This window comes from Ipomoea nil, unplaced genomic scaffold, assembly GCF_001879475.1.
Source record: "Ipomoea nil cultivar Tokyo-kokei standard unplaced genomic scaffold, Asagao_1.1 scaffold0876, whole genome shotgun sequence".
NCBI lineage: Eukaryota > Viridiplantae > Streptophyta > Magnoliopsida > Solanales > Convolvulaceae > Ipomoea > Ipomoea nil.
This window is the reverse complement of record NW_017617304.1, coordinates 1,267,924-1,340,012: the sequence shown is the minus strand read 5'-3', so window position 1 is coordinate 1,340,012 and position 72,089 is coordinate 1,267,924. Positions and strand designations below refer to the sequence as shown.

Below are 72,089 nucleotides of genomic sequence, written 5' to 3'. Positions count from 1 at the left end.
ATAAATATGGCTATTTACAAGATTCTATTAATAATTTTTTGATTGAAAATTAAAACATTTAAAAAAAAAAATCCCTCGCCTTCTCCAGTGAAAAGGCGAGGGGCTGCTTTCTCATCAAAGAAGGCAACACATTGGGTCACCTTCTCACCAGAGAAGGCGAGAGATTTTTTTTTTTTTTTTTATGTTTTAATTTTTTAATTACAATTTGAAATAAAAATAAATAATAAATATTTTAAATAAAAACATAATGTTTGATTAACTTTAACGAAGGTGGTGCAAATAGACAGTAGTTCTATTTACACCACCTATAAAGCACGCACACTTATCAAAGGGTGGTGTAAATAGCAATTAGGGTGGTGCAAATAGAATTCCCTTTAAGGAGAAACCTAACAAATAACAAAAAGCTCCTTTGAAATGCTACTCGTAGTTGTAGAATCATATTTCTAATGATCTTCGCTACGAAGCCTTCTACGTGCGACGTAACTCCATTCATAGTAGCAAACTTGGCTTTCTGATGCTTTTGCTACGAACCAAGCTATGAGCTTAATAACACTCATAATAGCAGAACTGGGTTTCTAATCACGAGTGCTACATGCCGAGTACGAGCGTAATGGAGCTTTGCAATAGCAAACTATAAGCTTCTATTTCTATTTTCGCTCCTTTTTGTCCAATTCACCCTTGTTTTAGCCCAATTTCCTATAAAACATAAAAGTACCTCAAATATAGTCCTTAAACACATTTTATCACACTTTAATTAATTGTTGTTTGTCCTTAAGCAATGCAAAAACCTATGCAAGATGGAACAACAAGATGAGTGCCAAATTATGAAGATCATATGCTCACAAACAATTGATGGACAAGCTATGTAGTAAGATTCAATAAAGTGTTATTTTTGTCCTAACTTTGACTTTGCAATGGAATGAAAATGGACAAGCATTATTGACCAAAACCAAAGGGAAATAGCCTTGGGTTACACTCACATTTTTCAAGACATATACACCAATGCTCACCTCTCAAACCATACCAAGTCAAGCACACACACAAGAAATTATTCAATCCAAGGGCCTTCTCGAGTTTACACACACACACACAAAAAAGGGAATAAAAACCACAAGGCAAACAAACTTTCACATTCAACCTCCAAAGACCCAATCAATTCGATGTAAAGATATGATGTAAGCCAGTCCTCGCATTTTGGCTTAGCGAGCTTCTCTCTTTCTTTTTTCTCACCTCTAGAAATTCTCCAATTCAAACAAAACTATTGGAACACAGAGCTTAGTACCCTCATGCACTTTGGTGCATTTTTTAAGAGTACAATTATTTATTTGGTTCCTACAAGGTGGTCTCACCGTCTTTTATTCCCACTCAAGAGTAGGATAGCTTAGACTCTTTTAACTTTTTAAAATTGTCTCTTTCACATCCTTACAGACTCATGTTTTTTTTTCTTAGGAGAAAGCGTTCACACATAGCTCACAAAGAAAGAAAAGCTTTCCTTTTACCTCACATCATACTGTTGGTCCCCAAGGATTAGGGTTACAAGTCTAGAGGGGGTGAATAGACTTGTAAACTTAGAAAGTTTTTTACGATTCATTTATAGCTCCGAAGGGTTAGTTTTTTGCAAATCAACGATTTGTAGAGTTATGCACATCAGAAATATTTTGACCCTTTAATTAGGTGATTTTGCACGCAAGTTTGTCTTTTCAAAATATTATAGGTTAAGCGTGTTTGGAACGAAATATGCAGTAAAATAAGTGTGTGTGTGTGATATATATATATATATATATATATATATATATATATATATATATATATATATATATATATATATATATATATATATATATATATATATATAGGCTTCGAATGCGGTGCACCCCCTCTAATAGATGAGACCATGAGGCCTCCTAATATCCATTGATTCAATTTCCATCAATGGTTGAAATTATAATAAATTAGGGTAGTAATTAAGGACATTTACTAATGTAAAGGTTATATTAGTAATTGTAATTCTAATTTATTTATGGAAATAATATTATTGGAATGTGAAGCATTATTTTAGGGATTTGTGGATGGAAATTAATAGTTTCAATTATTACAAAGCTGGAGCACATTTCTCAAATGGCTAGTATCAATACCGGTAAGTGCATTTACATGTCACCGTCTGTGCATATACTAAAGAATGGGTTTTTTCCTCCGGTGGGGTGTGGGAGGGGGGTGTGGTTGTTGGACGAAGTAGTAGTCCATTGACGAGCGTAGCGTGTTCGTGTTCAGGTAGGTGCGTACAAGGTTATTTGTTTGACCGATATGATGGCGGGATGATGCGTAGACAACAAAAAGTATGTGCGTAGACATCCCATCCATTTGTTAATTTGTAATGGATGGATGAGATTGAATGAGGAATATAATATAAATAAGGACATATTTTAAATAGGGAGGTTTAAAATTAATTGTATTAATGTGCTAATTTTGGTTATAAATAGATTGGAATCTTTGACATAATGAAAGACCACAACATTAATGGAAAGTAGTAGTAATCCATTGTTGTTAGTAGCTGTAACAGTCAAACCGTGAACAAACTGTGTTGAAGCACACAAACAGTCCAGAGGTTGAAGATGGCGAGAACTAACACGGGTAGGTGATGCTGTTTTGAATTGTAAATTGATTTTGAACGTCGGTTTGTGCATTGTGGACCTATGGCATGTGCGAACGAACATTTAACGCATTTGTTATTGTGTTTTGTTGATGTATTTTGAACAATTAATATGTAACGGGAACACGAAGCAATTGGGGGGTTTTTGTTTCTGATTTTTATTAAAAAGAAGAATGCAAAAGCAGTTGGGTAATGGGTAGACTATTGGTGTGTGCGTGTGTTTAAATTGGCATGTGCATGTTGTAGATTAGGGGGGTTTGAAATTTGTTTGTTCTTCATTTTGTATCCAAAATAATTATTATAAAGGGTTGTGCGTGTAATGATATTTTTAGTTCATTTTGAATGAATTAGACGATATAGGTATTATTTGTTGGTCTGCTATGAAACGTATTTTTTATAGACACTAGTGTGTGCGTGTATGTTGGTAGGTTTGTGCCCGGGAAGTTATTTGGTTGAATTAGACGCTTATGAGTATTTATTTGGTTGATTTACTATGCCACGGTTTTTTTATACATGTTAGTGTGTGCAAGTATGTGTGAAGGTGTGTGCGTGTATGCGGGAACGTGTTTTTGAAGGGTTCCACGTATGTGCGATCGTGGGTAATAGTCTGTGCAAGAAGCTTTATAGTTGCAGGCATGTGCGTGTAATTGGTGTGTCTGTGATTGCATAAGAACAGGCGTATGCTTGGAAAAGCATGTGCGTCTGCAGATATGAACATTATCATGGAATAGAATAACACAATCAAATTGTTAAAAAATGAATACGAGGAGAGGGGAAATTGCATTACTCAGAGTTGATTAAAAAAATGGTTCAAATTAACTAAAATAAACGAAATACGTCAAAAGTCATCGTAATAAAAATGAAGAGACAAACATAAAGTATTTTAAACAGCATATAAGGTGTCAACGAGCATGCCCTCGGAACACACAACACAATTGATATTTGATACACGGTGTGTGTTAGCCAGAAATAGTGGAATTTCGTACAAAAGCGCACGCGTAGTGCAAGTATGGCTCGTTCATTACCCCTTCGAAGCCCGCCCCTGCAATCGAACACAGACCATAATGTTCAGGCACCCCAATTAAAAACCCTGTAATGTCAAGTCCAGATTAATGCAACATGCACATAGTGAGTCACCACTACACACAGACTTAGCAACCAAACATTCAATTATAACCAACTATACCCCTTTTTTGACAATAGACTACTGTAAATGAAAATGACAATACATACAAGTTAACCTTATTTTTTTGGGTGCAAACCAACCTTAAAAATGAATTTAACTTCACATTCTAAATACACATACACAAAGAGATATAATGCAACGCACACAGTGAGACACCACTACGCAAACGCCATGTCACCAAACATTGTAAGCCCCAAAACCAGCTAAAATAACATAATATTGTCAACACACTAACGCAAGAACACACACACCATGAAATTTTACAAGAATAAACCTCAAATGGCGATACCCAATTCCAGAAATTTCAACAATTTCTCACACCCAATACAAACATGCATATATAAAAATCCATTACAGACCAACAATGACGAAACCCAACACCAAATCTACACTAATATGCACACGACGACAAAAACTCATGCCATAAATTGACCACGCACAGAGTATGCTGAAACGCGACTATACACATCGGGGACCAGGAAATAAAAAGTTGTACAGTAAAGTGCACAAGCGTACATACACTATGCACAAACCAGAGTAAAAAAAAAAAAAAACACAGTAAAAAATTTTGCATTCCAAAAATACAATGAATATAAATATTTGATCTCGAAACAAAAAAATTCTAAAAATACGTGAAAAACTCATGCTCACTCTGAGAAACAAAGATTTCTAACCAAATACAAGGAAAAATACATTATAATACCATAGGCATGTCAATACCCCGGCCACGTTACAGCACTATGCACATACTAAGAGGGATGTACGCACACACCCCATATGGGTATTTATTTGGTTGATTAACGCAACCCGCCGCGCAGACTTGAACTGCCACCGTCCGGCCACCCTCGAAAGACACACAAGCAGCGACAACCCCACCGCCCACCGCCCAAAAAAAAAAAAAAGGAAACCCCAAAAAATAACAACGAAAACGAAACACCTGATCGAAAAAAACCAAACCCCTGCAATCGAACACAGACCACAAAACCCCCAACCCTTGCAATCGAACCACAAAAGAAACGACTAAAAAGGGCGATTGAGAATACCTGCAATGGAACCCACAGATGAGCTTCATAGCCTCTTAGATCGCCGGAAACTCGAACCATCCATGATGAACGCCACCAAAAACGTCTATGCCCGGAGAGGGAGAAAATAAAGGAGATACAACGTGGAGAAAGGAAAAAAGTGGGAGAGACAACTAATGAATCTGAATCCTTGAATTGGGAGAGAATTAAATACACCGTAATAAAACCCATTAAGAAAGTACAAAACAACCCCTCCCATCCTGACATATCAAAGGCACATGGCAAAAAAGCAAACTTAATCTGAATCCTTAAATTGAACTAATAAACGGCCAGCAAAGGGGCTCACGAGCTCATCTAACAAGGGGGGTGCACCGGATTCAAAAAAAAAAAAAAAAAAAAAAAAAAAAATATATATATATATATATATATATATATATATATATATATATATATATATATATATATATATATATATATATATATATAGATTTTTTATAGTTTCGGCCAACTCAGCCTACTTCACTCTTCTTCTTAAAACTCCTACTAAGGTTTGCATTATTCTTTTAGTACAAAAGACCACTCAATCTTTGAGCACAAAGTCAGACTTGAGCGTCTAGGTTTTTCAACTCAACACCAAGTTTACTCCGCATCTTTCTACATCTAACAAGTAGAGATACAAGTTTCATGACAATAATAATTATTGTGAACCCTAGCTAACTGATACCAGATGAGAACTGAATGAATTGTATTGAATAAACTAATTACAGAGATATAAGATACTAGAATATATATAGTTTGGCACAACTTGAATCATACTTTTTTGGCACATTACAAGAGGTCGTTGAGGTTGAGTACCCTAATATTCCAATTAAAAAGGTTGTCTTATTTAAGTGTGAGTGGTTTGACCCAACACCTAATATTGGGGTACGATTCAATTCCGAACATGGTATCACTGAGGTGCAATGCAATAGAAGGTATAACAAGTTTGATCCTTTTATCATTGCACAAAGTGCATCTCAGGTGTGTTACATTCCATACCCACGAGGTATAAAGGAGAAAGTAAATTGGTTGGTGGTATTGAATGTGCGTCCTAGAGGAACTATTGACAAAGCTTATAGTAATAGTGAAACTTATCAGCAAGATGACATGTCTTTGAAGAGATATGGTGAAGTTTCAACTCAAGAAGAAGTGACAAACTTAGTACACGAACTGTTACAAATAGATGAAGTGCAATTACCCCGGTTAGACAAGAACGGTTGGAAGAAGATAGTGAAGGGTTTGAAGAAGAATATCGTGAAGAAGAGAATGAGCAATTTGAGGATGAAGAGGAAGGGTTTAAAGAAGGATATAGTGAAGAAGAGAATGAGCAATTTGAGGATGAAGAGGGTGGATATTCTGATGATGAAAAAAGTAGTGAATAATAATAACTAATGTGTAAGTGTGTAAATAAATAAAATAGAATAATAATAATCATTATTATTATTATTATTATAATTATTATTATTATTATTATTATTATTATTATTATTATTATTATTATTATTATTATTATTATTATTATTATTATTATAAAAAAGGCATGTTGGCTACGGCTATATAAGGGAAGATATTAATTTTGACATTCTGAGAAATGAATCCTCTTCGCATCTGAAGTTAAATCCTCTTCGCATCCCTAAATTCCCTTGGCGGAGTTGCTGCTAAATCCTCTTCGCATCTGAAGTTACGGAATCGCTATCTTCAAGCCAGAGCTATGGATCAGAGTCATCGCCATCCTCAACTGAGTCGCACCTCAAGCTAAAGCTATGGAGTCGTCATCCTCAACTGAGTCGCACCTTAACCGAGTCATCAACGGAGTCATTTCAAGCTAAAGCTGCGGAGTCCCAGATCTTCATCCGCATCTCAACCAAAAGGTAATTGCATTTCAAATTTTCAATGCTATATATTAAGTGTACTAAATTTAGTCTCTGTTTAGGGTTTCTGAGTAGATATTAAAAAATATACATTGTTGTTTTTCTATTTTTTTTATACAGAGTCTAGACTCTAGATTCATAATTTTCATAGCCTAAGGAAGAAGAGAAATCTAAATTTCATATACTTTAACTTTGTAAGCAGGGTGAATCTAAATTTTCATAGGGTTTCTGAGTAGATACACTAGGATAGTGCTTCTGTAAGCTTTCTTATATCTTCCAATGTGTGAGTTGCACTTAGTGTTGTCCTTAACCTACAAGTCACAACAACCAAACCTCAGACAACACAACAATCTCAAGGTTTTGTTTATATTGCAGTGCAACGCCTAGTAATTACTCACTTGAGTTCTCATTAACATTTATCAACTGCATGATATATTGGTGCATTATTCTCATCAAATAAACTCTTTTAGTTGTCTCAACCTTGGAGTAACTTTTCAAGTTGATCATGATAAGTAGCATCTACTTGGAAACAATGATTTCTAGTAATAGTTTGACTTAATGTTATGATCATAATGCAGTCTCTGTTAAATAAGTAGCTATGTTGATTCTCTGTTAGACATCTACAGTTGTCAGGAGTTCATATTTGTTTGGAATCTAGACCTCAAGACTTGAGGTTGCATCTAGTACAATGGCAAAACATGGAAAATTTTCAGTTGATGCTAAGGCTCGTACTAAAACAAAACATATGAGAAGAAGAAAGAAGATATCTAAGGTATTATTGTCTCTTAGTTATTTGTTGTTTAAGTTATTGTGCATATTTAACCTTGTTACTAATGAATAGAGTTTGCAATTAATTAATAGTACTCTTTTTATAATGAATAGAGGTCTTCTATGTAGGAGAGAAAATCTGAAGCTCAAGATTTGGAACATCAAGATTTTGAGGTATGTTTGTTTTGACATTTTTGTGGCATTGACATCTTTTTGCATTCCAAATAATCGTTAGTGCACTGAACTTTTCATTTTTGCTCAGTTTTAACTATGCAAATTTGCATAAAGCATTGATCATCTGAAAAAGCTTGCTTTGTGTGTGCATTCCCTTCTTTATGTAGGCTAAGCTTTTAACTTTTGCTTATGAATGTCTATCATTTGATTAAGCTATTTGGCACACATATAAATTGAAGTAAGCATTACACTAAATGTAGTTGCGGTTGGTAAACCCATCACCCATATGACTTGGAAAACAGCTTTTGATAAACATTTTCCTTATGATTAAGCTACTTTTTAATCTATCAGTCTATCACCCATTAGTTTAGATAACATTGTTCATCCAATGGGACTACTTGAACTATTCTACATGAGGATCAAAAGGTGATGCCATTTATTTATTTTGTTGCATGATGGAAACATTTAGCTTGGTCTGGTTTAATATTAGCCTCTATTACCACGTGAAATTGTTAACATGGATTACGTGTCTCTATTGCAGCTATTGAGAAATTATGCAACTGCATCTGCTTCAAAAGAACAAAATGTTAAGGTAAGTTGGCTATAGGAGCTTGAATAGAGAACTTAAATAAATAGTGGCTTTAAAGTTATTTTGGACTACTTTAGGAACATTAAAAGGGGAAAATTTGTCATTGCTATGAACCTTTGCTTCTACAACGATCATCTTGCCTACTATTTGGTAAAAGATATGTTTTGTATCTATTTGCAAGTATTATTGTGCACTTTAACTCCCTCGGGTAGATAATCATCAAGATTTATGAACAAGAGCCTTATTGTTGAAAGGAATTATACTGAGTTATCTCTGTTATGTTTTCACATCTGAGTTTCTAGTGACAGAATTTCAGTTCATTTTAAAATCGCAAAAGAAACTTCCTCTATAATTTAAATCATCTTTCCATGTAAAGTAGACTTTATTTTTGGAGGAAAATGCAGAATTAATTTCAACTGACTTTGTTTTATTTGTGAACATAATATGCTTGATGTCTCAGCATAACAATAAACGCAAGGGTAAAGGAATTGCTCTTCCACAATCTGAAGAACTGATATTGCAACCTCCATCAATGGCTATTTTAGAAGAAGATCATATGCAAATACGAATGATTCCTACGCCACCGAACATTGTGCGACGAGAGTTACATGATACTGATTCAGAGCGTACAATATCAACTGGTCCAAGCACAAGTAATAGTCATATGGCAGGAGGACCATCAACGAGCAGTTCTGAACTAAGCAGTCGCAATAAGACCTTTATTCATCCTATTGGCAATACAACGTAAGTAGTTTTGAGTGTTGGTGTGTTAGTACTTTCAAAATATCATTTGTTTTTATTTGTTTCTAAATTTGTAATGCATTGCAGATTTGAACCTAGTAGTGTGCACACAAATATTATGTCTTGCATTAAGCGGATATTCCATGAGGCAGTTAAAACTTTTAAAACTGCTCCTCAACATCTTAAGGATGTTTGGTTTAATGAATTCAAGGTAAAGCATTATACATTTGGCATAATATTTGAAGAAAAAAAAGGCTGCTAAAAGGCTATTTTTTGTTTCAGAAACGACATGAATGGGATCTTAATGACGAGGATACTGTTCGGATGATATTTGAGAAAAGGGCTGCTAAATTGCTTGCTAACGCGTTAAGTGATGTGCGCACAAGATTGGCATCAGGAAATGGAGTACCAGGATGGATATCTGATCTTGTATTGGCCCAATACCATGTCATATGTAACAACAATGAATTCAAGAAGATAAGTGAGAAGAATAAGCGTAATAGGAACTCAGATTGTGGAGGAATAGGTCCATCATTACACACTGCAGGTTCTATCCCTATCACCGAACATAGAAGAAGACTAGTAAGTTATATACAATCAATTGATACCTATTTTTGAATAGAAAAAAAAATTATATTGAATTTATATTAAGTATTATTTCTACTATTATTGAATAGAAAGAAAAGCTTGGAAAGGAACCTACTTATACAGAACTATTCAATGCTACGCACACACTTAAACGAGGAGGAGGATATGTATGCTGAAAAGCGCAGCAAGTAATTGTAAGATTTCCTATTCAATGTTGCTTTAATATAGAACTATTCAATGCTATTGTTTTAAATAATTACATATCTTAAATATCAATTATTAGTTGAATAAGAGAACTTTGCTATGAGTTTCTGTTTTGCTATGAGTCTAGAAAGATTTATTATTACAACAGTTTTAACACAAGCTAATTTAGACGGATAAATGTGAGTTTCTGTTTTGCTATGAGTTTTTGTTTGAGTATAGTTGCTTCCATTTAATTCTGTGAGTTTTTGGTTTGCTATGTGAGTATAGTTGCTATGAGTTGTTCCCAGGCTATACCTGGATATATATGTTAAAGAAATGCCTTCGCAGGCTGAAATAACTGAAATAAGTAAGTGAAAGAGGATAAACGTGAGTATTCCTATCATGGTTGCAAAAATCGCGCCTAAGCGCTAGGCGCCCGGCCGCCGCCGCGAAGAAGGCCGGAATCGGCCTCCTCCGCGACCGGCTAGGCGGTCTAGGCGGCCGCCTAGCCGGCTGAACCGGCGCTTTAATTTTTATTTTTTTTTAATTTTTTTTGCGTTTTAAATTGCGAAAAGTTCGGGAAGGCATAACTTTTGACTCGGTTGTCCGTTTTGGACAATTTTTTTTTTCAAATCGCGTATTTTATAGTCCACTAATTTCTCAAAAAATGCTTCTTTTGCCCTTACTTTTAGTTTTTTATGTATTTAGATGGTTTAAACAATCTTTTGAACACTTTTACAACCACTTACGTAAATAGTTTCTAAGAAATAACTATGGAAACCTTATGTGTTATTACTAAATTTTAAAAAATTTTAATTTTTAATTTTATTTTTAACCAAAAAAAAAAAATCGGCGCCTAGGCGCCCCTTTGGCGCCTAGGGGGCGCCTAAAGTTTTTTGCAACATTGATTCCTATACAATTCAGAGAGACCTGATGATGAAAGGTGTGTTTCGATCAGTAGAATCATCCAAGAAATCCCCTGTGCTACTGAATCCCCAATAACCACTGCTGCTATTGTAGTATTTTGCAGAACCACCTTCAAACTTCTCCATCCCCTACATACTTAACTTCCCGGTTTCCCTCATTGATAGGCACATCACTTCCACCAGAATTTACATACAAGGAACAACCATCTACATTGTTTGAGTATAGTTGCTCACCATTTAGTTCTGAGTTTCTATTTGAGTATAGTTGCTTACTATCTACACTGTATGCATAAATATTTGGCTTCAAATCAAGTTGTTTACCATTTAGTTTACCATAAATATTTGGCTTACCATCTATACTGTATACCATCTACACTGTTTGAGTATAGTTGCTTACCATTTAGTTCTGAGTTTCGATCTGTTTGAGTATAGTTGCTTACCATCTTGCACTGTATGCATAAATATTTGGCTTCAAATCAAGTTGCTTACCGTTTAGTTTACCATAAATATTTGGCTTACCATCTACATTGTATACCATCTACACTGTTTGAGTATAGTTGCTTACCATTTAGTTATGAGTTTCGATCTGTTTGAGTATAGTTGTTTACCATCTTACACTGTATGCATAATTATTTGGCTTCAAATCAAGTTGCTTACCATTTAGTTTACCATAAATATTTGGCTTACCATCTACACTGTTTGAGTATAGTTGCTTACTATTTAGTTCTGAGTTTATGTTTGAACATAGTTGCCTACTAATTTAGGCTTTTTTTTTTCCTCAGGAAACAATGACAGACTTGAAGCAAAAATAACCAGAATGGCAGAAACAACAGTGTGGTTGAAGGCCATTGGTGGTGTGAGGAAAGGGGGGTCCGTTTCAGGATTTGGGTCGGATACCCAACATTACTTCCCGGAGACTATGATATACCGAAAATCAAAGATTGGGCCATCAATTTCACATGCATCTTGCGAGGCTCGAATTAAGCAATTAGAAGATCAGAATCAAGTAATGCATCAATAGCAAAAGGATATGGAAGAGCAATACCGTAGTATATGTGAGACTGTCCAGAAAATGGAATCAGCATTTGCCAACTTTAGTGCACAGCTTAGTAGTCCTAACTTGGATGGTATTCGCAGTAATGATGATACACAGCCCCCTCCGATCAGTCCGAGGATAATACACTATCCCCCCACTCTGATCAAGATTGGATAGTGTAGTATTTGAATGTTTTTAACATGTATTTTGGATGGTGAAACAATTGCTACAACCTTTTTTTTGAAAGCACAATTGCTACAACCTTGTTAGCATGTTTAGCTAATATTTTGACAAATGTATTTTTGATGGTGAAACAATTGCTACACCTTGATTTAAATGATTGACTAATGTTTGATTTCCCTAAATTGTTAACTGTATTATAGAATTTAATATTGTAGTGCTGAAATTTGAATTTCAATTGTAATAGGTCAAATTCATTTGATATTTGCAGAATTTTAAATTTTTTTTTTTTTGTTAGTAAATCTTACCGACCACCCTAGTGGTCGGCAATACAAATTTTAATTTTTTCTTTGTAAATCTTACCGACCACCGGTGGATGGTAATTCTGACCAATTACCGACCACCAGTGATAGGAAATATACTCCCCTTATCCGACAACCATTAGTTCCGACGTCCTAAAAAAGAAGCTGGTATTTTTGACCACTTTGACTAGTTGTCGGTAATAGCTAGGGTTTTTTTTTCCGAATCCATAAGTGGTCGCTAAGTTGGTCGGAAACTGCATTTCCGATCGGAAATGCCCCTTTTTCGACCACTTTTTGGTGGTCGAAAAAATGCAGATTTCCAGCAGTGACGGAATCACAAGGAGAATAGGATCTATGTATATTGAGTTGTTTTTGGGAACGATTGGGTTAAAAGGATAAAGAGAGTGGACGATTCGGGTTTCAAATATGCAGACAAGGTTAATTTGGGAAATAGGATCGAGGTTTTCAAAGTTGCAACTTAGGAAATAAGGTTGCCACCTTGTATGGTATCATTTGAAATAAGGAATCAAGAATGAGGTTTGGAATGGTAGAGCGGGTTTTTCAACGAAATGGTGTTTGATAGACAAGGGAAGGAAAGGAGTTTGGCTAGAATAGGGTTAAGGATTCTCGACTTCGAGCGATCATTCCTGTTTGAGGCATGATTATGACGTAAGGACGAGCTGACGATCCTTTTTCTTTAGTTTTGGCGCTGCTTGACTCTACGATTTCTGTTGATCTTTTCTTTTCAGGCTAAAGTCTCATCTATCCTTACCGATTTTGAAGGAATTCTCGTGATGAATCCCGTGCATACTCTCCTAAAATGCCCAAAAGTCTTGACCTAGTCGGTTAGCTAAGCCAATTCTTCTAGGGCGCACTTCCAAATTCTTCCCAAAGTCTATTGGGAGTCAATAAACTTCGGGTTGACTTTCTCTCTTTATTGAATTTCGTCTCTTCTTTGGTGAGCAAGACTTCATGTCCTCCCTGGAGTTCGGCTTGCTGTACCTTTTGTGTTACTCTTTATTAGTGAAGGCGCCTTTGCATGTTCCTCTTCTTCTTGAAGTGCAATTGGTTACATAACCTTGTTGCGGAATGACTCGGTGACTTTACGAGTCATCTTATTTCCTTGTTGGTCCTTTAAAAACCCTTGAGGCCTTGACACCAATGTGCTCCTTACTCTTTCCTTAGCACCACGAACAACGGCACTCTTGATTTTTCACAACTTGTAAGGAGCCCTCTGATTACTCGAACGATGTCCATGGTTGAAGGAAGCCTGGTCCATCCTTAGCGCTTGACTTTAAGGCATCTGTAAGTCCTTAGCACGAGCTCCCAACTCGACTCCTTGGTTTGTACAATTCTTCTCGTCAACCATCCCTAGTCGGTTGCATCGTAGAGTCCAACTACAACTTCCATGTGTAATGTAATTGGTTGTGTCTTTTCGAAGGCGTCTTGCGGGTCAAGGTCTTTTACCATGGTCACCACTCTTAGGCAACCCATGATTCCTTGCCCAAGACTTGCGTTCATCGATCGAGGCACACAAGTGCGCAATGGATCACTAAAACGAGAAGTCAAGAAATCATCATACCGTACCAGTAGGCACGAGGTGGGTGGTCGACCGCCTGCCAAGGCCCTGTCAAGGTCCCGTCAAGGTCCCGTTGGGGGCGCGCTGGAACGCGATAGTGAAGAGGGAATCTCTTCGGGAAAAAGTCCCAAAAACGCACAACTTCAAGTCCAAACACTTCCACGCTCTTATGAACAACAAAAAGGGCTTGAATACATAGAATGACTCATCGAACAACGTTGTTGCACCCTAAACACGAGTTCTGGATGGGTCAAGATTCTCGCATGTCCTTCATTGTTGCTTAGTAGGCCATGCCTGGTTTCCAATTGGCAACCTCGTAATCTTTACAGGGTAGTCGGTTATAAACCAACTTTGTCTTTTCCTTGCCTTAATTAATGGCAAGCCTTCTTGGTTTTTCTCGAAGTTCGATTTGTCACCCGGTCCCTGTTTAATCCTTTAGTAATCAAATGCTTAGTGATGCCTTTCTCTTCCTTGGATTGCATTTGGTTGACTGCTCTCGACGTCTCATGGCGCTTTGGCGATTTTGTGTGTCACATGTACTTCTTACGGTGCTTTAAAACCATCAAGGTCCTTATTCCAAAGTAAGACCTTTATTGCAGGGAAGCTTAGTGCACGATGCTTTCCGCGCGTCCGTCGCCTCTTCTTGACACGCCGAGTCCTTTTTCAACAACGATCCTAACACTAACCTAATAAGTATCAACCCTTATGCCACTTAGACGAAGCAAGGGGTTTACACCACTGGTAGGGTTTTAGCAAGCGTTCGAAAGAGAGGGATACAGGTTTAGAGCAATGGCAATGATTCCAAGCTCTTAATGATTTAAGGTTTCCAAGGATAAATTAGGTACAAGAGTGAGTGAGGGCATAACGGGTGTTTAATTGCTTTCAAGGATAATCAAGGATTCGAGGCAAGGGGTTCAACAATTAGAAATATCGAGAGACTGAGATTCAAGGGAGAATGATACTTTAAGCTGGGGCAAAGGGTTCACATGTCGACATGATATACTTACCTCGCACTAGAGATTAAGAAAAGACGTTGTTCATACACTACTTTACTACTGGCTTTCTAGTCTTCTTTGCAGGTGGTCTGTTACTCTTTTTCCGGGTCTGTTCCTGAATTCTCCGTTGTAGAAGTTGGATTCGGTGAAGGTCAGTGGTGCCAGCGCAAGCCTCGTTGAGGGTCCTAATTTTACTTATGGTTAAAGCCTTTCGAGTTTCGAAGTTGAGACGTGCGCGAGGTGGAAACGTCCCCGTAGCCAAGCCTTCAGGGTTTCCCAGTTGAATCATGGTTCTTGCCTATAGGTACTTAGGTAGGTCCCTCGTGAACCCACCAAAGATTAGCCTTATGTCCGAAGTAGGACGAGGCTAGTTCCATACGGCGTTCTTCCGGGCATTCCACTACTTCAAAGATCTTGTCGAATGTTTAGATTCATTCCTCGAGGGTCGTAGGATCTTCTTCCCCTGTGAGGATAGGTGGGCGATGGCTCGAGACTTGGCGAGCCACATCTGGGTTCCCGTTTGAGGGTGGCCGGTTGTTGTTACGGAGGACAGCGTCGCTTAGTGCTTGGGCGACCTGAGTTTAGTTGTTGTAGATTCCGAGCTAGAGATTCGTGAGCGGAGGGTTCAGGGGTCCTTGACTGACTTCTTATTAGTGCCATACTGATGGTCTACAGGGCCAATATTTATCGTAATGGTAAGTTAGTGGGTTGCATCCTTACCTTGATGCTATAAGTATAGGTGATTTTTAAACTAAGCACACGATAGTGTGAGGGGAAGTTACGCAGATAATGATAGATAAACTCACAGCCTCACTGCGCGTCCTATGTTTCCTGAGTCCTATATACCAAAATACCTAGAGTTCAAGCTTAATGTCCTAAAGTCTTGTCTTAAGAGTCTTATCCCACGGTCAAACTTAGGCTCTGATACAAACTGTAACACCCCTAAAATTTAAAACCTTGAATACTTATGGAATAAAGGTAATACTATCATTAAATCCCAAAACAGAGCATACTAATCATAAGTGTTTGGGGTGCTATGCCACATCTGAGCTGGAGAACTCAAATGCACAGGCTAAACTATCTAATTATCTTCAAACAACATCATTACATCATGATGGCACGCAGGCCGAATAGGAAACTATCTATCTAAGCCTCAGGTCCTCTAGCGCGCTCCGGAGTTAATCATCTGTGCCTGAAAGTCAAATATATCTGTTCAGCCAATAATGCTGGTAACCCACTCCAACACGTTAAAATACAATATAGGTATATATATAGATAGATAGATATAGGAAAATCATTTTGAGGCCGGAAGATATATACGTAGAAGACTCTAGCTTTAAAACCGATAGACTCAACAGGTAAGGACAAACACATTTATCAGTTATAATCATGCATATGAAGATACTAGCATATTTCCTAAGGTCACAAGATTTATTTCACATCATTCATATCATAATTCAATCATCATCTCAACACATAAGCACACTTTGGTGGCGCCACAGGACCAATCGCATGCCCATACTTGAGGGTCAGCCCAGATAGCGCTAACATGGCCGCGCAGCACCCTGCCTCGTACCGCAGCACGAAGGGGTTGATCGCAACCAACTAGGGATGTCAATCAGGCCAGCCCACTCGGTTTCGGGCTAGCCCTGTCGGGTTGTTGGGCTAATCGGTTCGGGCTAATCGGTTTATTAATATTTTATTCTCGGATTCGGTTTGGCCCTAACCCTAAACTTCGGGTTGTCGGGCTAATCGGGCGGGTTGAACATCTGAACTAAAATTAGAAACTGAAAGTGAGTACCCATATTTAGAGTAGGGATGACAACGGGGCGGGGCGGGACGGAATGGGACGGAGCGGGAAGTATACTCCCCATCTCCGTCCTCAATGAAAAATTAAAAATAGTCCCTATCTACGTTCCCGCGGAGAATTTGACGGGGACGAAGAATTCCGTCCTCGTCAATTTTTAGTCAAAATATTAGATTAATGTTGATTTAAATTTTAGAAAACTAAAAATTTAAGTTTTAATTTAAATTATACATACATACATATATATATATATATACATACATATATATATATATATATATATATATATATATTTATTTATTTATTTATTTATTTATTTTAAAGTATAATAATTATTCCATGTATGTTAAGTTTCACATCACTTCTATAATAAAGAATAGTTTTCAATAGTTCGGGTTGTCGGGCTAGCCCTTTTAATTTCGGGCTAGCCCTATCAGGCCATCGGGCTAATCGGTTTCGGGCTCGTCGGGCTAATGTGTTTTATCGGGCTAGCCCGTTCGGGCTATAGCCCTGTCGGTTTCGATTTTTTCGGGTTGGCCCATCGGGTTCGGGCTAAATTGACACCCCTACAACCAACCGATGAACCGCAGCTCATCATAACGTTTGATCGCAACCAAACGGCGGACCGCAGCCCAAAAGTGTATTTCTGATCGCAACCAGATTATGAACCGCAGCTCATGTATAACGTTTGATCGCAACCAAACGGTGGACCGCAGCCCTATATAATATTTATATACCTGACCGATCGCAACCGGCCTGGTTAACAGCCGATGGTTCTCAACCCATCCAACTGCCCGTATAGCCAATTTGATCGCAACCAAATTGGGGTATCATGCACGCATAACACATAGCAAGCACATGCAACCCACATTAGCACATTAGGAAGGGGGAGAAAACGTATAAATAAACTTATGCAGGGTCATCCACATACTAGGAATATTCCTAAGGGGTTCATACATCTTTCACCTAGGCCAACGGGATACAATTTCAACTAGCATGCAATACACAAGACTCTTTTATCCTACGAATGGTACCCGAAACATCAAACTAGACTCAGACACGACAAACGGAGTCCGTTGGGATACCTCAGGGGTCGGGGAAACATCAAACGGGGAAACCATCATCCCACATTGGGAATTTCCAGTGGGTGGCCGGCGGGTGGAGTGTAACACCCCCCCAAAACAAGCTATAATAAAAGCTTTAACGCATGCAGATAATGTAACAAAACACTAGCACAGCGGAAGAAAAAGGATAACTGGATAACATAAAATCCAAACGGGGGTGTTATGCAACGCTTATCAACACGATAAACGCTACGGCCAAATCTGCATGGTTTACATCTATCCAAAAACTCATAAGTCTAAAAACCAAATCGGCTCACAGGCCGTACAACAAGGGAAAGATACTACACTATCGGGCACAAGACATGGCGCTCGACTAGACATCACCTGTAAGAACACAAAGATAAACATGGGACGACGCCCGGTCAGCGAATAATGCTGGTAACACACCAATACATGTGAAATAACATACATAAGTAAGGTATAAGCTGTAAAACCATTTTCGAAACGGAATACATATATACAAGTCAAAAACCAAGATCAAAACCAACATAAGACTCAACACTCTCACAAGCAACACGGGAACACATCCCAAGACCACAAGAACAACACGACTCACCAAAGAGTCAAGGCATGACCTATCATCACTCAATAGATCAAAACCCGACAAGTACAACGCGAAAGAATAACACTTACACAACCGGCAACACATGCCAAGGCCACACATGCCTTTGTGACTACACACGTCACAAGAGAAGAACGCACAACACCGGCTACAATAGCCCTCGTGACATCACCCATCACGAGTTGGTATGCCTGCCTTATGCCCTGTTCCAACCTTATGGCTACCCCCAACCTTGTTTCTTCTTTCCAACCATTACCTCCAGGACCCCCTGTACTTCTTAGTCCAACCTTTTCCCTCCTGGGACCGTCGTCCCCCACCAACAAACCACCAACAAAACCACCAATTTCATAGTACACAAGGTACCGTTCACACATATGGCGACACACGCCTTTCCCAAGAAAATACGTGAACCTGACACACAGGTCACACCTCTATAATCACGTCACGGCCACCACGAGGACCGCTGCAATACCTTGGTGACTAGTATCCCATACCACTAATCGTGCAATCCAGGTAAAGCCACGCACGCATCACACTTCAACAAGAATCAATCAACGGATTGCAACGAAGGTATGAAACATACTCACAAGGAATGGGTCACAACCCAACAACAACAACGATGAATAACACAAGTTATCATCAACCAATCGGAAGGTACAAACAACACACATGCTAGCATTTAGACACCGAACTAGCATGCTTATCAACGGGGAAACCAAAGATAGTTCCGAGGAACACACAAGACACATCACGGTTCAACGAAACACAATGTTGAACACTTAGCACGATTCAAGACACCAAAGACCTACATGGATACCTACCACATAGTTCTAGACATACGAAACATCAAGAAGACACTCAAATAGTTCCACAAAAGAATAACGGGAAGTCAAAAGACCAAATACCGAGTCAAAAGAATCACGGGGAACAAATCCCATCACAACACCACTGTGTTCCCCGCTGGTGGACCCACGGGTAGGCCCCTACCCGTGGTTCCGCCCGCGGGTACACACCCACGAGGCCAATGTACCTGCGGGTGGGCGGCGGGTAGGGCTCTGCCCGTCGTTCCGCCCGCGGGTACATCCCTGTGTCCAAAAATAATCCCTTCGGGGATTTTCAACTCCAAACTCAAATTCAAGTCCAAAACATGCCAAATCTCACTCAATACAACAAAATGACTTGAATCATAGGAAATGCCAAGCAATGGCACAAAAGAACCCTAAACACAAGCTCTAGATATGCATTTTCACAAGACAAATGCATAAACACTCACATTTCATAGCAAAAGACAAGTAGAATCCAAGAAATCACATATAGGTAAGCAAAATAGGTTTTGTAGAGCATGGGTTACCTCTTGTAGACTAAAATACTTCACTTTACACTTCAACAAGCTCCCCACAAGGCTCACTTTTCAAACCCACTTCAAGAACAAACCAAAAGATCATAAAGATCCTACTTTTAAGAAAAAGACATCTAAGATGGAACAAAAAACACAATATGGACTTAGATCTTTCCTTCCTAGATGCCCAAATAGGTGAAAGGTTGAATCTTGGAAGCAAATCTTGAAGTCTTGGCAAGGTCTCAACTTAGCTTGGAGGAAAAGCTACTCACCTTTCTAGAGATAAGGTAGAGCTAATGTTTTAGAAAGTGTAAGGGGTGAAATGAAGATGTCTTCTAGGTTAGGTTACAATACTAACACTTGGTGAAAGGTCAAGAATGCCCTTACTAACATTTAGAAAGTGTAAGGAACAAGGGAACACCCTTCAAAGCTCAAGGTACAACACGACTTTGAAGTTGACTAGTCAAATACTAGTCCTCAAAAAAAAAAAAAAAAAAAAAATACTAGTCCTCAAGTATTAAAAATCAGGATTTTAGGAATTAATTCCTCAATTGAAATAGGATTAATTACTCAATTAATCCATGGATTGAATGTGGATTTTTGGGATGTCACATGGAGGACCACCCGCCGGCGGCGAACTGTTGGGCAGCGGGTGCCCGGCGGGCAGTCGCCTGCCTGTTGGCTGCCCGCTGCCGGCGACGCCCTTAGGGGCAGCGGGTAGGTGGTGGGTTCCCCTACCCCCCACTGACTCTTTTGCAATACTTTGGTCCCGGGTTTTTTCGTGGAACCCGAAACCATGTTTAGACACTTTTAAACACAAACGACGACACCACGTAGCTAAATAACGGATCAAAACCAAGAATCACATTTAAATACATCCTAACATGACTTCTAAACATAATTAACACCCGATCATGCAAAATCCCACCCAAATATACCAAGAATATCACAATATGAAATTCACGATTTAACCTAGGGCTATAATCATATTTAAATCACAAAATCATATCTTTATCTTTAAAATCAAGAACATCAAGATTTATCAAGAACAACACACAATTATCAAGATCCTCTTATAATCATCAAGATTATCAAGATCAACACATAAGATCATCTCATCAACATCAAGATCATATCGTAATCATCATAAAAGATTTATCAAGACACAAGCATAGAATAAGGAGCCAAAGAATAAGATTATAGCAAGGAAAATATGTTTTGTTGAGACATGGGTTACCTCTTAGCCTTAATTAATCCTCCCTTGGCTATTAATGTTCTTCTCTAAGATTTCCATCCGATTGATCTCCCTTGGCTTGGTGGTGGGGAATCTCCCAGGAATATTTTCGTGTAATATAACTATGGGTGGTAAGGGTCCTAATTACTTTCTAATCCCTTATTTATAGAATCAGGAATCCCAATCATAATCTGAATAATAAAGGCCTACTTTCTTTATTCCTAATAGATATATAGGTCTAGGATTCTTAATTAGAATCTGACTAGTAAAAGGTTTACTCTCTTTATTCCTAATAGGCTTAAGACTCTAGTTTAGGCAAGGGTCCACAATCCATGGTGGACCACATTAATTAATTAAAGGGAATCCTAACTAAATTAAATCCTTTTTAATTATTATTAATGGAATTAATTAAATAATTAATCTGGGATTGAAGGCCGTAACACGGGGTGTTACACCAGCGACAGCTCCGATGACCAACGCAATCTTCGACCCAAATGATGCGGCAAGCCCCTATTTCTTGCATCCTAACGAGAACCCTGCGCTAATCCTCGTCTCCACAGCTCTAAATGGGCGAAACTACCACCCTTGGGCCAGAGCAATGGAGTCATGGAGATGGCGCTCCTTTCTATAAACAAATTATTGTTCGTGGATGGGACTGTGGCAGTGTCGGATGTTGGTGATGTTAGATTTCCCTACTGGAAAAGATGCAACAACATGGTTGCGACTTGGTTGATGCATTCGTTATCACCTGAGATTGCTCAGACTGTCCTCTGGGTAGGGTCAGCATAAAAGATCTGGTTGATGTGTCTCATTTCGTGTTAGTTTGGCTAGGTTGGAAAATGAATGGTCAAAGGAAAATGAAGAGAAGTCAATGGAAAATAAGCCCAAATTTCTGAAAAATGACTTCATTTTTTTGGGGGGAAGTCATTTTCCATCTTCTCCACACGCTTGCCTCCTTCTTCAAAGCAGAGACAACTCCACCAACAATGTTTCCGGCGAAAAATAGACCACAAAAAATCGGGAATGAGATGAAGGGTAACCAAAGAGAAATTCTCTATTTTTTTTAATTTTTTTTTAATGAGGCAACCCCGTATAACACATGTTTTGAAATACATCATGTACTCTTTTACTTGACTAAGTTTTTTCCACAGAGTTTTCTAGTAAGGTTTTTAACGAGACATATATGAGTATAGTAAGATAATGGCTAAGGGGGATTGTTGTAAAAATATAATTTTCTGGTGGCCATTATCAAAATTTTCTAGGATCATGGGTAGTGTTCGGTTTTACGATGCTGTATCTGTATTCTGGCAATGAATGAATGAGAATGATTTTTATGGGTTATGCTCTTCTTTTTTTTTTTTTTTTTTTTTTTTGAAAACAAAGATTTGGAATTTGAGTCAGTACAATAAAATTCACTCATAAAGCGAGGAATACAATCCATAAAAACATGTCTTTCATCTTCTGCATAACTTAGAGCTCTTTTAGCTAGAGAATGGGCCATCACGTTCTTTGTTCGACACACATAGCGAAACTCCACTGCCGGCATTTGACGCAGAAGCTCACGAATGTCCTGGATAATGGAACCGAACGGTGAGAAATTTTGGCCTCCCAAGACTGCTTGCGTCACAACTTGGGCATCCGTAACAAGCGTAACCCTGTTCCATCCCATATCTTTAATCCAACTTAAAGCCTCCCTTGCTCCCATTGCCTCAGCCTCTTTGACCATGAAAAGACCTGTCTTTACAAACATTACCAACCCCTGCACCTTACCCTCCCAATCCAAAACGCTCCATCCAAACCCCATTCGGCGGTTTCTACTGTCCATGGCCACATCGATACTCACTCGTACAGCTCCAGGAAGGGGAAGATCAAATTGCGGCGCTTGAGGGAGTTGCATATGGTGATGTACTGCCATGTTTCCCAGATTTCCAGCCTCCCTCCAATTCTGTGCAAACGTTAAAGCAGTATACACTATAGTCCTCGGATCCGACCATTTCTGGTGCCAAACCACACCATTGCGTGCTTCCCAAATCGCCCAAGCTACCATCACCACCTGCTCAAGCATTTTAACTGGTAAAACAGTCCACATTTCTTCTAGCCAGACCGAAAGAGAATAAACATAACACATAGTCCAGGCATCATTTAAATTAAGCCAGCAGCTGTGGGCAAATTCACAGTTTCCAAATAGGTGAACACTGCTCTCATTCGCCTTTCCGCACAGCACACAAATAGGATCACATTGAACTCGTTTGGTCAATAAAATATCTTTTGTAGGAAGCCGCAAAGTACACAATCTCCAAAAAAAACATTTTACTTTTGGTGGGATCCTTAACCGCCACAAACCCCTCCAAGCTACCCCCTCACCATGTCCCAAATTCCCAATTGCAAGCCTATATGCACTGCGAACCGAATATGCCCCAGTTTGTTCTCCAAACCAGTAAAGTTGATCACATTCGCTCCCGGTAGAAAGAGGGATACTTTGGATGAGGCTCACATCCCGCTCACACAAAATATCTGTCAACACCCCCCGATCCCACTCCCTAGAATTCACACATAATAGAGAGCTCACCGTAGGATTCCCCAAATACTCAAGTGTCGAGGACTCAACATAAGGATTTGTGGCATCCGGAAGCCAAGGATCCCCCCATATTTTAATTGTCTCCCCATTCCCCACTCTCCACCGAACCCCCTGCCTCACGATATTTTGAGTTTCCCGGATACTGGACCAAACAAAAGAGGGATTGGATCCCTTTTTAGCCTCTAAAAAAGAACAATTTGAGAAGTATCGTGCTTTAAAGATTTTTGTCACCAAGGCGTCAGGTTTGGTAAGAAAATTCCACCCTTGTTTCCCTAGCATTGCAAGATTCATCTCCCGAACTCTACGAAACCCCATCCCCCCAAATTGGTTTGGTACACACAAATCTCTCCACTGGCTCCACCTTATTCCCTGCTCTTCTTATTCTCTCATCTCTCTTTTTTGTTGTATAGTTTAGAACGTGTATAATTATATATGTTCGCACGAGAATATGTGGATTTTCACAACATAAAATACCCTAAATAAAAAAGATAAAAAACCCTCAAAATGTATTTAAAGTTTTTTTTAAAAAATATAAACCTCAACCCGATCGTTGAAGTCTTGAAGAATGTAAACAGTGGGCCCATCATCACTAGTCACTACCAAAATTACTTTTGTCTCCGGAGTACGTAATCCTTAGATTTTGGACTATGGTTCACATTGTAGGTAAATATGTACGTATTTATTTCGTGAATTTTTATATATTGTGTTATAAAATTTTGTACTTTAAAAATATGAATTTTGTATATGAAATTAATTAATAATTATCTCTTATGTTATGAATTTTCGTGTCTTGTGTTGTGAAATTCAGTATACTGAGCACAAATTTTGTACTTTAATCATATTTGAAAAATAAGTAAATATATGACATATGTATGTGTCTTGTGTGTGTGATTTTTTGTGCATTGTATTATGAAATTCTATACCTTATTGGTATTAATTCAGTACCTCGTCATTTTAATTCAGGGTTTACAATGCTATATAAACCTTAGTCCATTATATAAATTGCCAGCAAATTATATCGTGCACTACGGTGCGTAATGGATTATGCACCGAGCTTCTAAACGACGTCGTTTTGTTTAATGAAAAAAAAGGGGCACCCGTTTCGCGCTGTTCCGCAAAAAGTAACTCTGTTATTCAGTTTTATTTTGTATACACTGCAGTTTCATTTCAACACAACTACAGTTTCATTTCGATATAACTACAGTTTTATTCGATATTTATACACTCAACTATGTGAAAATGTTATTTAAATTTATTTTATATGCACTATAGTTTCATTAAAACACAACTACATTCTCATTTCGATATAACTACAGTTTCATTGCACAATATACACTCAAATATGTGAAATGTTATTCAATTTTATTTTATATACACTGCAGTTTCATTTCAATACAACTACAAGTTCATTTCAATTTAATTGCAATTTCATTTGATAATATAAAAATAATACGTGAGTATAATTGCTGATAAATTGCCTTCTCCAGAGTAGCAATCTCTTTATTTCTCCAACCCCTTTTCCTTTTTAATCTCACCACTTTTTCCATCTTATCCCATTGGGTTGGAGATGCTCTAAGTGAGAAGTTGGAAATTGAAGCAATTGGGTTTGAGTTAATTCTATTTTTGGTTTTATATTTATAAGCGACAGTTCACTTTTAATTATTTTTTATTAGAACATCCTCATTTGGTCCCTGGTATTATTATAGCATGACTATTTTTAGTTTTTTCATAAAAAAAATCGTTTAAATATTGTTAAATATAAAGACATTTTGATCTTTTTATACAAAGTAGGTTGATCTGCTATATTTTTTATGTTTATTTTTTTGAAAAAAATTAATAATTGATGAGCGAAATATCATTTTCATTTAACGATATTTAAACTGTTTTGTTGATAAAAGATAAAAAATGATCATCCCACAATAATACTAGGACCAAAAAGTGAATGTTTTGATAAAAAAAGACTTAAAGTGAATTACTACCTATAAATCTATAAGCAAAAATAGAATTAACTCTAAATTTATCTAACAACCTCATCAAATTGTTTTAAAGAATTGAGTTTGCTCACGCGGGATCTTAATTGGTCACAAGAGTGAAGTTTGAGAAGAAAGAATTGAGTTAAAGTTTGAAAGATATGAATAATTTAATTGGAAAAAAAATACAAAGACATATATATAAATATTCCCAATTATATTATAATTGGAATATATAAGACAATAAAATTGGAAAGTTTGAATTGATGATTCAAACTCCGCCATTTCTGTATAGTTTTTCCAAGTTGGTGCCAAAACCAAATGAAATTCAAAAATTTCCCGCATTTTGAGCGGCCCTGTTCATAATAAGTTTAGAATTGTGGACTAAATTGTGAATAATAGCATCTCTTTATAAGTGAGTAGCTTCACAGCCCTTTGGGAGTCCACTCCAAGTATTACCTTACGCCACTATTCCATGCCAATGCCATCTTCAACCCTTCCATGACTCCCCTCCAATATTCAACATAAACCCCTTTCTTCATCTCTCAACGACCCCCCCCCCCCCACCCCACCCCCACCCCCACCCCACCCCCTGCAGCTTGATTTTCTCGTGGCCTGTTGAACGCTAGCATAGCTCTTCAATTTCGCCCTTCATCCCATTTCAGTTCCCGCACAACAGACCAAAGCGCCATTAATATCCACTGCCTGTTTCTGAATCCACTGTATCTTCTGGTGATTATCACGTTGCGCCTGGGAGAAAACCTACTCATTTCTCCGCTTCCAGATCCGCCACTTCATCTCCGCTGTTCCAACTCCCAAATACAGTATTGTTTCCTTCCAAGACTTGGGACGACAAGAAAAAAAGATTGATAGTAATCGGAAGATTTGGGTAGATACCGGAAATGGGATCTGCTAAACTTTTGGAAACTCCGACTTGTGATGACGCTGGTAATTTTTTTTTTCTATTTTTTTTTTCAAAAATGAACCTATCTCTGCATTTTATGAAGATGCATGTGGAATTTCTGTTTTAAATTTGTAATCCAGAAAATTTCTTACGTTTTAGGTGTTTGGTTTTTGTTTCAGCCTGAATTGTCTTGAGAAATTTGATTTTATATATTTATGCGGATGAACCTAGGGCATTGTAGATTGCATGGTGTATTTGTGGTTTGATATTGACTTATTAAAATGCAGATTTAAGTAAGATGAACTGATTTTTCTCTTGTTAGTAATGTGCGAATGCTCAATGGTGTACTGTTTCGTGCTTCTCTCTAGTGATGGTTCGGTAGGGTATAGGTTGATTCTTTTTTGAATTCACTGTAAGGGAAATTTGGTTTGAGCTAACTGTTGGGGGAAATCTTACAAGATAGAAATGAAATTTATGATGCATCTTCTATAAACTGTGGGTGTTAATTTGTCATGAATTTGAACTCAGAACTAAATATGTAATTAAGTTTTATGATATAGTTTGGCTGTGTAAGTATGCATTTTCAAGTGGCTTGGAGCCAGATGGTGCATGTGGAAGCTAGAAACAAAAGCCACTCAAACATTGTCAGAGGATGTTTTAGAACAGGTTCATGCAATACTAAATATTTAGGTATTCAGACACCATGTGATTTTCTTTAAATGACTAATTGCTTGACAAAGAAAACATGTGGGCTCAATACTCAATACACATTGTATGGTTGGACTGACCAAACTTTATTGGAACAAAATATAATCCGCAAATTTAGATTGTTAACTTTGCTACAAATACTTGACAAGATTATGTTTGTGTGAATGATTTTGATGTGCTTGCTAGCATTTAGCATATGATGTACTTCTGTTATGTTTCTTACTATACTCTGTTATTGTGAAAAGGGACTTGCTCTATATTACCTATGGGTTATCTAAAATAGAGAAATCACTGGTTTTATGGCTAGTTAAATATTGATGCTTGTGAATCTGTAAAATATTGGTGTACCTACAGGCTACAACTTATATTCTTCCAATCTTTTAAATTGGCAGTTCTCTCTTTTGGGATGTGGACCTTTTGTCTATCAAATACTTAAAAGTGCTGATAATCTGTGAATGTATATGATACTTATTTTGAGACCTGTTTTACTATGCCCTGCACTGCCATTTCAATACTCTATATACTCTTTGTGCTATATAGGATAATGATTACTTGTTTTGAAAATTTGCATTCTGTATACATATTTACTATCCACTCACTTCTTGACCGTGCCTGCCTTATTTCACCTGCAATAACTATTCAAAACATTTCCAACTTCCAGTACAACTTCATTTGGTTGCAGTTGAAATATGATGTGAATTGTGTTAACTTGATTTTCTTTTCAGCTATTACATTATATATAGCTAATAATGACCATGGACTTTTTAAAACCTTGCCTTTTTTATCCATTATTTTACTATGTATGTTTTATTTTGTCTGTATTTATCACATAGCTCTTTGTAGACTTTGCTGAGAATGAACTTTCAAATTTGATCTCATTTCTAATTTTTGTTCTTCTGTCTTAACAGGATCCAAGAAGAACCAAAACAAACAAGATTCTGTGTCTAAGAAGGTGGTAGCAACTGACTCCAAGGAAAGGAAGCGGCTCATGTCTCAGAATAGTGAGGAACAAACTGTTTCCCGCAAAATGCCAAAACGGGCTGCTGCTTGTTCTAATTTTAAAGAAAAAACTGTTAAAGTATCCAAAAAGTCTTCCATTATAGAAACAAAGAAGGATCAGTGCATTGAGGAAGAGGCTGTGGCCATTAGGTTGACAGAAGGAAAAGACAATGGTCGGCCATGTAGAAGGCTTTCAGACTTCGTATTTCATAATACGGATGGAATCCCACAATCATTTGAAATGTTGGAAGTTGATGACCTCTTTATATCTGGTCTCATTTTACCACTTGAGGATACAGATGATAAGGAAAAAGCTAAAGGAATCAGATGTGAAGGATTTGGTCGTATTGAAGAATGGGCCATCTCTGGTTATGAAGATGGATCCCCAGTTATATGGGTATCAACTGATGAAGCTGACTATGACTGTATCAAACCCTCAGGTAGTTATAAAAAGTATTATGATCATTTCCTGGCCAAGGCAACTGCTTGCATTGAGGTTTACAAAAAATTGTCAAAGTTGTCTGGTGGAAATCCTGACTCAAGTCTGGATGAGTTAATTGCTGGTGTTGTCCGTGCAATGAGCAGTATGAAGTGCTTCTCTGATGGTGTTTCCATCAGGGATTTTATTATTTCTCAGGGTGAGTTCATTTACAACCAATTAATAGGGCTGGATGACACATGCAAGAAGACTGATCAGCTATTTGTTGAGCTCCCTGTGCTTGCTGCTCTTAGAGATGAGAAAAATAAGCAAGAAAATGTTGCTCAAGCACCAAAGATAAACACTGGTGGAAGTTTAAGAATAGGACCTAAAGCAACCAATGAAGAAGACATGACAAAACAATCTGGTGCATCTTCATCTCCAGCAGAGGAAGATGAAGATCTGAAGTTGGCAAGGTTGTTACATGAAGAGGAGTGTTGGCGGTCAATGAAGCAAAAGAAAAGCCATGGTTCATCCTCTTTATCCAACAAGTTTTACATCAAGATCAATGAGGATGAAATTGCAAATGATTATCCTTTACCTGCCTATTACAAGACTTCTTATGAAGAGATAGATGAATATGTAGTCTTTGACAGTGGCGTTGATACGTGTTATATTGATGATCTGCCGCGCAGTATGCTTCACAACTGGGCATTATACAACTCTGACTCAAGGCTAATCTCATTGGAGCTCTTGCCAATGAAACCATGTGCAGATATTGATGTGTCAATCTTTGGGTCTGGTTTAATGATGTTTGATGATGGGTCTGGATACAATTTTGACTCTGATGCTGGTCATTCTTCGTCAAGTGCTTCTGGGGCAGCTGAAGTTGATGGAATTCCAATTTACTTAAGTGCAATAAAGGAATGGATGATAGAGTTTGGAGCGTCAATGGTTTTTATATCTATTCGAACTGATATGGCCTGGTATATTTCTCCTCTGTGAAATTGCATATTTATGTTTTATTGTGCTCTTAGAGTTTATTAATTTTTGACTTTGCATTATACTATTCATCTGGTATCCCATACTCTGGTCTTTGGAAATTGATAAATGGGTAATTACGTGCTGATATTGTCAACTTCTTTAGTTAGCACTTAGCATTGTTCTTTTGTCATCATAAACCTGTATTTGTGACCTATGATTTCTTGTGTTATTATATTGGTTTTTTGTCACTTGGGGCATGGGACATTGGGACTATGCTGGTTTTCTTCCCTTTTAAATAGTTAATTGGTGCATCTTGGATTCTTTCAGGTATAGGCTTGGGAAACCATCAAAACAATATGCCCCTTGGTATGAACCAGTTTTGAAAACAGCTAGGCTTGCTGTGAGTATCATCACCTTGTTGAAGGAACAGAGTAGGGTAGCAAGACTATCATTTGCAGATGTGATTAAAAAGGTTTCAGAGCTTGAAAAAAGCAATCCTGCTTATCTATCATCAAATCCAGCTGTTGTGGAAAGATATCTAGTGGTACATGGACAGATTATTTTACAGCAGTTTGCAGAATTTCCTGATGAAAACATCAGGAAGTGTGCATTTGTCATCAGTCTAACTAGGAAAATGGAAGAGAGGCACCACACTAAGTGGTTGGTTAAGAAAAAGAAGCTTTTGCATCGAAATGAACTAAACTTAAATCCCAGAGCAGGAATGGGACCTGTCATATCTAAGAGGAAGGCCATGCAAGCCACTACAACTAGACTAATTAACAGAATATGGGGGGAGTATTATTCAAACTACTCTGCAGAGGAGTCAAAGGAGGAAGTTGGTGGTGAAGTTAAGGATGATGATGAAGTTGAAGAACAAGAGGAAAATGAAGAGGATGATGCTCCGGAGGAGAATGTCGAAGTTCCTAATGAAACTCAAAAGCCTAGCACTACTACCAGACGAACTAAATCTTGCCCTAATAGCAAAGAAGTAGAATGGGATGGTGAGTCTGTAGGTAAAACTGCTTCAGGTGAACATTTGTACCGAAGGGCCAAGGTTCATGGAAATGAGATTGCAGTTGGGGGTTCGGTTCTGGTGGAGGATGACGAAGCAGATGCGCTTCCAACCATTTGCTTTGTGGAATACATGTTTGAGAAATCGAATGGCAAAAAAATGTTGCATGGGAGGATAATGCAACGAGGATCGCAAACTGTACTAGGAAATACAGCTAATGAGAGGGAAGTCTTTCTGACCCATGAATGCATGGATTTAGAACTAGAAGAAGTCAAACAAACAGTAGTTGTTGGGATGAGGTTGATGCCTTGGGGACATCAGCATAGGAAAGCTAATGCTGATGCTGATAAAGTAGATAGAGCAAAAGCAGAAGACCGGATGAAGAAAGGATTACCTGCTGAATATTACTGCAAGAGCTTATATTGGCCTGAGAGAGGTGCTTTCTTTAAGCTTCCTTATGAGACTATGGGTCTTGGCTCTGGTTTATGCCATTCTTGCCAGGTGCAGGATTCTGCTCAAGATAAAGACATTTTTAAAGTAGATGCATCTAAGACCAGTTTTATATACCAGGGATTTGAGTATTCAATTCATGACTTTGTTTATGTAAGTCCCTATCAGTTTGATTCAGAGAAGGTAGAGTGTGCAACCTTCAAGGGTGGGAGAAATGTAGGCTTGAGGGCTTATGTTGTATGTCAATTAATTGAAGTTCTCGTTCAGAAGGGACCTAAAGAAGCTGTCATGGATTCAACTCAAGTTAAAGTCAGAAGGTATTTCAGACCAGATGATATTTCTGCAGAGAAGGCATATACTTCTGATATTCGAGAGGTATTACCTCATTAAGTACTTTTGCACAAAAAAGAAAAATGTTGGTTATATCTAAGAATAAATGAATCCATTGCTCTACTGCATTTTATTATTTCAATACGTATGTGTATATCTTAATTAATGAATGCTAATTGTGATGTTTCAGATTTATTATAGTGAGGAAACACATACTATTCCTATATGCATGCTTGAGGGGAAATGTGAAGTAAGGAAGAAACAAAACCTCCCATCTGCTGATTTGCCTCTAATCTTTGACCATATTTTCTTCTGTGAATGTCTGTATGATCCGTCCAAAGGTTCAGTTAAGCAGGTACCTTTTCTTTGCTTGTTTGGCGGCATTATTTTGATTCTGTCAAAAACTCTTAGGTTTTCAGGGTATGGCTGTTTGTGATAGCTCATTCAATTTTATTTGGTTAGGGTTTGGATTGACCTGTTTTAATCAAGTCTGATTTCCACCCATTTTGTGCGCAGTTGCCATCTCATGTGAAAATAAGGTACTCACAAGTGAAGTTGGATGATGCTGATATATCCAGGAAGAGAAAGGGAAAAGGAAAAGAAGTAGAAAATGATACGAGGACTGAGCAACTCCAAGGAACTTCTCAAGAAAACCGCCTAGCTACACTAGATATCTTTGCTGGGTGTGGAGGCCTTTCTGAGGGGCTGCTTCAATCAGGCAATTTCTCCTGTTGCTACTAAAAATATTCTCACAATATCTCCCTTGGGATGTTTATCTTGATATTTTCCTTATTCCATTTTACAGGTGTCTCACATACAAAATGGGCAATTGAGTATGAAGAGCCTGCTGCAGAAGCCTTTAAACTCAACCATCCTGAGGCACAAGTGTTTGTGCACAACTGCAATGTGATTCTCAGGTCAGCTCTGTCTAGAGATATATGTATGTCTATATCAAACAAGCAGACTTGTGTGTCAGCAATGATGTGATTGTTTGTTCAATGCAGGGCAATAATGAAAAAATGTGGTGATGAAGAAGATTGTGTCTCAACCCAAGAGGCTGGGGAGCTAGCTGCATCAATGGATGATAAGGAAGTCAACAGTTTGCCACTGCCAGGACAAGTTGACTTCATCAATGGAGGGCCTCCTTGCCAGGTTTGTTGAGCCATCTTGGTCCTGGCTTGCAGGCTTGCAACATTGTAATTTTTGTTTAAATTAATAAGATGAGAGTGTCTCTCTTGTAGGGGTTTTCTGGAATGAATAGATTCAACCAGAGCACTTGGAGTAAAGTTCAGTGTGAGATGATTCTAGCATTCTTATCCTTTGCTGATTACTATAGGCCTAAGTACTTTCTCCTGGAGAATGTTAGAAATTTTGTATCTTTCAACCAAGGTCAGACATTTCGATTGACCGTGGCTTCACTGCTTGAGATGGGTTTTCAGGTAGATATTCTTCTAAAGTTGGAACCGATTCTAGTATTGCTCCATAATTTTTTCTGGTGCTGAAATCTTTTTTTGTATGTAAATGACATTTATGATCAGGTGAGGTTTGGGATCCTGGAAGCTGGAGCATATGGAGTCCCCCAGGCTAGGAAGAGAGCATTTATATGGGCTGCATCTCCTGAGGTGGCTCTTCCTGATTGGCCTGAACCTATGCATGTCTTTGGTGTCCCACAGTTGAGAATATCATTGTCAAAGGATTCACACTATGCTGCTGCTCGGAGTCCTGCTGATGGAGCACCATTCCGTTCTCTCACTGTTAGAGACACAATTGGAGATCTTCCAGCTGTTAGCAATGGGGCATCCAAACCCACTATGGAGGTAAGTGGTAACCTGGAAATGTAGCTGCTTAACATTTAAATTTGGAACAGTTGGTAGTCTTTGTTTCTTACTTGTTTGGATTTCTTTGCATTCCAACTGCGCAGTATCAAGGTGATCCAGTTTCGTGGTTCCAAAAGAAAATCCGTGGGAATGCAATGGTGTTATCTGATCACATTTCAAAAGAAATGAATGAGCTTAATATGATCAGATGTCAACGAATCCCCAAGCGTCCTGGGGCTGATTGGCGTGATCTTCCAGAAGAAAAGGTATTAACGAAACTAAACAGGGTTCTGGAATTCATGATTTTTGAGGATTAAGTTAACAGTTGAGTTTTTGATTGAAAGGTGAAATTGTCAACTGGGGAAATGGTTGATTTGATACCATGGTGCCTGCCCCATACAGCTAAGAGGCACAATCAGTGGAAGGGGCTGTTTGGAAGATTGGACTGGGATGGGAACTTTCCAACTTCCATAACTGACCCGCAACCAATGGGTAAAGTAGGAATGTGCTTTCACCCAGAGCAAGATCGGATTGTGACTGTGCGCGAATGTGCACGTTCCCAAGTAAGTCTTCTTCTGGTCTTGTGAAGCTAGCCTAGTAAAACAGTGATAAGAGTGTTTTATGTAGCGAGTGTGTTGAATTATTGCAGGGTTTCCCAGATACATATCAGTTTGCTGGTAACATTTTGCACAAGCACAGGCAAATTGGAAATGCAGTTCCTCCTCCTCTGGCTTATGCGTTGGGGAAGAAGCTTAAGGAGGCTCTTCAGGGCAAGAACACTGCTTAGCAAGCAAGCAAGCAAATATTATTATATTGCAATTGCTGGTGTTGGATTTTCTTTGCATCCAACAACTTGAGAATTTTTATGTAAATCCCTAACTAAACTACTCACAGTTTGTACTAGACAACTTTGGCTGGCAATGGTGGAAATGATGTTCTTTTTGGGTCTTGAGTGAAAATCTGTTTCACTGATGTGATATCAATCTCAATCTCAATCTCCATAAGTACAATTTTATGAATAATAAAGTAATTACATTACATTGCATGTCTTAATAGCAATTGTTATATCGTGTACCCTGCATTGTTCGCTCTCAAAATCCCATGTTTCGTATAATTTAACATAATATGTAATATACATAAACTTTTAATATAATACACATAAATTCTTAATATAATACACAAATTTTTAAAGTGCACAATGCAATGTGCACTTTGGTGCACGGTATAGTTAATAGTAATAAGTAAAAAAAGGGATATTGTTCATAGTAATAAGTAAAAAAAAAGGGAAGATTACACATCACATTGTACATTCGGGAAAAGAAAGCAAACTGATAATGCAATTTTATTGTGACCGCAAACAGCTAAGTCAGGTGTTTTTTAATTAATTATTATTTGGGGTTGGAGCGGAACAGTGGGTATGAATGAAATCCTTAACCTCCTCAATTAGCTGCTTAGATTCAGGGACCTCAGGGAAAATGTAGAAAGCATGAGCGACGTTTGGGTACTCAACCAGGTAAGCTTCTTTGCCTGAGGCCTTAAGCCAGTGGTAGTACTTCTTCTGCCAATCCTTGAGAGGATCAAAGGCCGCTACCAGCACGATCGTGGGCGGAAAATCCAGTTTGGATATGTCAACCGCGCGGGGGCCGCTGACGTTGATCACTTGGTGGTCCCTGTCCATTCCTTCCCCCGCCGGTAGAAACGATTTCCACATCCAGTCTGTGCGGGCCACTGATATTAGATGATCGAACTTTGGCAATTCCTTCTCTGCCTCCGTCCGCTCTTCTCCTCCGAAGAATGGTTGTATTGCCACTACTCCACCCACCTTCATTTTCATTTAGATTTTAAATTAAATGTTATTATAATTATATTTAATAAGTTATCATATTTAAAATTTTATTTTAATAATATTAATTATATTATAATTACTAATCAAATTATAAATTATATTTGTAATATAATATGAATTCTACAATTATTAGTTTAATTTTTTTTTTTCTTATAATTAAAATTTTAATATTGAGTATTATTATTGAATATATATTTTTGCGTATCGCACCTTAAATTGTTATTATTATTATATGTTTCAACACCAACATTTGAAAACATCAATTATCCATCCGTTCGACTCAATTTTTTTTTCTTAAAGTGGGGGCGAAAACTAAAAAGCTCGCAAACACGATTGGATGAGAACAAAACATTTTTCTTAATATATATTTAAGGGGCATTGTGAATAACAAGAATGAGTTCTGATTCCTGACGGCTTGACCTCCCAGGACAACCATACACTTTTAACCAAATTAAGAATCTAACATTTTTCTTTCCAATTATCATGTAATATGATAGCATCCCGATTATCATTTTAAATGAATAGTCATATATTTAAAAAAAATATAAAACAGATATTACTTTGTAAATAATTATGTGTATTTTTTTTTTTTTTAAAAACAATCTAAATCTGTAATGCAGTAATTTTCATATATAATAATATATTCCATATTTCTATTAAGTATATATATAAGGGTAGGGTTGGGTATGAATCAAGTTCGGGTTCGACCCGTGCCAATAAATATCATCTAAAAATTTTCTTGTGTTCTCTTTTCAAGCCTAAAAATCGAATCGAAAACTTTCGGGTATCCTTCGGGTTCAATTAGACACGAATTATGCCCATCCCTTATATAATGGGTGGGGCACATGGGGAGGGGCAATTGCCCATATTGTCACTTGAAATTTGATACTGATGGGTCAATGTATTATCTATTTATCTCTAACATATTGAAACTAACTTTATTACTCGTTAATATCTATCGACTCTTTTCTTCGTTCACATAATTCTTATCGCAAAAAACAAACATTAAAGGGAGCGTTTGGTTTAAATAAATCAAAATCAGAATTAAATAATTAATAAATAAAATGTGTTTAAGTAAAAATAATCCATTTGTTTGGTAATAAATTCAAATATTCAAAAATAAGGGAGAAAAAATGTAATGACTCTTATATAAGTATACAAAAAATGATTTGAATATGATAGTGAAATAGGAAAATATGCCAACAAACATAATAGTTAGAATCAAATTCAATAATATTACTATGTAAAAATTAAATGTGACATTCAATGCCACCAAAATACAGATACGTAATTACGTACAAGACAGATCAAGCTAACCAAAACAATTAGCAAGTCAGAGACAGTTGCTTCCTTTACCAAACTTTTCTGCCTTTTTATTATTTTCACTTTGACAATCAATTAATATTTTTATGCTTAATTTTTTTTAAAATAAAACTTAACAACCTTTTTAATTACAATTCAAAGTTAAAATAATGTTTGGAAACATCATCATGCATCAAAATGTCTACTTTATACAACAAAAAATTTAATGGAAAAAATCTACACAAATAAATTGATGAAATTTTAAAAATATAGAAATTACCATTTTGGTTCATAGAAGAGTTTAATTGACGAAATTTTAAACAATTTAAGATTACATTAGTTGAAATTGAAAATTAAATACTACATTGACCAGTGAAAAATAATTGAGAGACCAAAATAGTGATTAACTCTATACAAAATTTATATATTTAAAAACTAAGTTAAAGGATTATTAAACACAAAAATTTAAAATAAAAATATAATTTATATACCTTAAGCCGCCGGAAACTGGATTCCGATGCTCGCTTTGCCACGTGGTGGGCCAGGTTTCCTCCGGCACTATCTCCGGCTAGAAAGCAGCGAGACACGTCAGCGTTTTCTGGCAGTATCCCATTGTTGTTCTCATCATCGAGGAACCTGAGCACGTCGAATCCATCGTCGTACTGAGCAGGGTAGCGGTGCTCCGGGGCCAGCCGATAGTTAACGGAAACTACGACCGCCGGGACTTTTCGCGCAAATCGGCGGCAAACTGCATCGTACTCCTTGGTGTCGGCGCTGAGGTACACGAACCCGCCGCCGTGGAAGAAGACGATTACGGGGAGGGAAGCGGAATTCCGCGCCTCGTCGGCAGTTGGTATGAAGACACGGAACCAGAGGTTGCGGGCCGGGTCGACGGTGACGTCGGAGGACTTGACGCCGTTGACAGGGTTGCTATTGGGGGGAACAGTGATACTGAATATCTTGAGGAGACGGCGGTTCACGGTGCCATTTTGGCGGCGAGAGGCGTCGGTGACGGCGGAGACAAGGGAAAGGGATATGCGGGTCCGCCATGGAATGGAGGGCTTATGCATGATTTGAGGAGGATTTTGAAGCTCATTCTTTGTTTCCATAGCTATCGGTGGAGATTAACAAAATTCAGTCTAACAGAGTATTCTTTTCTTACAGAATATAATGTCTGATATAAATTAATAATTGGGGAAGGGGGAGGGGAGGGGTGTTAAAACTTTCATTAGTTAAAGATTTGGTAAAGCTCTCCAAAGTAATTCCTACGGAGTGGGGTAATTTTAAGTAATAGCTAATTCCCAAAATGATCTTCACTATGATATTTTCTTAAATTCATTCCTTAACTTTTAATTGTATTTAAAGTGATTCTCCGACTATTGAATTTTAAGTCAAAATGGTTATCGGTTAGCTTTGTCGTGAAGTAGGTGTTAAAATGAAGGGTTAAACGGATAATTTAAGTTTTGCACTCAAATGTATTGGAGTTGAAGATGAACTTTTTTTGTCATTCTAGTTTATTATTCCACATTTTGATCGCAAATTGAGGAGAACAAAAACCTAATTTCAAGAAAAATGTGCGTAGACTGTTGAAAGGGAGTCGCAAATTCATTAAATTGGAGTACAAAATTTGAATTACCCATTTTACCTTTCATTTTAACACCTATTTCACGCCAAAGCTAATGGATGACCATTTTGACTTAAAATTCAATAGTCGTGACCACTTTGGGTGCAATTAAAAATCAAAGAACTAATTTAAAAAAAAGACTATAGTCGGAGGACCATTTTGGGAATTAACTAACGTTTATTGCATATACTAGTATTTTTTTTTATGCGCGATGCGCAAAAAATAGGTGCCCAATATTAATACATTATATTAAAATTTTAAATATATTTAGATTTTAGATATTTAAATTATTCTAAATAATAATAATAATAATGTAAATCATTTTTATAAATTTGATATTTATATTTTATGTAATAATTAACATATAACTCAAATATATAGTGTGTATATATTATTATTAATGAAGAAGATAAGAAAATATATGGTGGATGCATGTGCATAGTAACAATAGTGGAAAAGATAACGGAAGTTATAACGGCAGGGGTATGTTTGTCCAAAATATTTTAGTGTACAACCTTTATAGCATAATGTACAAAAAAAACTTAACGGAAAAAATGGACATAAATCAGGGGTATAACTTTCATTCACATTTATTATGTTTTTAGATTAGATATGTACAATAAGATCTAATTCTTTTATTTGTTGTTTTGTTAAAGTTATTTGCTCTCATTTCGTTTGAGTTATTTCCTCTCGTGTCTTTAGCGAGTTTTCCTCACGTTTATTTGGCGAGTTCTTTTTTCATAAGGTGAAACAATTTATCTGATATTGTAGTAAAATTATATAGGGTTATTTTAGTAAAAATAATTGATTACGGTAATAAATTTAATCAAAATATATATGGTTAGTTAATAAAATCAATGATTTTAACTAAACTAATTATAAGTTTAGTTTTATAAGAATACCCTTAGTTTTGAGGGGAAAATGTCATAGGAGGATTTTAGTTTATATATATATATATATATAGATTTTGAATCCAGTGAGACCACGCCAATCAGGTGAAATCATGAGATCCCATCTAATCCATTGATAAAGTTTCAATTGATGGATAGGATTGAAAGTCAAACAACAATTAAATAAGGATAGATTTGAAAGACAAGGATGAAAGAGTAATTGTATTTTGGTTTTTAATTTTGGTTATATTTAAAATATAATCTTACCAGAATATTAGGGAACCTATCAATAGTAATATTTAATTATATTTTGTACATTTGTAATTTTAAATTATGGGAAATTTTACGGTGGTGTGTGCATGGGTGTGGAATGGTGTGAGCGTTTTACTGTAACAGGGTTTGTACACCATGGCGTGCTGGTTTTTTTCATAAAATTATGCATTTTGGTATGTGTGTTTTGTGATACAGGCATGTACATTTTGGTTTGTGTGTTACTAGTTTCGGGCGTTGTGTGTTTTTTTTTAAATTGTGAGGAATTTTATGGTGGTGTGTGCGCGGGTGTGGAATGACGTGTGCAGTTTTTTGTAACAATAGGTGTACACCATGACAAAATATAAAACACACACACCATCCCACACCCACGCACACACCACTGTAAAATTCCCCATAATTTAAAATTTTAGATGTACAAAATATAATTAATTATTATCATTGATAGGGTCCCTAATAATTTAAAATATCAATTTCCATTCATAATCTCTCTAATATAATGCTTAAGATTTCAATTGAATTATATCCATAATTAAACATATATCTATAATTACTATTTAATCCTTTTGATTTCAATATATCCTTAATTACTTTCACAATCTCTTATAATCTCAACCATTCATGAAAAATGAATCAATGGATATCATGAGATCTCATGATCTCATCTAGTATAGGGGTGCACCAGATTCGAAGCCTATATATATATATATATATATATATATATATATATATATATATATATATAGATTTAGTTTAGTTTAAACTTTATTACATTTAACAGTGGTGTATTAAAATATGAAATAAACTGGACCCAAGAAAATAATAAAATCTTAGCCGAACGCATAATCCAAAAATAATATATGTATATTCTTCAAATTATTTAATTCATAGGTGTTACATGGCAAATTATATCGTGCACTGCCGTGTATAATCGATTATGCACTGAGCTTCAAAACGACGCCGTTTTGTTTAATGAAAGAAACGACACTCTTTTCGCACCGTTCCGCCAAAAATAACTCTGTTATTCAGTTTCATTTTGTATACACTGCAGTGTCAGTTCAACACAACTACAGTTTCATTCAATATTTATACACTCAAATATGTGAAAATGTTATTTAATTTTATTTTATATACACTATAGTTTCATTAAAACACAACTACATGATTATTTCAATATAACTACAACTTTATTGCACAATATACACTCAAATATGTGAAATGTTATTCAGTTTCATTTTATATACACTGCAGTTTCATTTCAACACAAATACAGTATCATTTTGATATAACTACAGTTTCGTTGGGCAATATACACTCAAATATGTGAAATTCTTATTCAGTTTCATTTTGTATACATTGAAGTTTCATTTCAACACAACTACAGTTTCATTTCATTTCAATTGCAGTTTCACTTGATAATATAAAAATGATACGTGAGGCAGTGTCAGTTTAGATACACTGTAGTTTCAGTTGGTAATTAATACACAAAAATACACACCCCGTTAACTGTAACGACACGTCGTTTCTTTACTTAAAGAAACGACACCATTTTTCACCTCGGTGCACGTGCACCGCAGTCCACGATATAACGACCAGTGTTACATTTATTAATACCTGATTAAATATGAGTCAGGTTGAGCCAAACCAAACAATAAAAATCTTGACTTGACCTAATCCACATCCCAATAAAAGAACCTTTTTTTTTCAATTTATTTAGTTCATAATTATTATATCCCAATTTATGTAGTTTTTTTTATTGTAATAAGTTTCAAGTTAAAAATTATTTATTTACACCTCTGTTATTATACTTATAATTAATATTTATAACTATTATAATTTAATTTATAATTTTATTTTAATATAAAAAATAATTATCAAAATCATCATTAAAATAACTAATATTGATGGTTTTATGGGACTTGCGTCCATCATAAATCGGGTAGGAAAATAATTATAATATTGATCAGCATCCTAGGCCTAAAAGAGTATATACGACCCAAGTATATTAGCTATATATCACAAGCATATTAGCTATATAAATTTCTCACAGTATTTTACTTAACTTTCTACCAAACTAAAATAATATTTACAACTCCACAACTCCAAATATTATTTAAGCTTTCATGGTAGTTTATCTGAAACATTAATCTCCATTACTATATAAATTTCCAACAGGTGAGGGGCCGGAGGAGATGGTGGCGGTGGAAGGACAGATGATTGAGAGACGGTCGGAGTAGGGGAAGAAACGAGAGGAGGCCGGCACCGCCTCTGCAAAACGAGCAGAGGTGGCGGCCGATCAATAATGGAGAATGAGGGAAAACCCTTGCAGAGGAGCTGAGCAACATATAAATGCATAGTCATATTATCAACTTATCTTTTTAGTTGAGAATTGAGATACATGGTACCACATGCTTTAATTTGGTATCAGAGTCAACCTAATGTCAGATTAAAAGTGATGCCAAAAGTAACTAGTATGTGAGGGTGCAACATAAATATGCAGTCAATTAAACTAGCTTTTAGTTGAGATGGTAGCCCGTACTTTAATTTGGTATTAGAGTTAATCTCATGCCAAAGATCATGTTAAAAATAAAAGACTCGTACATGTAAGGGGGCAATGTAATATAAAGGGTGAATCAACGATTTGGTCCCTCACTTATTCGCGACTTGTCAATGTTGCCCCTGAATCACGTATTCATCGATTTAGTCCCCGAAAATAATTGTTTTTCGTCAAATCAGTCCCTATGGCCGTATTCCGTCAAGTCTCAGGCGAAAACTCCGATTTGTCCTGGGCATTTTGGTCTTTTCACGCCTTCTTCTTCATTCCATCGTCGCCGACGTCAGCTTCACCTCCGATGATGAGTTGTTGACCCCAAACGTCACTCTCCGGCGAGTCATCCAGTCGTGGTGCACCCTCCACGCCTCCCACGGCGTCGAGCGCTTCCCCACCCCAAAGCCTCCGGTGACCAAGTCTCACATCCTAAAGCTCCTCCGGAAAGCCAAGTCGACGCCGGAAATGCAGTGATGCTTCTCAAATCAATGCTCGAAACCACAACCTTAAACCCCTCGTTATCACAGCTCACGAAAAACTTAAACCCCTCCCTTTTTCACCAAGTTGTCCAAATCTTGCGAGACAATTTCTCCCGGAAGGCCTCCAAATCCGCGCTGCACCTACTGGCCAACGTTTGCCAGAGAGGGAGGAACCGGATCAAGGCGGCGGAGGCCGGGGCGGTGACCGTGCTGATCGATCTACTGCTGGACACGAACGAGAAACGATATTGTGAGTGGAGTCTGAGCATACTGGAGCAGCTTTGCCGGTGCGCGGAGCTGCTGAAGCACGCGGCGAGGCTGGCGGTGGTGTCGAGGAAAATCCTGAGGGTGTCGCAGGTGGCGAATGAGAGAGGTCTGAGGATCTTGTACTCCATCGCCAAGTTCTCTGCTACTCCCAGTGTGGTGCAAGAGATGTTGCAGCTGGGAGTGGGGGCGAAGCTGTGTTTGGTTATACAAGTGGATTGTGGGGTTGGGAAGAACAAGGAGAGAGCTGCTGAGATTCTCAAATTGCATGCTAAGGAATGGAAAACAAATATTTTTATGCTTGTAAAGAATTACTCCATATTCAGCTTCTCTGCTATGTTGAGTGACAATGATAACTTCATGCAACACCTACAATGTATGCATTCCATGAATCCTGTTGTTGGAAGCTAGTGACCTCTTCATATTTTATGTCTTGTCCTGCAGAAAATCCATATGTGCTTTTGATATCTTCACTGTCTGGCATTTGTCGCATCCAAAAGTGGACACAACGAAATCCGGCCTCTTCCAAGCAGTCTTTAATTTCAGGCAATGAACATCTGGGCATTTTTAAAAAACATGGTTTTTTGTTTTCAAGTGAAATAGCCATGAAGCAGAGACTGAAAATAAATCTTCTAACGAAAGAAAAGCATACCGTGTGACAAGATAATAGGGCTGGCACCCGACTCGGATCACAAATGGGCATTGACTCAGCATCACATGGGAACCCAACGGGCAGAACTCCAACGGTTAGGAATTCCAACAGGTGTCACCTTTATTGTCTTTGAAGCCACCATTGATGCCACCTTTGATGAGAGAGAGTTAAAGCATCAACGCCTCATTCATGACTCTTCATATTCTTGCCGTTAGCTCAGCTCCCCAATGATGACTCTTCATGTTGTTACCGTTAGGACCTAGCATAAATAGAACTTCCCTCAGCTGAGCAGGGGATACACTGTACTTTCTATACTGAGACAAAAGGCAATACAACTATTGTTACATCTATTGTTACTTTGTCACATCATTTGTTATTCTAATATTATTACCGGTAACGTTTTTACCGTCATTGGTGCTTTCATTGAGAGCCTGAGTCCAATACTCAAGCAGGCTACAACACTACTCTTTTTCTCTTTCAACAGCAAGCCTGAAAGAATGGCGTCCCGCAGCTCCCACGGTTCTCGCAACGTGAACAATGGCAATGCCTCAGGTGACCTCCGGGACCAACTCACCAACAATCGCGGAGGGGACCTCCGAGAACAGCTCAACAACGGGAGGCCCGGGGACCTTCGAGACCAACTCAACAATGGAGGGGTAAACCAAGCCGTGAACGGGAGGCCCGGGGACCTTCGAGACCGACTCAACAATGGGGGGGTGAACCAAGCCGTGAACCTCCAGGCGACCGCCGATATCATTCAGCAAGCAGTGACGGCGGCGCTAAATCAGGTGGCGGTGGGACTGCAAGGCCAAGTGCCCACGCCGCGGCCCCAGCAAATAGGGGTAGAGGCCCAAAGAAGTGGACCGGCCAGACGACAACCAGGCCCTTCCCAATCGGCGCCAGAACGATTGGGACAGAGGGCGCCCGTGCGGCAAAGATTAGGATCATGGGCCGAGGGGTCCTCTACCAGAGGCCCTCGCCAACACGAGAACAGACAAGCCGAGAGATCACCCACAGAGGAGGTGGGCGAGTCTCGGGAGCCGACCCCACGCCGACACGTTGATGAGTCAGCCCTACGTCGACACTTGGAGGAGCGACGCGTCGATGAGCCGGCTCTGCGTCGGCACTCGGTGGAGAAGCGACGCGCTGATGAGCGGGTCCCACACCGACCCTTGGATGGACGGAACGTCGAGGAACCCGCTCCGCGTCGACACTCAGATAGACAGCACGTCGATGAACTAGCTCCACGCCGACACATGGAGGAGCGGCAGCCGGCCCCGCGTCGGCACCCTGACGAGTCGGCCCTGGTCGAGAGGCTGCAGAGAAGAATCGAGGAGTTAGCAAGAAGGGTGGAGGCACGGGAGCAGTCGCCGGAACCTGAGGTACGGATGGCAGCACCATTCTCCCCTAGCATCATGGACGTACCTTTGCCGAGGGACTTTAGGTTGCCCGCCATCAAGGAGTACACGGGGGCCACTGACCCCATGACGAGGTACAAGGCTGCTATGGTAATGATTGGGGCAAGGGACGCCAACATGTGCCGAGCGTTCTTGTCCACACTGGATGGAGCGGCCCAAGACTGGTTCAACACCATCCCAGATGGGTCAATCCAAAACTTTGGGGAGTTGTCCAAGAGCTTCCTAACATACTTTTCCGGTAGCATACATCGCAAGAAACCCTTCTCTCACCTCTGTGTAGTGAAGCAAGATAGGCGCTGATGAGCGGGTCCCACACCGACCCATGGATGGACGGAACGTCGAGGAACCCGCTCCGCGTCGACACTCAGATAGACAGCACGTCGATGAACTAGCTCCACGCCGACACATGGAGGAGCGGCAGCCGGCCCCGCGTCGGCACCCTGACGAGTCGGCCCTGGTCGAGAGGCTGCAGAGAAGAATCGAGGAGTTAGCAAGAAGGGTGGAGGCACGGGAGCAGTCGCCGGAACCTGAGGTACGGATGGCAGCACCATTCTCCCCTAGCATCATGGACGTACCTTTGCCGAGGGACTTTAGGTTGCCCGCCATCAAGGAGTACACGGGGGCCACTGACCCCATGACGAGGTACAAGGCTGCTATGGTAATGATTGGGGCAGGGGACGCCAACATGTGCCGAGCGTTCTTGTCCACACTGGATGGAGCGGCCCAAGACTGGTTCAACACCATCCCAGATGGGTCAATCCAAAACTTTGGGGAGTTGTCCAAGAGCTTCCTAACATACTTTTCCGGTAGCATACATCGCAAGAAACCCTTCTCTCACCTCTGTGTAGTGAAGCAAGATAGGCGCTGATGAGCGGGTCCCACACCGACCCTTGGATGGACGGAACGTCGAGGAACCCGCTCCGCGTCGACACTCAGATAGACAGCACGTCGATGAACTAGCTCCACGCCGACACATGGAGGAGCGGCAGCCGGCCCCGCGTCGGCACCCTGACGAGTCGGCCCTGGTCGAGAGGCTGCAGAGAAGAATCGAGGAGTTAGCAAGAAGGGTGGAGGCACGGGAGCAGTCGCCGGAACCTGAGGTACGGATGGCAGCACCATTCTCCCCTAGCATCATGGACGTACCTTTGCCGAGGGACTTTAGGTTGCCCGCCATCAAGGAGTACACGGGGGCCACTGACCCCATGACGAGGTACAAGGCTGCTATGGTAATGATCGGGGCAGGGGACGCCATCATGTGCCGAGCGTTCTTGTCCACACTGGATGGAGCGGCCCAAGACTGGTTCAACACCATCCCAGATGGGTCAATCCAAAACTTTGGGGAGTTGTCCAAGAACTTCCTAACATACTTTTCCGGTAGCATACATCGCAAGAAACCCTTCTCTCACCTCTGTGTAGTGAAGCAAGATAGGCGCTGATGAGCGGGTCCCACACCGACCCTTGGATGGACGGAACGTCGAGGAACCCGCTCCGCGTCGACACTCAGATAGACAGCACGTCGATGAACTAGCTCCACGCCGACACATGGAGGAGCGGCAGCCGGCCCCGCGTCGGCACCCTGACGAGTCGGCCCTGGTCGAGAGGCTGCAGAGAAAAATCGAGGAGTTAGCAAGAAGGGTGGAGGCACGGGAGCAGTCGCCGGAACCTGAGGTACGGATGGCAGCACCATTCTCCCCTAGCATCATGGACGTACCTTTGCCAAGGGACTTTAGGTTGCCCGCCATCAAGGAGTACACGGGGGCCACTGACCCCATGACGAGGTACAAGGCTGCTATGGTAATGATCGGGGCAGGGGACGCCATCATGTGCCGAGCGTTCTTGTCCACACTGGATGGAGCGGCCCAAGACTGGTTCAACACCATCCCAGATGGGTCAATCCAAAATTTTGGGGAGTTGTCCAAGAGCTTCCTAACATACTTTTCCGGTAGCATACATCGCAAGAAACCCTTCTCTCACCTCTGTGTAGTGAAGCAAGATAGAGGCGAGAACCTCAAAGACTTCCTGATCAAATGGAAAAAGGAAGTCAATAATGTCTACGACTTCGACTCCAAGGCGGCGATCCCGATATTTATCCATGCCTTAAATCAGGGTATTTCCACAAGCAGCTGAACGCTCACCACCCCCGCTCTTACGAAGATCTGATGAGGACGGCTAGCCGCTATGCCGAAGCAGAGGACGTCGACAGGAAGAAGAAGGACGAAGAGGATGGTAGGAAAGATGGGAAGCCTGGGAAAGCTGGTCCGCCCAGCCAGGCACCACTCTCGAACCACCCGACCGCAGGGAAAGGCCGAGACCACGAATGGCCTCGCCTGGTCCCCTTGCGTAATTTGACTCCTCTTACCCATCCCGTCAGTGTCATTCTAAAGCAAGCTGAGGAGATGGGAATGGTAGAATTCCCCGAGGAGTGCATGAAGGTCTCCCCAAAGGCAGACCAAACAAAGTACTGCAGGTTTCATAGGCATGCCGGACACGATACGGATGAGTGTCACGTTTTGAAGAGACAAATAGAATACCTCATCCAGCAGGGCTACTTCCGACATTTCGTCAAGCGATCCAAGCAGCAGCAACAGCCGCAACACAATCCACCAAAAAATGTCTGGAGGAATGAGGATGGCACCGAGCCGTCCACCTCAAACGCCAAAAAAAAGAGACCACGACCAAATATTTGAGCAGAGTGATAGCGAGAAAGAAACCGAGGTGGCGCCCAGACGACAAAAGAAGCACACCATACACTTTATCTATGGTGGACCTGCAGGGGGCGACACGCCCGCGGAAAGAAAGAAGTGGAGCCGGCGGCTATACGTGGGAGAAGTGGCGAGTCTTCCCAGAGAAAAGAAATAGAGACAGGAGGCCATCACCTTCTCTGATGATGACCTCCCAGAGGGCCCGTTACCCCATCGTGACGCCCTGGTAATTGAGATGGCCGTCAATGATGTCATTATCCGCCGCATCTTAGTCGACACGGGAAGCTCAGTCAATGTGATGTATTACGATGCCTTCACCAAGTTAGGGAAACTTAGGAACCAGCTCAAAGAGGTACGTACCCCACTCTCTGGATTTACGGGTGATTCAGTGGAGACGGAGGGGTCAGTGGTCTTACTAGTGGAGATAGGCACGAGCCCTAACATTCGCAAACTTGACTTGGAATTCATCGTGGTAAGACTCACTTGCGCGCACAACATCATATTGGGGAGACCGGCACTAGAGAACCTCAAGGCCATAGTGTCGGTGGAACACTTGTGTATGAAGTTCCCCACTCCGAGCGGGATAGGGGTCGTCAGAGGAGACCAGCGAGCGGCCCGCAGTTGTTACGTTAAAGCATGCAAAAAGATTGGCAGAAATGATCTATAAGTCCACACCATCTGTAAGGATGATCGATCGGGTATGGAGCTAGGAACATTTGATTAAGTATTTTCCTTAATATTCTAGTAGTCGTTTGGAACTAGTGTTTGGAAATAGTGGTCCGCCCGCTTTGCATTCTGAAATCTTTTGGAATAATATCTCGTGCTTATGGTCCGCCCATGTTGTTTCAAAAAAAAAAAAAAAAAAAAAAATTGGCTGAGGGTGCGCCTCAGCCAAGTGGCCGAGGTCGCGCCTCGGCCCAGTGGCCGAGGTCGCGCCTCGGCCCAGTGGCCGAGGTCATGCCTCGGCCGCGTCTCGGCCACAGGGCAGAGGCGCACGCCTCGGCCTCGGAAAAAAAAAAAAAAAAAAAAAAAAAACGATCGGACGAGGCTATGCCTCGGCCGCGATCAGCCGAAGCGCACGCCTTGGCCACGATTGGTCGAGGCCACGCCTCGGACACGATCGGTCGACGCGACGCCTCGGCCACGGTCGGTCGAGGCGACGCCTCGGCCACGGTCGGTCGAGGCGACGCCTCGGCCACAGTCGGTCGAGGCGACGCCTCGGCTACGATCGGTCGAGGCGACGCCTCGGCCACGATCGGTCGAGGCGACGCCTCGGCCACGGTCAGCCGAGGCGACGCCTCGGCCACGATTGGTCGAGGCGACGCCTCGGCCACGATCAGTCGAGGGGTTGGCCGAGGCGCCCGCCTCGGCCAAAGCCGAAGTCCGTCTCGGCAAAAAAAAAAAAAAATTGATGATCGGTCGAGGCTATGCCTCGCCGCGATCAGCCAAAGCGCACGCCTCGGCCACGATCGGTCGAGGCTATGCCTCGGCCACGGTCGGTCGAGGCGACGCCTCGGCCACGGTCAGCCGAGGCGCACGCCTCGGCCACGATCGGTCGAGGCGATGCCTCGGCCACGATCAGTCGAGGCAACGCCTCGGCCACGCTCGGTTGAGGCGAGGCCTCGGCCGGAGGCACGCACCTCGGCCTTCCTAAGCCGCAGCCCGTATCGGCCAGCATAAAAAAAAAATCATGTGTGATTTGGAAAATAAAATCACATACTCGGGATCAATCGGGATTCTGCACGATATCAAGCAAATTCAGCTTTACTCCCAAGTCAACTCAAACACATCCGTTGCCTCAGGAGTAGGGGGGACTGGTGACAGGATAATAGGGCTGGCACCCGACTCGGATCACAAATGGGCATTGACTCAGCATCACATGGGAACCCAACGGGCAGAACTCCAATGGTTAGGAATTCCAACAGGTGTCACCTTTATTGTCTTTGAAGCCACCATTGATGCCACCTTTGATGAGAGAGAGTTAAAGCATCAACGCCTCATTCATGACTCTTCATATTCTTGCCGTTAGCTCAGCTCCCCAATGATGACTCTTCATGTTGTTACCGTTAGGACCTAGCATAAATAGAATTTCCCTCAGCTGAGCAGGGGACACACTGTACTTTCTATACTGAGACAAAAGGCAATACAACTATTGTTACATCTATTGTTACTTTGTCACATCATTTGTTATTCTAATATTATTACCGGTAACGTTTTTACCGTCACCGTGAAATTAGGAAATTTCCTCTGCAGCCGCAGCTCACACTCTGATGATGTGCCTCCATAAAGATCCATCACAAATATGCCACCTTTCTTGTTCAAGACACTCAACGCATGCACTCGACGAGTAGAGAAGAGATGGAGCTCCCTCCGGCGAGCTTGAGCTTCTCCGGCGAAGCTTGTCGGAGTTAATGAAGAAAAAGGAGTGAAAAGACCAAAATGCCTAGGGCAAATCGGAGCTCTCGCCTGAGACTTGACAGAATACGGCCATAGGGACTGATTTGACGAAAAACAATTATTTTCAGGGACTAAATTGATGAATACGTGATTGAGGGGCAACATTGACAAGTCGCGAATAAGTGAGGGACCAAATCGTTGATTCACCCTAATAAAACCTAAATAAGAATCGAATCCGAGTTGATGATGAGTAGAAAATATGGACAAAACACCACTAAGCTAGGAGTGATATAATGATCAAGTGATGATGTCCAAAGGGATATCATCCCTCTTTTATAGTGTCTAGACCTCCATCCCTTGCTGCCAAGTGTATAGTCTTAGTTACTCTATCTTCTTGACTATACACGTATCCTATCTTAACCCCCACTACTTGATACATCACCCATTCTCCTTGCCAATAAGTATATCCTTACTGTCTTTTGATACATAAGATGTGAAATAGCTTATTGGTTGGTGGCTATGTAGTTAACTTGTAGGTTGTGGGCTTGAATCCTCTAGGTTGCACTTCTTTCTACTTTGTAACCCCCCCTCTCACCTTTATTCCTCTTAGCATGACCTTGCTAATCCAATGGCCCCCATGCCCCATCACGAGTCTCTCACTTCTTCTAGTTGTCCAAACAACTAGACAACTAGAGGAAGTATTAGACCCCGACCTCATGGTGTTGCATCACAACCTCTACACTCTCATAGTCTGTTCTTGAGTTTTGCTCTCAACCTTGACCCTACATGCTATGAACAATCTCTGTTTATTCTCATTTCTCTTTCTTGCGAAGCCTCGAGAGCCGCTTGACCCATGTTGGCCCATGCGTTGAAAGGTTCCCCTATCTTTTAGATAGCTTGGTCCTTTCCACATTCCATGCTTGCAGTTCGTTAAGATGACTTAGCTCTTGTACGTTTCCTGTAATAAAAAGGAAGAGATTTTTTAGGCGTGTCCCTAGCTACATGCGAACTCGTATGACTTTTTTTTTTCTCCCTCAAGGAGCGTTCTTCACTATTTGCGGGAGCACAAAAGATGATTTTCGGTCGCCTTCCCCATATGTGGGTTGATGAGTCACTTTCCATGATTGTAGGCTCTTTGGTAGCCTTCCTACATGCGGGCACGTATGACCTTTTATTCCTATCATTTTTTATGAAGGCGCATTGCTTCATTGGGTTACTTTTCCTACTTGTAAAAAGTATGATTTTTGGCTGCCATCCCTAAGCGAGGGTTCGTATAACTTTTTTCCCTTTTTTTTTTTCACTAATTTTTTCTTGAGGTGCATTGCTTCATTAGGCCGCCTTCCTTACTTGCAGACTTGATCAGGAATGTGTAATTTTTTTTTTCTTTCTTAGGCTTCCTACCTAGCTTTCAAGCATAACAAAAAATGTAGAAATGTATAAAGGTTTTACCTTACATCCTTAGGCTATCTACTCAGCTTGCAACCTCACCTAAGTGTTATTGGTCACTTGGTTCGGAGCCCTCTTCCTTATCTTGTTGGCACCCTCCTCCTAGCTTGAGGAGTGCTTATTTAGGTAGGAGCAAGTTTGCTTGAGGGTTCTGATTGGTAGTGGAGTGTTGGGCAAGGGCAGGTTGCATCCTCTACGACTGCTGGGCTGCCCATACCTTGATGATGTTAATTATCTCCTTGGCCGAGGTGGAGTTAGTAAGGTGGAGCTAGGTGAATTGGATTCCTATCCCTTGTGTGTGTGAAATGAATCAACCTAGGAATGCAACTAGTGGTGCATAGCCTATGTGAGATGACTTCTAATACCGTTCACTTCTCGGTTTACTAGGCATTTCCTTGGTATAGAGCACCTTTAAGTGACCACGGTCCTAAGGAGCATTTCATCAAACATCTTGTCTACATCTCATTCCCAACTTAGGCCTCTCGGATCTTAAAGAAGGGAAATGCAAGAAGGAGGAGCTTAGGATTAAGCTACAATCTCTTGTTAGCTTAATCCTCCTCAAACCTACATGTTTGTGGTGCACTCACATACAATGAGTCCATACAAGGTCCTCTTACAACAAGGCATTCAATATATAAACACAAATCCATAGATCAATACACATTCAACACAATAGAATATGATCCAATTGACAAGGGATTCTATCCAAGCATGGCTAAGTAATTCAACATTGCAATATGAAATCAGTCAACAGTTAAAGAATGAAAGCTATAAGAAAATACCAAATTAGATTGCAATAGTTGATTACTTCTACTGTTAGTGTTTTATTTTTGAGAAAAACCCCAACATATAATTAACAATATTATTAAGGCAAATTAAGACAGGGTTTAGCTTGGTGTCTGACCGTCTTTGAAGACTCAAGAAGACTGATTGATCAGTACAGACATTAGAAGCGTCTCTGGGTCAAGCCGTCAAAGGACTGTTAAAGGAAAGTTTCTAAAAGTTGACAGACGCGTTTATGAGATGACTATTTTGGAAAGAATATCGGCGAATCATCTCTTGAGGTATGGACTAAATCTCCTTAAAGATTCAAGACCTTTTGCTACACAAGTCCTACCTTTTAACAACTAGAGTTATATTTGGAGAGAGGCCAAGTCAAGAAGTATATATACACATATACTTTCAGAAGTTAGGGTTGCATTGATTAAAGCTGCAGCTCTCAATATTAAAAAGAAAAACATCTCTAGTTTGTATGCCTCTTCTTAAGACCAATAGTTCATGGTGATTACGAAGATGAACTTGAGAAGAATCAACACTGCTTGAACAATTGGACACGAAGATTACTCAGTTGTGGGAACAATGTGGGACTGCGTCAATGAAGCGGACTGCATCAGAGTTAGTTCTTCATTGAAGGGATTTCATTGGACTTCTGGATGCATGGCTCTCCGACTTCAACAATCCACTAAACCTTTGTAGACTAGGTATTGACCTTGTGTGGAGCACTTGGGTGAGATTGTTTTTTTCTCTACCTTTGTACATTGGATTCTGAGTTAGTGGATTGGACGCATCGGTGATTGTCCCCCAGATGTAGATACACACTGTATCAAATTGGGTAACAAACATGTGTGTTGCTTTTACTTTCTACCTTAGTCTTTCGCATTTCGTTATATCTGATTATCTATCTAAATGATTGCCTGATCGTAAATCTGAGTCAATCAGTTCACTAACCAGTTGGTAAGAATGTAAATCTATTATCATAGATTAAGAGATTATGCAAAATTACATGTGGTATCAGAGCTTTTAAGTCTACAGAGTGACTTGATCCATACGGGAAAAGCTTTTTGCATTTTTCTTAAGAAGCTGTTTGCTTGGTTATCTGTTGTGGTATCTGGTCTATTCTCTGCCTGTGTGTTCTGGCTAGCCTTCTAACTGTAACAGGATGGACGCAAATATGAAGCCACCGGAATTGGATGGTCACAACTATTCTTTTTGGAAAGCTCGAATGGAGATTTATCTCTAAGCTCAAGGCACGAGGTTTTACCGTACTGTTCTCACTGGATGGACTCCTCCAAGAACCCGGAATGATGACGGAACCACCGAGGTCAAACTGATAAAAACCTGGACTGAAGAGGAGATAACTGCCTCAGATCTAAATAATAAGGCATTGAATTATATTGTAGAATCTCTACATGAATCCGTTTTCACTCTGGTTACAGGAATAAAAGAGGCTAACCATGCATGGGAAATTTTTGAAACCAGATATGAGGGTACTAGTGATGTCAAACAGTCAAAACTCCATATGGTCCTGAGAATTTGAAGCCCTCAGAATGAATGAAGAAGAAGCTATATCTAACTTCCACAGTCGTGTTCAGGATCTGATGAACCGAGCTTCAGTTCTTGGGGAACCGTTTACTGAGGAGAGAAGTGTGACACCCAGTAAATCTAAATACTAATTGGGATTAATTAAGGAATTAATCTTAGCCATCCTTGGTAATTTCTTCTTAAAATCCTGAAATTTAATAGTCGAGGGACTAGAATTTGACTAGTCACTTAAGTCAACCAAGTGTACCTTATGCTTTATGGTTTGTACCTTTACCCTCTTGTCTTTCCAACCTTAGTAAGGGTAAAAGTGACCTTTCACCCGTGATTTGTTGATCAAGCTATCCCTAGCAAGTCATTCCTTTCATTCTCTCATGCTAGCTTAAGTTCCAAACACTCCATCATCTCTCTAAAAAGAACCTAACTTATTCTTCAAGCAAAAAAGGAGAACCTTCTAGCTTTGCAAGATCCCACCCCGAGATTCCTACTTTCTTCTTCCCAAGCATAGGAAAGGGTAAGATTCTTAGCTATTTAGTGTTTTTAGCCATCTTTTGGGTGTCTTTATCTAAGTTAGAATCCTTCTTGTGTTTTGGTTTGTGTAAGAAGTTGGTGGGGAAGAAGAGCTCTAAGAAGAGGCTTAAGAGAGAGTAAAGGAAGAGGTTATGGTCTACAAAGGTAACCATGCTATACAAAACCCATTTTCTTACCTAAATGATGATTATTGGCTTCTATTTGATGTTCTTGATGTGATTTGTGAGATTTGATGCATGATCTTGTGATGATCCATGTTTAGAGCTAGTATTTAGGTTTCTTGGATGCCATTGCTTGGCCATTTCTTGGGTTCAAGTCATATCTTTGTTGTGTGTGATATTTTGGGTGTTTTGGACTTGAACTTGGCTATGTTGATGAATTTCCCCGAAGGAAAAAATGGTGTACATGTAGTGTACCCGCGGGCGGAACGGCGGGCAGTGGGCTACCCGCCGCCCACCCGCGGGGAACGTGGGGCATTTGGCTTGTACCCCGCGGGCAGGCCCACGGGTGGGGGCCTACCCGTGGCCCCACCCGCGGGGAACGTTTGATGTTGGTGCGGGGATTTGTTCCCCGTGATTCTTTTCTTCTTGGTATTTGATGTTTTGACCTCCCGTTGTTGAATTATTGAGCTTTTGTGAGTCTTCTTGATGTTTCGTACGTCTAGAGTGATGAGTTAGGAATCCATGTTAGGATTTGGCGTCTTGAATAGTGCTAAGGGTCCAATCTTGTGATTCGTTCGACTAATGTGAGTCTTGAAGGTTCGTTGGAACCATTTTGGTTTACCCGTTTGATGAGCATGCTAGTTTGATGTTGTTATGCTAGTATGTACGGTTTGTTCCTTCTTGTTGGGGTTGGCAACTCGCGTTGTCAATCATTTTGATGTTGGATTGTAGTCCTTGATTGTTGAGTATTGTCTCATGACTTTATTGAAATCCCTTGATTGATTCTTATGGTGTATTCTTGGACAAATCGTTGTACCCTTTGTTGATGCTTGATTGGGGTTATTGATGAGCCTTAGTCCTCTTGATGATGACGACTATGTGTGAATATGAATGAGATTGGTGGTTTTGTTACTCGAGCTTTGCTCATGAGATCGGTGGTATGTGACTATGAATTGAACAATACCCTCGTGTACTTGAGATCAGTGGTATTCTGATTGGTGGTGTAGATTGGTGGGGGACGACGGTCCCAGACCGGGAAAAGGTTGGACTCAGAAGTACAGGGTGGCACTCGGAGGTACAGTTTGGAACTGTAATAAGGCCGGGGGTAGCCCAAAGGGTGGTACTAAGGTATAAGGTTGGAACATAGACTTGTCATTATGTGATTGCTGTATTTCCTTGCTTATATGCATATCCGTGATGAACTCTACCTTGTGGATGGTAGGTTGCATCTAGAGCTGTGTTGTCCCTTGTTGTGTGTGGTTTGTTGTCTTGTTGAGGTTGATGATCCTCGTTCTTGTTGAGAGTGTGATGAGTCTTTGATGTTGATCTCCTTCTGGCTTTCAAATGACTATATACTGTATTCCTCAGTCTCAAACGCTTTTGATTATATCTATCTATATACTATGGTATTTAACGTGTTGACGATGTGGTGACATGACAAAGCTTCTACAACAACAACACGGTTACGGTAGGCACAAACAAACAACGCACCCTTACCTGGCGCTGACTAAAAGAACACTAAGCTAAGCAGAAACAACAAAGCAAGGATAACAAACGATAAACAACACGCAACTCACCACGCGTCCTAAAAGTCTTAAGTCCTAAACACTTAGATACTTAAGGTCACCTTAGGGTCTCAAACCACACTTAACTTCTTAAAAGTCCAGACTCTAACATCCTAGGCTCAAACCTAGGCTCTGATACCAACTGTAACACCCCCGATTTTTCACAACATTTTAAAACTTTAAAAGCATAAAGCAAGGTAACTAACGGGTAGAATTAAACTTAAGCAACAGCGGAAGACTTAAATTAAAAGCGGGAAAAATGGGAAGTGCTATGCCACATCCACATCAAAGCGGATGCACATGCTAGTCTAAACAAACGTACTAATCATGTTCATAACAAACCATGGCTCACAGGCCCAAAACTCTAACTAAAACAGTCCAAGGGAGCTACACTAACAAATAGACAGATAACGCGCTCTCCATAAGCTACTCAAGACCTGTAAAGCAACATAAAGAAAGGGGACGATGCCCGATCAGCGAATAATGCTGGTAACCCATCAATACGCATTAAATAGCTATATAGATAGTATAAATCAAAACCATTTTCGAAACGGAATGCAGTATATATTGGTTCAAAAGTCATAGAGAGAAGTCAACTGCAAAGACTCTTTCACACTCTCAAAGGAAGAAGGGAAGTCAACATCCTAAGACAACAACAAGACAAGAATACCAACAATACAATGCAACTCAAAATGTATTCTACTGATCACAAAATAGAATACATCAAGACATGCTCAATAGAAAAGAAACACATACACACATTGGCAACTACATGCCACAGTGACAACTACATGTCACAAGAACACAATTCAAAGTTCCAAGTTCCGACCTTATGCCCTGTTCCAACCTTATGGCTACCCCCGGCCTTATTACAGTTCCAACCTTTACCCCTAGTGCCACCCTGTACTTCTGAGTCCAACCTTATACCGCCAGGGACCGTCGTCCCCCCCTCCAACATAGCCTCCAACATACCACCTATTCATGAGTACACGAGGGTACTTTTCATTTCAATCACACAACCTCCAACATATGAGCCTACGCTCAGGTCACACCACCAATTTCATTCATGGCCACCACGAGGACCACATCGGTACCTTGGAGAATAAGGCCCCATAAACCCTAATCATGCAATCAAGGTACCGCAAGTACACACATTTTCATCACAGGAATCATTCAATGGATCACAACAAAGATATGAAACCATACTCAACAAGGAAGGATTAAAATCTGACACCAACGATGGTCAACACAAGTTGCCAACCTCAATAGGAACGAACAAACCACACACACTAGCATTTCAACATCAAACTAGCATGCTTATCAAACGGGTAAACCAAAAGTAGTTCCTTAGAACATACAAGACTCATCATAGTCCAACGAATCACAAAGTTGGACACTTAGCACGATTCAAGACTCCAAATCCTACATGGATTCCTAACATACCGTTCTAGACATACGAAACATCAAGAAGACACTCAAAAAGCCCAATAAAACAACATCGGGAGGTTAAACATCAACTACCGAGTCAAAAGAATCACGGGGAACAAATCCCCGACCGACCACAATATTGTACCCCGCGGGTGGGGCCACGGGTGGAACTCCACCCGTGGTTTGGTGGCTAGAACTTTGACTGGAGGAATTCTCACTGAGTGGCTATCTATAGAGTTTGAAATGTTTTTCAGTGCTGACTTTACCTCAAAATTTGTTATTCTTCATCGCATTGCAATTCACAACTAGCTGCCTTTAGCGCACTTCTATACAGTGAATAAGGTGTTAGCAAGTTTGCTCTATCGGATTGGCATGAAGAAGAAGTTTGATCTCGGATAGTGCATATTTGATCATGTCCTATCATTGGTTCATCCCAGAGAGCAAAACGTCAGTTACACTATCCAAATCTGATTTATGGAATTCTGACTGCTTAGAAACTTGTTCCACTTTCTTATGAACTCATCCGGATTCCTTTGATTTACAAAGTCGATGATCATCTTCTCGGAGGAAAACATGCAAGGGATGTAAAACCTGTTGATCCACCCATGGTCTCTGTTTCTGATGCTCCGGAAGAATCTAATACTCCCTATGTGCGTGACTTAAGGTAGTCCAAGCGTTTGAAGATCCAGCTTGCTGAGCTTGAGACTGTAAACTGTATTATCAATCACCAGCTTGATGTAGCCGTACTAAGTTAGTGACTGTGCTGCTATGAATGAGCCTGTCTGATACAGATCCAAACGCAGATACTCCCATGACTGAGAGTAGAGATCCTCCTACAGCCTGATTTTACTTTGTCTATATTTAGCAAAAAAGGGGGAGTAGTGGGATCCAGGGGGAGTAATTAAAAGTTGTTATTGTTTGGTTTTTGATAGTCTCTTCTGGCCTAGGCTGGGCATAAGGTGTTCTGATGGTTACAAGTTTTTTTTATTTTTTTATTTTATTTTTTATTTTTTATTTTATTTTTTTGTTTGTTTGTTTGTTTTTTTTTTTTTTTTTTTTTTTTTTTGTTTACAATGGTTCTCTTAGATAGACTTTGCACTAGTTTATGTGTTGTTTTAGGTTTTAAGGTCTATGGGTTATGTTTTATGAAATCAGACTCAAACGACATTCATGCATTTTCAGAATCTGATTGGGCAGGATGTCCTGATGACTTCATGTCTACTAGTGGTTTTGATGTCTTTATTGGTAAAAGTCTAATTTTCTAGGCTCGCCGCAAACAAAAGACAGTTGCTAAATTCTCAACTGAATTAGAATACAAAAAGTGATGGTAAAAATGTTACTGGAGATATTTGTTCATAAGTGAGTAGATATAGATTGTGTTGTTATAATCCTCGTACAAAGTCAGAAAGTGTGCCCTACTTGTTACATTGGCTCATCTTATATACTAAATAGTGATAACGACTACAATAATGGGCACTAATGACCTGATAAATGCAATGGCTCCCCTCCATAAGTGTAGGTTTGATAAACGTCAAAAGATGCTAGTTTTTAGGAGCTTTTCGAAGGTTTTTGCGCATGATTTGGCCTCGAGGATGTATGTTTTATGAAGATTTATCTTAAAAATGTGGTTTAGCACAAAGAAACCTTCCTAGTTATATCTTTTAATGTTTTCAGGAATTTTTGGACAAGAAAGGTGGCAAAAGAGGCTCAAAAAAGGTTAAAACCGGAAAAACACACATCAAGACTTCGGTCACGCCCGTGTCATGGCGTGACAGAGAAGTGAAGACATCAAAACCCAATCACGCCGCAAGCCACGCACGTGAGGCGGAGAAATGGGATTAAAACCCATTCACGCCGCCCTCACGACGTGAGGAGTGGCGTAACCTGTAACACCTCGGAATTTTGGAACTTTTTAAAACTTGTATAATAAAGATAAATCCTCATTAAATCCCGAATTATAACATAAGAGTATGGGGTGCTATGCCACACCTGAGCTAGAGAACCCAGGTGCACAGGCTAACTATCTAAAATCCACAATAATGTCAATACATAAGTATGGCACGCAGGCCGAAAGGGAAACTAACTACTCTATGCTCCAAATCTCTAGCGCGCTCCAGTGTTTACTCGTCTATGCCTGAAAGCCAAATATATCTGTTCAGCGAGAGATGCTGGTAACCCACTCCAACGCGTTGAAATATATTATAGATAGATATATATAGATATACGAAAACCATTTTGAAGCAGAAAGATATATATACTCAAGAGACACTAATTTTAAAAGCCGGGAATAGACTCAGCAGATAGGGACAAACACATCAAACAATAATAAACAGTTAAGTAGAGCTAACATCATAAGGGATACGCATCTAAAGTCACAGATCATTCTCCAATTCCAACCACATCATCATCATTCATATCACATAATCGTTGATGGCGCCACGGGACCAATCGCATGCCCCGAACATGAGGGTTAATGCGTATAGCATTAACATGGCCCCGCAGCACCCTACCTCAGTACCGCGGTATGAGGGGAGTTGATCGCAACCAACCCTTTGAGAACCGCTGACGAACTCAACATCGGATCACGATCCGACACACCGCTGACGCACCTAGTCGGTGGACCGCGATCCCCTTTACAAGGGGGGACTTACGACCCTACACACCGCCGATGGGTACATCCGGTGGACCATAGCGGATCAAGCCCGACACACCGCGGAGCTATACTCAGTCGGTGGGCGAAGATCCTCGGAGACTATGGCCCAACACACCGCCGTCCCATCACCCGGTGGGTCGCAGCCAGCCGTAGCCCTACACACTGCCCGATTACTCGGATCGGTGGACTACAGCCTTCCTCGGCTTATTGGCCCTACACACCGTCCTGGCGCGTTCAGGTCCGGTGGGTCATAGCACCGAGGCCCATGTGGACCGCAGCATAAGAAGTGAATCACTGACCGTAGCCAGGAGAATGAACCACAGCTCATAAGTAACCAATTTGACCGCAGCCAACTTCTGAACCGCAGCTCAGGAACATCCCATTTGATCGCAACCAAATTGGGGCATCACGCATCACATGACACATAGCAGCACGTAGTAGCACATAGGGAAGGGAAAGACATATAAATAAACTTACGTGTGATCATCCACATACTAAGAATAACCCTAAGGGTTCATATAACTTCCACCTAGGTCAACGGGTTACCAATTCAACTAGCATGCAAATCCTAAGACTTATTTATCCTACGAACGGTAACCGAAATATCAAACTAGACTTAGACACGACAAACGGGGTCCGTTGGGACACCATGGGGAGTGGGGAACATCAAACGGGGAAGCCGAAGACCCAGGGTGGGGTAAGGTCCAGCGGGTAGCCGGTGGGTGGGGGTCACCCGCCGGAATTCACTGTTCCGGCAGCGGGTTGCCGGCGGGCAGACAACTGCCCGGCGGCTACCCGCTGCCCGGCGGTGATATCTGGGCAGCGGGTAGGTGGCGGGTTCCCCCACCCCCACCTACCCCCCACTGACTCTTTTACCATAATTTCGTCCCAGGGACCTTCGAGGAACCCGAAACCATGCTTAGACACTTTAAAACGCAATTGTTGACAACACGTATGCAATTAATGGATCAAAAGCAAGAATCACGTAGAACTCATCCTATTACGACTTCTAAACATAAACAACACCTGAACATGTGAATTCCCACCCAAATATATATCAAGAACATCATAACACAAATTCCCAATCCAACCTAGGGCTCTAATCCCACCCAAATCATCAAAACCATATTTTATCAAGAATTATCAATATTCGTCAACAATCATCACATCAATATCAAGAACCTCTTTTCAACATCAAGATCATCAAGATTATCAAGAATATACATAAATCATCTTATCAATCATCAAGAATATATCACAAATAGCATAGAGGAATTCATCAAGACACAAGCATATAGAAGGAGGCCAAGGAAGGAGATTATTGAGACATGGGTTACCTTTTAGCCTTAATTAATTTCCTTGGCTATGAACGGTCTTTCTTTAAGCTTTCTTCTTTCTTGATTTCTCCTAGGGGTTCTTGGAACTTCTTGTGTGGTGAGAGATTATTGTGGTGTAAGTTCTAAGTACCTCTTATGACCCTATATATATATATATATATATATATATATATATATATATATATATATATATATATATATATATATATATATATATATATATATGCATATATCTTCCTAAGAGTCCTAATTGGGGTCTAAATACTATGGGCTTGTTAATTCTATTCCTTATAGGACTAAGGAGTTGGTTATAGGGATAAGGGCCCATGAATCATGGTGGACCTTTTCCTAATAAATTAATGGGATTTAATTCTTTCTTTTGGGTAGATGATTAAATAATTAATTGGTTTTAGGGGTCGTAACACGGGGTGTTACATAACCAGGTAGGCGAGAAGAAGCTGGAACGCGCGTGGAATAAAATCCCATTTACGTCCATGTCACGCTGTGATCGCGACGTAAATGGGATGCCGAAGGGTATGCTGAGGAGATTTAAGGCATTTGGGGAGGAATTTGAGGGGAGTTCTACAATTTTCAGATCTAGATTAGTTTTTTCATTTTCTCTCACTAGAATTTAGGCCTAAAACACTCTCAATTTGTAAGAGGAAGAGGAAGATTCAATCAATTTCTTGTAGGATCTTCATCTTCTACCTTGATTGTTTGATAATCTAGGCTTTGCAACTTGGGTAAACCTTGACCTCTACTCTTAAATTTCTTTATTTGATGATGCCTATTTTGCAATTGTTTGGATTATTGAGCTTGATAATGAGTGGCTAAATTTGTAGGGATTAGGATTGTTGTGTAGATTGCATTTGTGATGATTAGCTTGTATTGAATTGTTATATTGTGGTGATTGATTGTTGTTGTTATGAATGTCTTGTTGTGGAGGATGATTTGTGTAGCTTCCTTGGAGTGGGGCCCAACTCCGTGGATGATCTTGGAGTCCTAGGCTTAGGCAAGAGATTGCTAAGCCTAGGTGTGCTTCTTGATCCTCCTACATTCCCTGCCCTAGATCCGAGAGGACATGGCACGAGAAGGAATGTAGGCAAGGTGTTTGTGTAAATGCCCCGTAGAGGATGTGAGTACTCGGGTGCCATGTCTACTTATGGGAGGCCTATAGACCGAAATGGCTAAGCACTAGCGCGCCATTCCTTTTGACTTGTGACACAACCTTTGATCACCACTACCACCCGTATTGCGGGATTAGCTAATCACACAATGCAATTGGCACACAATCCCAATCCGCTTTTTTCCTTATATTTTCAATCTCTTTCCAAACATTCTTTTTCCTTTCCTCTCTTATCAACCTTTAACTCATCAACACACTCTCTTGACCTAGAACCTCAAAGCTTGACCAACCTCACCGTGACCTTTTCTCAACACTTCCAAGTTATCATTCCTTGAGTACGACAACCTGGGAATCTTAATTCTCACTCTTCTTTCCATCACACCCCTACATCACACCATAACCCTTTGATGTATCATAAACCGTCCATTAAGGTCCCCTCAGTAATTGCTCTTTGATGAGGCGGTAATGCGTTGGACTCTAAGAACTGTTCCAACTCTTCCTGCTTTAATTGATCTTGACGGTTACCCACTGTCCGTATTGATTGCTTTGACTGTCATCATTGCTCTAATGGGTTAGACCAAGTGCACCAGGTTAGATCCAGTACCTTGCTCAATTATCCTATCACCAGCCCCCTGCTCCCGAGCTGAGAGCGTAGCGGAGTCGGCTAGGGAGTAATAATAGTGTAGAATCATCGAATATCCCGTCACCATCCCCTTGCCAACCGACTACGCGTGTAGAGATAGGCCGTCTAGGACATACAAATTTTTCTTTTTAAATATTTTTAATCTCCTTTTTCAATAATATATTTCAATAATAATTTTTTATTTTTTTTTTAATTTTTTGGAATCGGATCGGGACGGCGTCGCTGGCCATGGTAGAAGCCGCCATGGCCGAGAATAGCCTCAGCCATGGTTGAGGTCCACCTCGGCAGCCTCGGCTACCATGGTTGAGGCGGCCTCAGCCATGGTAGAGGTCCGCCTCGACTACCATGGTTGAGGCGGCCTCAGCCATGGTAGAGGCTGTCCTCGGCCATGGTGGCTGAGGCGAGCCTCCTGGTCGTTTGTTGTTGTTGTTGTTGTTGTTATCTTGTTGTTGTTGTTATTATTATTATTATTATTATTATTATTATTATTATTATTATTATTATTATTATTATTATTGTTATTGTTATTGTTATTGTTATTGTTATTGTTATTGTTATTGTTATTGTTATTGTTATTGTTATTGTTATTATTATTAATATTATTATTATTATTATTATTTGTTTTGGTGTTCATAGCTTTCTTTGGCCTTCCGTGGGCTCGGTCAAAGGTCGGATCTTCCGTGGGATAGTGAGCGAGGTCAGACCTCGTACCTGTCCTTATGGATAGCGTTTTCACAATCAAGCCTTGAGCTTGACCAAGAATACGCCCTTTCGTCGAGTAGCTAACGCGATCGGATCCCGTGCTGGCCCTTACGAAATATAATGTACGAGTTTTATTATTATTATTATTATTATTATTATTATTATTATTATTATTATTATTATTATTATTATTATTATTATTATTATTATTAATTTTTTTTAATTTTTTTTTTTGGAATGAAGACATACCTCATTCAAATGAGTACGAGGACTCGATCTCCCACTCTTAACAAAAAGGGTTCCTTAGACAAGAGTAGCAGCAATTGTTTTCTATTCAATAAAATTGATTAGGGCGGACCGTGACCAATAGTTACATCAATAAGTTTAGGTATTATGTGTTTTACCGAATAACATGTTTTTTTGCGCTGCATGGGTTCCTCTTCTAGCTTCTTATCTCCTTCATCCATGATCTGATCGTACCCCCTCTTCGTGTCTGAGGAGGATGGCTCGGGGCCCTCTCCCTTTCGCCACACATTTTTGGATTGGCCTTGTTGCTGATACTGTTGTTGTTGTCCTGGATGCTTCACAAACTGAGTGAAGTATCCCCTCTGAATGAGCTCATCTATTTGTCTCTTCAGAATATGACACTCGTTAGTGTCGTGACCAACTTGCCGGTGGAATCTGCAATATTTGGTTTGGTCCACCTTAGGGTAAATTTTCATGCACTCATCTAGGAACTGCACCATCCCCATCTCCTCAGCTTGATCTAGGATTACATTGACCAGATGGGTCAATGGGGTCAATTGACACAAGGGGATCAAACGGGGTATTCCTGAGGATTGGTCTCTACTTCCTTTCTTCGATGGAGCCGTGCCCGACTCCTGGTTAGTTGGATCCATTTTCTCCTCTTATCTTTTCTTCTTATCGGCTTCCTCTGCTTCTGCATAGCAGTTGGCCGTCCTCATCAAATCTTCGTAAGAACACGACTGATGGGTGTTCAACTGCCTATGAAAGTCTCCTGATCTTAACGCTTGCATAAATATCGGAATCGCCGCATTGGAGTCAAAATCGTAAACGTTGTTAACCTCCTTTTTCTACTTATTCAGGAAATCTCTGTGGTTTTCTAGTATGTTTTACTTTATTATGCAAAGGTGAGTGAACGACTTCTGGCGTTGTATGTTTCCGGAGAAGTGCGTTAGGAAACTGTTGGATAATTTGCAAAATTTTGGATCGAACCATCCAGGATTGTATTGAACTAATCCTAGGCCGTCCCATCCAAGGTAGACAAGAATGCCCTGCACATGATAGCCTCATCCGCCCCAATCATCACCATAGCCGCCTTGTACCTTGTCATGTGTGCACGTGGGTCCGAGATCTCGACATAAGCTTTGACAGCCGGAAGCCTGAAATCCATCGAAAGAAGCGCGTCCATTACCCTCGGGGTAAATGGTGTGGTCATCCTTACCTCGGGCTCAGGCGATTGCTCTCTCGCCTCCATTTTCTTCTCTAGCTCTTCAATCTTCCTTTGCAATTTTTCAACCACCCCATCCTCGGGTGTCCTCTTCGTAGCACGCCGAAGCGGGGCCAGCTCATCAGATTCGCCCATCTTCTTTGTTGGTGATCTCTCATCCGCTTTACTCCCGTATCGGCGAGGGCCTTTGGTAGAGGACTCCTCGGCCCGCGATCCAACCTTTTCGTAGCGTGCAAACGCGGAGCTGGCTTATCAGATTCGCCCCTCTTCGTACCGCGCCGATGTGGGGCCGGCTCATCAGATTCGCCCATTTTCTCTATTGGTGATCTCTCATCCGCTCTACTCCCATATCGACGAGGGCCTTTGGTGGAGGACTCCTCGGCCTGCGACCCCATCCTTTGCGTAGTGCGCCGATGCAGGGCCAACTCATCAGATTCGCCTGTTTCATACCGCGTCGATGCGGGGCTGGCTCATCAGATTCGCCCATCTTCTTTGTTGGTGATCTCTCATCCGCTCTACTTCCGTATCGGCGAGGGCCTCTAGTGGAGGACTCATTGGCCCGCGATCCCAACCTTTGCTGCACGGACGCCCTCTCCCCCAACTGTAACACCCCTAATTATGAAATATTTAAAACTTGTAAAATAAGGGCGAATCCATTGATTTAATTCCCAAATAGAGCATAATACTATCCTATATAGTCGGAGTGCTATGCCACACCTAGGTTTGAGAACCTAGGTGCACAGGTTAAACTAATCAAGCATAAGAACTCCTCGAATCAGTATTCAATACAATCCCAAGGCACGCAAGCCATCTACTGAGCTAAGACTAACTAATCTAAGCCAAGGCTCTGACTAGCGCGCTCCGAAGCTAAAGATCATCACCTGACAAACATTCGGTATAACAACCGTCAACGAATAATGCTGGTAACCCACTCCAACGTGTTAAGTACAATATAGGTAGATATAAGAAACTCATTTTGAAACTTGAATACATATATACTTACGAGACTCTAGTTTAAATCCAAGATCAAGACTCATGGCATATTAACAGACTCAATATCATAGAATAATCATAAGAACTAAACATGCAATGCAAGGCATAACAGGCAGGAAAACATGTAACTAACTAAGGTATTCAATACAATCAAATAGCAAGTAGTCAACAAAGCACACAATTCATTCTCCAACCTTATACCAAGTTCCAACCGTATAACTCCCTTCCGTCCTTATATCAGTTCCAACCTATACCTCCAGGCCACCCTTATATCCCCACCCCTTATGCCTCCGGGCAACTACATGCCCCCACTGACGAACCCACCTTTCAACCACCAACATATCAAGATGGTGCCGCAGTGCCATTCAATGATCCGCACCTCTAGTGCCAATATCAAGGGGTTAGCGCATATAGCTCTAACATGACAGCGCAACACTTATAACCTGACCCATGCCTAAAGCAAGCAAGTCGAAGGTGGGTGCGTGCCTTTAACACAGTCACCGCTATGGCCTGTACCTTTAGTACAATGACCAAGCAGAAGTGGTGCCAACCACCAACATTTTATTTTCCACCAAGACACAACAACAATGACACGTAATACACATAAAATCCTAGAATGATGCCTAAAACACCAAACGAGACTCATACACGACAAACGGGTACAACGGGACACGGGGAAACATCAAACAGGGGAAAACATCGCAATACCCACCAAATTTCTAGCCGGTGGGCGGCGGGTGGAGGACCACCCGCCGGCGGCGACTATAGTTTCCAGCGGGTGCCCGGCGGGCAGTCGCTGCCCGCTGGAAACCGGGCAAGGGGCAGCGGGTAGGTGGCGGGCACCCGTGCCCCCACCTACCCCCACTGACTCGTATGTAATATTTTGGTCCCGGGATCTTTCGTGGAACCCGAAACCATGCTCAGACACATTCAAACACAAACGACAACACCACGTATTCAAGTAACGGAATTAAACCATGAATCACAACAAATACGTTCAAACACAATTCCTAAACATGCCAGGACCTAACATCAATCGTATAACGGTCCAGGAGCATCCAGAACCACAAGAACATCAAGAACTCTATATGCAATACCTAAACACAAATCCTAGGCTAGACTCAACACCCGATCATGCAAAATCCCACCCAAACATACCAAGAATATCATAATACGAAATCCATGTTATAACCTTAGGGCTCTAGATATAATCAAAGTATAAGATCGTTCATATAATAGATCATTGTATCAAGAACATCAAGATTACCACATAAACATCAAGATTACCACATAAACATCAAGATTGTCACATAAATACAATATAAACCTTAGGCAAAGCTCTATCAAGACTCAAGCACAGAATCATATATCAAAGGAGCCAATGAATAAGATATAGCAAGGAAAATAGATTTTGTCAAGATATGGGTTACCTCTTAGCCTTAATTAATATCCTTGGCTACTAAGGTTCTTTCTCTAAAATCTTCTTCCCGTGGGTTCTTTTACATTCGGTGGTAGGGGGGTTCTTGGGAATATCTTGTGTGGTAGAATTAACTGTGGTAGTCTTTCTAAATGCTTCCTAAGTCCCTATATATAGATTTCGGAGTCCCAACTAGGGTCTGAATAGTAAGGATCCACTTATCCTATTTCTTATAGGATTAAGGATTTGTATGGATAAGGGTCCATGTTCCATGGTGGGCCACATCAATTAATTAGAGGAAATCCTAACCAAGTTAAATCTTTTCTAATTATTATTAACGTAATCAATTAGATAATTACTCCGGGATTAAAGGCCGTAACACGGGGTGTTACACCAACCGTTCCAAGACAGACTTGGAAGCGGCTGGTTGTCTGACCGGTTCACTTCTTTGAGCGCCCTCATTTGAACCCCTTGTCTTGGTGTGATGTCTTGGTTCCCTAGTTACATGGGTTGTATCCCGCTGCGGGGTTTTCTCTCTATATGGGGACTCAACCTCTACCTCCTAGGGTTGTGGCGGGGGCACCTAGCCATGCAGTCCCGCCACTACTTGAGCTTGCGTCGTCGCTGCTTGCTAGATGACCTGGGCGGTCGCTTGGAGGTTCATGATTTGGACGGATACCCCTGCTATTCCATTGTTGAGCTGTTCCCGGAGGTCCCCTGCTCCTCCATTGTTGAGCTGTTCTCGGAGGTCATCTCCACGGTTGTTATTGAGTTGGTTTCGAAGATCACCTGAGGTGTTGCCATTGTTCAAGTTGCGAGTACCGTGTGAGCTGTTGGATCCTGAATGAGCCATCTTTTCCAAATGCGTATTTGCTTGAGATTTGATCTCTTCTCTCTGCGAAAGCACCAATGACGGTAAAAATCTTACCGGATATATTTGTTCATAAGTGAGTAGATATAGATTGTGTTGTAATAGTCCTCATACAAAGTTAGAAAGTGTCCCCTACTTGTTACATTGGCTCATCTTTTATACTATAGAGTGATAACGACTACAATAATAGGCACTAATGGCCTCCTAATAAATTGCAACGGTTCCCCTCCATAAGTGTAGGGACCCTCAGTAACTGCTCTTTGATGAGGCGGTAATGCATTGGACTCTAAGAATTGTTATAACTCCTCCTGCTTTACTTGATCTTGATGGCTACCCACTGTCCGTATTGATTGCTTTGACTGTCATCATTGCTCTAATGGGTTAGACCAAGTGCACCGGGTCAGATCCAGTACCTTGCCCAATTATCCTGTCACAAAGTTATGCCTGATGTCTCAACAAATGTAACATGGTTAGTTGTTTTAATTAAATAACTTGGTCTTACTATATGCAAAAACCGCCAAAACATTAAATTGGCATGACAACCTTGGTGCTACATATTTGTGTGCAAGAACCAAATTAAACAAGTTGAAATATATTACCACTTTGTTCGTAACAAAATTGCATTAAAGGAACTACAAGTAAACTACATATCTAAAAAAGACCAATTGACACACGTATTCACTAAGCTACTAACCACAACAAGGTTCAATGATCTTAGGGACAAGTTAAACGTTCTCTCTAGAGAATCTTAAGCTTGTGGGGGCATATTAGGACTCTATATTCTAGTCACACTAGAATTTCTCCTCTCTCTCTCCTGTGTTATTGTGAATAATCTACCTTTTATCATTCCTCATCTGACTAGGACTCATAATATTCTTATAAATACGTACACCCCTTTCTGTTGAACTTTGTAAATTTGATTGTTAATTAATAAAATTCTTCTCAAAATTATTGTTCTTGAAATAAATATAAGCGCAGCACACAGTGATGTTAAAACTGACGTTGTGACATAGATGATTTATAACGCAGTTCAAGCAAACAACCTTAATCTGCGAGACACTTCTCAAGTTGAGAATTTGCCTAAATCCACTAAAAGCTTAATAATTAAAGTACATTGTTTAGGAAACGGAGATTACACAATATAACGATCTTTCCTATCGGACTATTGTGACCTAAACACATGTACTACTTTTCAAGGGGATTTAGGTATCTCTTCTCAATGACTCTAGTGTCTCACAATGTAACACCCCGAAATTTTGAAACTTTTGAAGCTTATATAATAAAGGTGAAATCTCATTAATTCCCAAAACATAATACGAAGAGTACGGGGTGCTATGCCACACCTGAGCTAGAGAACTCAGGTGCACAGGCTAACTAACTATTATCCTCAATAATGTAAATACATAATCATGGCACGCAGGCCGAAAGGGAAATTAACTACTTCTACGCTTCAAGGTTCTAGCGCGCTCCAGTGTCTACTCTTCTGTGCCTGAAAGCCAAATATATCTGTTCAGCGAGAGATGCTGGTAACCTACTCCAACGCGTTCAAATACAATACATATAAATATATATACATAGTTATACGAAAAACCATTTTGAAGCATGAAGATATATCCTAAGAGACTCTAGCTTTCAAACAGGGAATAGACTCGACAGATAGGGATGAACACAATCAACAGACATAACCAAGCACACACAATTCTCAACGTAGGGCACAGATATAGATACTCACAGTCAATAATTATAACCAAACATATATAGTTCACTAGCAAGTGTCCTATGGTCACGCCTTCGTAACAATCACAACACCAAACCATCCATATCTCATCACATAGCACACTTTGTTGGCGCCACAGGACCAATCGCATGCCCATACATGAGGGACAGCGCATATAGCTCTGACACAGCCCCGCAACACCCTGCCCCGTATCGCAACACGGAGGGGTCGATCGTAACCGACCGATGAACCGCAGCTCATCATAGTTTGATCGCAACCAAACAGTGGACCGCAGCCCAAGAGTATGTCATCTGACCGCAGCCAGGAAATATGAACCGCAGCTCATGTAGAAACGTTTGATCGCAACCAAACGGTGGACCGCAGCCCAAGAGTGTAAATCTGACCGCAGCCAGCTTCTGAACCGCAGCTCAGGAATAACCAATCCGATCACAACCGGATTGGGGTATCATGCACACATAACACATAGCAAGCACATGCAACCCACATTAACACATTGGGAAGGGGGAGAAAACGTATAACAAAACCTATGCATGATCCTTCACATACTAAGAATAATCCTAATGGGTACATACTTCTTTTACCTAGGTCAACAGGATACCAATTCAACTAGCATGCAATATATAAGACTCATACAACCTACGAACGGTACCCGAAATATCAAACTAGACATAGGCACGATAGACGGAGTCCGTTGGGACACCACGGGGGTTGGGGGAACATCAAACGGGGAAGCCAAAATCCCGAGGTGGGGTATTTTCCAGCGGGTAGCCGATGGGTGAGGGGTCACCCGCCGGCTGCCCGCCGGTGGCGTGATTCCGGGCAGCGGGTGCCCGGCGGGTAGCTGCCCGCCCGCTGCCAGTGTTGCCCATATTGGCCGCGGGTAGGTGGCGGGTCCCCTACCCCCACCTACCCCCACTGACTCTTTTATCACAGAAAACGCCCCGGGAACCATTGTGGAACCCGAAACCATGCTTAGATGCTTTCAAACGTAATTGACAACAACACGTAGACAATTAACGGATCCAAAAGCAAGAACATATGGCACATAACCTATCATGCTTTTCTAAACATAATCAACATCCAAACATACGAATTCCAACCCAATATACCAAGAATAATACCATACGAGTTTCCCGATACAACCTAGGGTTCTAATTACTTTTATTTCAACAAGAACACAATTCATCTTCTAATATCAAGATTCGGTAGGAATATCACATAATCATCAAGAACATCATATAATCATCAAGAATATCAAGAACACCACATAATCATCAAGAATATCAAGATCACCCACGGAATCACAACACTAATATAACGAATCATCAACACACAAGAATATGGGGGAAATCCTAAGAGGGGAATCATAGCTATGAAAATAGGTTTTGTTGAGACATGGGTTACCTCTTAGACTTAATTAATTCCTTGGATATGAAGGGTCTTTCTTTAAGCTTTCTTCTTTCTTGATTTCTCCTAGGGGAATTCTTGGAGTTCTTGGTGTGGTGAGAGATTATTGTGGTGGGGGTTCTAGGTGCCTCCTATGTTCCCTATTTATATATCTAAGAGTCTTACTTAGGGTCCAATTACTATAGGCTTGCTAACTCTATTCCTTTTAGGACTAGGGGTTGGGTTTAGAGATGAGGGCCCACAGACTATGGTGGGCCTTTTCCTAATTAATTATTGTAATTTAATTCTTTCTTTTGGGAAATTGGTTAAATGATTAATTGGTTTTAGGGGTCGTAACACGGGGTGTTACACACAATTAGATCTTGAAAGCTTAATCATGCATTGAAAGACATCCCCTATTTATAGTGCCCATGCCTGATAGTTTACAGTTAATCCTAATTAAACTAGGACTAGACTTGTTTTAATAACTTAGTTCCTAGTAGGAATAGATTTAATGAATACTGCCTTATTAGTATTCCTTTATGAAACTGGATTCCCTTTTTGCACATAACTTGACAAAACATTATCTTGAGTCAACACTCTCCCCCTTTGTCAAATTTTTGGCAAAAACTTTGGTCTTCATTTTGGAGGCATGATTCTTGAAATGTCTCCCCCTTAATTGATTCCTTGTTATTCTGTTTTGACAAATCTTGATTCTTGAAATGTCGCGCCCTTAATTGATTCCCTGTTATTCTGTTTTGATAAATCCTGAATACTTGTGAATTTTTGTTGATCACAAGGGAGTGTTGTTTTGCCTTCTTCAAAGGTTGTTAAAAAATACACAC

At 40.4% G+C, this 72,089-nt stretch overlaps 4 protein-coding genes across 4 annotated transcripts; 3 read left to right on the top strand and 1 right to left on the bottom strand.

Moving 5' to 3' along the window:
- The first annotated feature begins 9,074 nt into the window (after window positions 1-9,074).
- Window positions 9,075-9,804, top strand: LOC109179058. The gene is made up of 3 exons (XM_019328628.1): window positions 9,075-9,251; window positions 9,323-9,622; window positions 9,718-9,804. The coding sequence occupies exons 1-3, from the start codon at window positions 9,117-9,119 to the stop codon at window positions 9,802-9,804; spliced, it is 522 nt and encodes a 173-aa protein (XP_019184173.1). The 5' UTR covers window positions 9,075-9,116.
- Window positions 9,805-25,866: 16,062 nt separating this feature from the next.
- Window positions 25,867-34,048, top strand: LOC109179109 (DNA (cytosine-5)-methyltransferase 1B-like). Its single transcript, XM_019328675.1, has 12 exons — window positions 25,867-26,391; window positions 27,964-29,458; window positions 29,784-31,293; window positions 31,439-31,603; window positions 31,765-31,966; window positions 32,054-32,165; window positions 32,253-32,400; window positions 32,490-32,687; window positions 32,787-33,065; window positions 33,170-33,331; window positions 33,410-33,628; window positions 33,715-34,048. Exons 1-12 carry the CDS (start codon window positions 26,346-26,348, stop codon window positions 33,850-33,852), a joined length of 4,674 nt encoding a protein of 1,557 aa, XP_019184220.1. The 5' UTR covers window positions 25,867-26,345; the 3' UTR covers window positions 33,853-34,048.
- Window positions 34,049-34,237: 189 nt separating this feature from the next.
- On the bottom strand, window positions 34,238-37,403 carry LOC109179023 (probable carboxylesterase 18). Its single transcript, XM_019328589.1, has 2 exons — window positions 36,705-37,403; window positions 34,238-34,887 (listed from the first exon to the last, which is right to left on the bottom strand). The coding sequence occupies exons 1-2, from the start codon at window positions 37,320-37,322 to the stop codon at window positions 34,447-34,449; spliced, it is 1,059 nt and encodes a 352-aa protein (XP_019184134.1). The 5' UTR covers window positions 37,323-37,403; the 3' UTR covers window positions 34,238-34,446.
- Window positions 37,404-41,189: 3,786 nt separating this feature from the next.
- Window positions 41,190-42,699, top strand: LOC109179057 (E3 ubiquitin-protein ligase PUB23-like). Its single transcript, XM_019328626.1, has 3 exons — window positions 41,190-41,224; window positions 41,734-41,992; window positions 42,073-42,699. The coding sequence occupies exons 1-3, from the start codon at window positions 41,190-41,192 to the stop codon at window positions 42,697-42,699; spliced, it is 921 nt and encodes a 306-aa protein (XP_019184171.1).
- Window positions 42,700-72,089: the final 29,390 nt, after the last annotated feature.

What these genes read in the sequence shown, in the direction of transcription:
- LOC109179057 (XM_019328626.1), top strand. Translation starts at nt 41,190, where the DNA reads ATGGTGGCGGTGGAAGGACAGATGATTGAGAGACG. An exon ending in GGACAGATGATTGAGAGACG is followed by an intron (nt 41,225 to 41,733) that starts GTCGGAGTAGGG and finishes TCGTCAAATCAG; the next exon opens with TCCCTATGGCCGTATTCCGT. An exon ending in TCCTAAAGCTCCTCCGGAAA is followed by an intron (nt 41,993 to 42,072) that starts GCCAAGTCGACG and finishes TCGTTATCACAG; the next exon opens with CTCACGAAAAACTTAAACCC.
- LOC109179023 (XM_019328589.1), bottom strand. Translation starts at nt 37,322, where the DNA reads ATGGAAACAAAGAATGAGCTTCAAAATCCTCCTCAAATCATGCATAAG. An exon ending in CCAGTTTCCGGCGGCTTAAG is followed by an intron (nt 34,888 to 36,704) that starts GTATATAAATTA and finishes ATGAAAATGAAG; the next exon opens with GTGGGTGGAGTAGTGGCAAT.
- LOC109179058 (XM_019328628.1), top strand. Translation starts at nt 9,117, where the DNA reads ATGCATTGCAGATTTGAACCTAGTAGTGTGCACACAAATATTATGTCT. An exon ending in TTTGGTTTAATGAATTCAAG is followed by an intron (nt 9,252 to 9,322) that starts GTAAAGCATTAT and finishes TTTTTGTTTCAG; the next exon opens with AAACGACATGAATGGGATCT. An exon ending in CCGAACATAGAAGAAGACTA is followed by an intron (nt 9,623 to 9,717) that starts GTAAGTTATATA and finishes ATTATTGAATAG; the next exon opens with AAAGAAAAGCTTGGAAAGGA.
- LOC109179109 (XM_019328675.1), top strand. Translation starts at nt 26,346, where the DNA reads ATGGGATCTGCTAAACTTTTGGAAACTCCGACTTGTGATGACGCTG. An exon ending in ATACTTCTGATATTCGAGAG is followed by an intron (nt 31,294 to 31,438) that starts GTATTACCTCAT and finishes GTGATGTTTCAG; the next exon opens with ATTTATTATAGTGAGGAAAC. An exon ending in CCAAAGGTTCAGTTAAGCAG is followed by an intron (nt 31,604 to 31,764) that starts GTACCTTTTCTT and finishes TTTTGTGCGCAG; the next exon opens with TTGCCATCTCATGTGAAAAT.